The sequence below is a fragment of the Pseudophryne corroboree genome, chromosome 7, assembly GCF_028390025.1.
Source record: "Pseudophryne corroboree isolate aPseCor3 chromosome 7, aPseCor3.hap2, whole genome shotgun sequence".
NCBI lineage: Eukaryota > Metazoa > Chordata > Amphibia > Anura > Myobatrachidae > Pseudophryne > Pseudophryne corroboree.
In genome coordinates, this window is record NC_086450.1 from 376,616,065 (window position 1) to 376,688,153 (window position 72,089).

The 72,089-nt window shown below is 46.9% G+C and overlaps 1 long non-coding RNA gene across 1 annotated transcript; it reads right to left on the reverse strand.

Moving 5' to 3' along the window:
* Positions 1-34,867: 34,867 nt before the first annotated feature.
* On the reverse strand, positions 34,868-53,851 carry LOC134943736 (uncharacterized). Its single transcript, XR_010181713.1, has 3 exons — positions 53,455-53,851; positions 47,509-47,550; positions 34,868-34,911 (listed from the first exon to the last, which is right to left on the reverse strand). It is a non-coding gene; the product is annotated as an uncharacterized LOC134943736 (long non-coding RNA).
* Positions 53,852-72,089: the final 18,238 nt, after the last annotated feature.

Genomic DNA, 72,089 nt, shown 5'->3' on the forward strand with positions numbered 1-72,089 from the left:
TTCCCCGTTTTTACACATTGCGGCAGGCAGATTCCCCCTTTTTACACACTACGGCAGGCAGCTTCCCCCTTTTTACACATTGCGGCAGGCAGATTCCCCCTTTTTACACATTGCGGCAAGCAGATTCCCCCTTTTTACACATTGTGGCAGACAGTCCCCTTTTTTTGTAGGAAAGAAAGAAAGAAAGAAAGAAAGAAAGAAAGAAAGAGAGAAAGAAAGAAGAATTATACTTACCCTCTCCGCTGGCTCAGACTCCTCGGTGCAGCGTCAGACGATTCCCGGGCAGGAGAGAAGGAGGAGGAGGGAGGTGGAGGAGGGAGCCGCAGCAGCGCTGTGTTATTGGTGGAGGCGCTGCTGCTGCTGCCCCTCTGCTTCACTATAAGCTGTTCTCGGAAGACAGCCTATAGTGAAACAGAGGGGCAGCAGCAGCAGCGCCTCAACCAGTAACAAAGTGCTGCTGCGGCTCCCTCCTCCACCTCCTTCCCCCTTACCGCTGCTCCTCTCCTCTCTCCGGGCGGCTGTGCGCTGCGGGCAGCGGTTGCCCGCAGCGCACAGCGGCATGTAATGAGTCAGTTTGACTCATTACATGCTTTGGGCCCCTGGACAGAGGCAGGCCCCAGTGCAACGCACTGGTTGCACTGGCGGTAGTTCCGCCTCTGAATTGAAGGACGAATGGCAGCAGTTAGGGTAAGTTAGGGAAAGTCTCCTGCATTGGAGGAACAGGAACCACCAAACCCTACAAAAGATCTATAAACATTAATTTTAGGGCCGTTCATGATTTTATACATTTTTAACCATGGTTTTTGCTGCTACATTATTTATATAATTCATATTTCTCATACGTCCTAGAGGATGCTGGGGTCCACTTCATGACCATGGGGTATAGACGGTTCCGCAGGAGCCATGGGCACTCTTAAGACTTTTCAATGGGTGTGAACTGGCTCCTCCCTCTATGCCCCTCCTCCAGACCTCAGTTTTAGAAATGTGCCCAGTCAGACTGGATGCACTCTGAGGAGCTCTGCTGAGTTTCTCTGAAAAGACTTATGTTAGGTTTTTATTTTTAGGGAGAACTGCTGGCAACAGTCTCCCTGCTTCGTGGGACTGAGGGGGCAGAAGTAGGAACCAACTTCCTGAAGAGTTTCATGGCTCTGCTTCTGGCTGACAGGACACCATTAGCTCCTGAAGGGAACTGAACGCTAGCCGTGTCTAGATGCTTACTCCCACAGCACGCCGTCACCCCCCTCACAGAGCCAGAAGTCAGAAGACAGGGGAGTGTAAGAAGACAGATCTTCAATCAAGTAAAGTGACGGCTGAGGTACCGCACGGTTGGCGGGAGCGCAGTGCGCCATTGCTGTCCACACATACACAGGCACTGCAGGGTGCAGGGCGCTGGGGGGGGGGGGGGGGGGGGCGCCCTGGGCAGCAAATAACCTCGTAAACTGGATAAAAGGGGGCATAATATGCCAAATCTCTGAGGAGAACCGCGCCATTGCGGGGGCGGAGCTTCCTCCTCAGTCAGCCAGCACACTGTTCAGCGCCATCTTCTCTCATTCACAGAATGCAGAGAAGAAGCTGGTCCTCCTCCACTTCTGAACAAGTATCAGGGTGAAAAAGGGGGGGGGGGGGCTGGGTGTTAAAACATATTGTTCATAATATAATAGCGCTTAAAGGTTTCTGTGTACGGAGTACGTGACAGGGATTTTGTCTCTGTGTACAAGGTACGCGGCACGGGGATTTTTTCTTTGGCGCTGGGTTGTGAACTGGCTGCTCCTAAACTGTGTCCCTCTGACAGATTTTACTGTGGGCCTGTCCCCTCTAAGTCTCAGTGTGTCTGTGAGTGTGTGTTGTACACGTGTGTGACATGTCTGAGGCAGGGAGTTCCTTCCCGGAGGAAGGCATTTTAGGGACACAGAGTTGTAATGCGGTGGCGCTGCCGGCACACCAAGAGCCTGCATGGGTGACAGAAATACGTGATAGTATGCATCATATCAATAGGAGATTAGATAAGGCTGAATCTCATGCTGAATGCTGGAGAAAATCTGTGGAAGATGTGATTTTTCAGGATTCTGTTCTTCCCTCTGGGTCACATAAAAGACCATTTGCAAATGTTGTGAATACTGATACTGACACGGACTCTGATTCTTGTGTCGACGATAGTGACTCCAGGGAAATAGATCATAAATTGGCTAAAAATATACAATATATGATTGTGGCTATAAGGGAAGTTCTGGAAGTCACGGAAGCCACTCCTGTACCTCAGGAGAAGGCTTATTTCTATAAAGAAAATAAATCCAAGGTCACTTTTCCCCCTTCCAACGAGCTTAATACTCTCTTTGAGGGGATGTGGGTGAATCCCGAAAAGAAATTTCGTATTCCCAAGAGAATTCAGATAGCTTATCCTTTCCCGGTAGAGGACAGGAAAAAATGGGAGTCAACCCCTGTGTTAGACAGTGCACTGTCCAGGTTGACAAAGAAGGTAATTCTCCCTGCACCTGGCACGGCTTCACTAAAGGAGCCGGCAGACCGTAAGATGGAAACTACATTGAAATCCATTTATGTTACCAGTGGTACGCTGGAGTCGCGCTATTGAAAAATGGTCAGAAAGCGTGTCATCAGAAATTGACACGATTGATAAAGATGAGATACTCCTTAAGTTAGGGAATATCAAAAACGCTGCCGCATACATGCTAGAAGCGATGAAAGATATTGGACTCTTGAGTTCACAAGCCGCTACCATGGCAGTATCGGCTCAGCGGCCGTTGTGGATTCGCCAGTGGAACGTGGATGCAGATTCCAAAAGAAATATGGAGGCTCTCCCATATAAAGGTGAGGCCTTATTTGGCGATGGAATAGATGCGTTAGTCTCGGCGGCTACCGCAGGTAAGTCGACATTTTTGCCCTCTGCGCCTGCACCGGCAAAAAATACATATCACTCTCACATGCAGTCCTTTCGGCCCAATAAACACAAAAAAGCGAGAGGTTCCCCCTTCTTTGCAGGTAGGGGAAGGGGAAAGGGAAAGAAGTCCACAGTGGCTTCAGGTTCCCAGGAACAGAAGTCTACCCCTACTTCTGCCAAATCTTCAGCATGATGCCGGGGCTCCCTTGCGGGAGGCCGCTCGGATGGGGGCACGTCTCAAACTGTTTAGCCAAGGTTGGATTCTGTCTGGCCTGGATCCAAAAATGATGTCAGGATCAGGTCATAGTCCTGGTACCTTTGTCACAACAAGGGGTGGGGTTTTATTCAAGCCTTTTTGTAGTTCTGAAGCCGGACGGCTCGTTCAGACCGATCCTAAACCTAAATCTGAATCTCTACTTGAAACGGTTCAAGTTCAAGATGGAATCTCTCCGGGCAGTGATTTTCAGTCTGGAGGAGGGGGGCTACATGGTGTCGGTAGACATAAAGGATGCTTACCTGCATGTTCCCATTTATCATCCTCACCAGGCTTATCTGAGATTCGCGGTTCAGGATTGCCATTACCAATTCCAGACGTTGCCTTTCGGTCTCTCTACGGCACCTAGGGTATTCACCAAGGTGATGGCGGAGATGATGGTTCTCCTGCGTCAAAATGGAGTCACTATAATTCCTTATCTGGACGATCTCCTGATAAAGGCAAGTTTCAGGGAGCAGTTATTACAAAACATCCTGCTCTCCCTGTCCATAGTCCAACAACACGGTTGGATCATAAGTCACAGTTGGTACCGACGACAAGATTGTCTATTCTCGGGATGATCCTGGACACAGAAGTTCAGAGAGTTTTTCTTCCGGTGGAAAAGGCTCTGGAAATCCAGAAAATGGTAAAACAGAAATTGAAGCCAACAAGTGTCGATCCATCAGTGCATTCGGTTGTTGGGGAAAATGGTGGCGGCCTAAGAGGCCATACAGTTTGGCAGGTTCCATGCCAGAGTTTTCCAGTGGGACCTGTTGGACAAGTGGTCGGGTTCCCACCTACACATGCACCGAAAGATAATCCTGTCGTCAAAAGCCAGGATTTCACTCCTGTGGTGGTTACACAGCTCTCACCTACTAGAGGGACGCAGATTCGGGATTCAGGACTGGCTCCTGGTGACCACGGATGTAAGTCTCCGAGGCTGGGGAGCTGTCACTCAGGGAGAAAGCTTCCAAGGAAAATGGTCAAGTCAGGAAGCCTGCCTTCACATAAACGTGTTGGAATTGAGAGCCATTTACAACGGCCTTCAACAAGCGGTACATCTTCTTCAAGATCATCCAGTGCAGATCCAGTCGGACAATGTAACAGCAGTCGCGTACATAAACAGGCAGGGTGGAACGAAAAGCAGAGCGGCGATGGCAGAGGTGACAAAGATCCTCCTCTGGGCAGAAAAACATGTAAAGGCTCTGTCGGCAATTTTCATTCCGGGAGTAGACAACTGGGAAGCAGACTTCCTCAGCAGACACGATCTCCATACAGGAGAGTGGGGCCTCCACCAAGAAGTCTTCGCAGAGGTGACAAGTCTTTGGGGAGTTCCTCAAGTAGACATGATGGCATCTCGTCTAAACAAGAAGCTTCAGAGATATTGTTCCAGATCGAGAGACCCTCAAGCAATAGCGGTGGATGCGCTAGTGGCCCAGTGGGCTTTCCGGTCGGTGTATGTCTTCCCTCCACTTCCGCTGATCCCAAAAGTGCTCAGGGTCATAAGAAGAACAAGAGTTTGTGCAATCTTCATTGCCCCAGACTGGCCAAGGAGGGCTTGGTACCCAAATCTTCAGGAGTTGCTCATAAAAGATCCTCGGCCTCTTCCTCTTTGCAAGGACATGCTGCTGCAGGGGCCGTGCGTGTATCAAGACTTACCGCGGCTACGTTTGACGGCGTGGCTGTTGAGCGCCGGATTCTAGCCCAAAAGGGTATTCCCAAGGAAGTCATCCCCACTCTTATTCAGGCCAGGAAAGGAGTAACGTTGAAACATTACCACCGTATTTGGAGAAAATATGTATCTTGGTGCGAATCCAAGAAGGCTCCTACGGAAGAGTTTCAGTTGGGACGTTTTCTCCATTTTCTGCAGGCTGGTGTGGAGGCGGGCCTCCGATTGGGATCAATCAAGGTCCAGATTTCGTCCTTGTCAGTGTTCTTCCAAAATCAATTGGCCTCTCTTCCAGAGGTTAAGACCTTCGTGAAAGGGGTTCTGCACATCCAGCCTCCATTTGTGCCTCCAGTGGCACCATGGGACCTTAATGTGGTGTTGCAGTTCCTTCAATCGGATTGGTTTGAGCCTCTACAGGAGATAGAGTTGAAGTTTCTCACTTGGAAAGTGGTGATGCTTTTTACATTGGCATCCGCACGGCGGGTGTCTGAATTGGGCCTTGTCTCACAAGAGCCCTTACCTGATCTTCCATGAAGATAGGGCAGAGTTAAGATCTCGTCAATATTTTCTTCCAAAGGTGGTTTCCTTGTTCCACATAAACCAACCTATTGTGGTGCCAGTAGTTACTGACACGTTCACTGAGTCAAAGTCTCTAGATGTGGTTAGGGCTTTGAAGATTTATGTCGCTAGAACAGCTCGAATACAGAAAACAGAGTCTTTGTTTGTCCTGTATGCTCCCAACAAGATTGGGTGTCCTGCTTCCAAGCAGACTATTGCGTGTTGGATTAGAGCTACCATTCAGCAAGCTCATACTACGTCTGGATTGCCATTACCAATGTCGGTGAAGGCCCATTCCACTAGGAAGGTGGGCTCATCCTGGGCGGCTGCCCGGGGGGTCTCGGCATTACAACTTTACCGAGCAGCTACTTGGTCAGGGTCAAACACATTTGCAAAATTCTATAAGTTTGACACCTTGGCCGATGAAGACCTCAACTTCGGTCAATCGGTGCTGCAGGGTCATCCGCACTCTCCCGCCCGTACTGGAGCTTTGGTATAAACCCCATGGTCATGAAGAGGACCCCAGCATCCTCTAGGACGTATGAGAAAACAGGATTTTAATACCTACCGGTAAATCCTTTTCTCCTAGTCCGTAGAGGATGCTGGGCGCCCGTCCCAGTGCGTACTTTACCTGCATTTTGGTTATTAGAGTTACACAAGTTGTTTTATATTAGTTCAGCATGTTGCTGCAATTGGTTCATGCCTGTTGGCGTGTGTTATGTTGATTGCCGTGTGTGCGGCATGGTTGAGGTGTGAGCTGGTAAGTATCTCACCACTAGTATTAAAGTAAATCCTTTCCTCGAAATGTCCGTCTCCCTGGACACAGTTCCTATAACTGAGGTCTGGAGGAGGGGCATAGAGGGAGGAGCCAGTTCACACCCATTGAAAAGTCTTAAGAGTGCCCATGGCTCCTACGGAACCGTCTATACCCCATGGTCATGAAGTGGACCCCAGCATCCTCTACGGACTAGGAAAAGGATTTACCGGTAGGTATTAAAATCCTGTTTTTCTCACAAATTATAATTAGCGCTTTCTCCGCCCATATATTTGAGTTTATTCAATTTGAATACATTTTAAAAATAAAACTGCTGTCACATTCTAGGTGGGCTCGGTTATATTATTTTTACATTACAGCGTGCATGGCATAATGTGTATAAGGGGCTCTTCTGTGGCGTAACGTGTACTACTGTGTGTCGTAATGTGTATAAGGGGTACTACTGTGTGGTGTAATGTGGTGTAATGTTAACAATGGACACTAGTGTGTGGTACAATGTGAAATGCTAATGTTCATGTCTAAATCCCTAAGAAGTTGCGCATCTCCTGCGTCACACAGAGTCCCAGGCGTTGATGACACACAGAGAGATTCCGTCTTATGGGCAGAGTTATTGGAGTGGCACCATACACCTAGCATGGGGATGGTGAACGTCTAGATGGAGCTGCTGAAGTGGGTGTCCCAGGACATCGACAGTCAGATGCCTGGCTATACATACTGTATATATACTGGAATTACCATAAAGCCACGACTACAGCAAATGATGATAACACTGTGGCTGCAGCGTTCTCCTCAGAAACAGCACCTGGATTATTGATCATAGACATTTCCGTGGATCTTTCTGCTTGACCAACATTTTCAGGATTTAATACATTTTCTGTCTTATTTATTTATACATATTTATTGTTTTGTTTCTCATTGAAACATGCCCTTTTGTTATGCACACCAGTGCCTGCAGGAAAGTACTAGTGTCAGAACTGTTATGCACTCCAGTGTCTGCAGGAATGTACTGGTGTTTGAACTGTTATGCAAAACAAATGGACTCACAGACAAACTGGGGAATATGACATAACGTACACAGAAGGTGATAGGGTAACAAAATACACACACAGTGAACAGAGAAGCCCAGAGGCTAAGGAACTGGGTATCTCCCTTGTATTAGAACTGCTCAGATGTAAAAAGCAAGATGTTGTGTTTTAATACGTAGAGAACCCGAAATGCTGTTGCTAAGGGCAACAGCAAAACCCTAAAGGGTTACCAACGGGTGTGGCAGTAAACTCCTTGGTCAGAGATGGAATGATAGACACAAGGAGAGCCTCCACAATCCTGATTCTCACTTGCAGTGCACAGGTTTAAGCTTACTGCCACTAAACTGACCCCTGACACCTAGCACAGTGAGACAGGATTAGACAGGCAAGTGTTAGAATACAGCCGCAAACTTGCTAAGTTCACAGAGTAATAACAGAACCCCAGCAAGCTAAACGACTGACTCCAGTCTTACTGCTAGGTCTGGATTGGCAGAGTGTAATACCAAATCCCCAGGCCTATTTGCAGTAAGCAACAAACAAATACAAAGCTACACAGTACTGGCTAACTTTCATGAACTGACTAACCAACAGAGATTCAGCAGCATCTGCTTACCCTGAAAAGAGGCCTTATAAAGCAGGTGCTGTCCACGCCCCACTCAGACCTCACAGACTGTGAGCACAAAAACCAGCACCGGATCCCCTGCCGTGCACAGAGCCTATAACCACTGCACAGCAAAAGACCCGAACCGGAGTATCAGCTGCGCTCAGGTTACTCCACTAGCACTTGTCTCCCGGTTGCCATGACGACGTGGCAGCACAGGGCAGGAGACCCTAACAGTACCCCCCCTCTGACGAGGGGTCAAAGAACCCCTACCACCGGGTTTATCGGGGAACTGCGAGAAGAAAGAGCGTATCAGTCTGGGGGCATGAAGATCACAACTGCGCACCCACGACCGCTCCTCCGGGCCATACCCCTTCCAGTGCACCAAAAATGACAGCCGACCCCGAACCACCTTGGAGTCAAGAATCCTTTCAACAACAAACTCCCTCTGGCCACGTATCAGAAGAGGGGAAGGTCTTCCACTGGAAGAAGGATTACTAATCGCCCGTTTTAAAAGGGAACAATGAAATGTTTTATTGATACCCAAAGAACGGGGCAGATCTAACTGAAATGCCACCGGATTGATAACCCTGGTGATCTTATAAGGGCCGATGAACCGGGGCCCTAACTTATGAGATGGCTGTCTCAACTTCAAATTCTTGGTAGACAACCAGACGAAGTCTCCTAATTTGAAGCTGCAGGGTCTTTTCCGCTTATCAAAAACCCTTTTGGTCACTAATGACACAGACACAAGGGCTTTCTTCACTTTCCGCCAAATACCTCTAAGGACCGAAACCACAGAGGAACCACCAGGCGTGGAGTCCAGGGGGTCAAAAGAATTGGCCTTAGGATGATGCCCATACACACAAAGGAAGGGAGAGATCCCTGTAGCAGAGTGAGCCGCGTTGTTATAGGCAAACTCCGCCATGGACAGATGAGCAACCCAGTCAGTCTGACACTTGGAGACATAACACCTGAGGAACTGCTCCAAGGACTGGTTCACCCTTTCAGTCTGCCCATTAGACTGCGGATGGTAGCCTGACGACAAGCTGACAGAAATCTGGAGATCGGAACAAAATGCCCTCCAGAATTTGGCCACAAACTGGGATCCGCGGTCAGAGACCACATCAAGTGGCAACCCGTGGAGACGCACAACATGCAGCATAAATAATTCAGACAGGCGTCTTGCTGATGGCAGCCCAACCAGTGGAACGAAGTGCGCCATCTTCGAAAACCTGTCAACGACAACCCAGATGGCTGTCATCCCCGAGGATTTGGGCAAGTCCACCACAAAATCCATTGAAATGTGGGTCCATGGCTTAGATGGGATAGAGAGTGGATGTAATGGGCCAACAGGAACCCCTCTAGGAGTCTTATTTCGGGCACAGATGTCACATGCCCGAACCCACTGATCCACATCCTTAGCCACCGAGGGCCACCACACCGCCCTAGATAGCAACTCCCGAGTTCTGGCAATACCCGGGTGACCTGCCGACTTCTTGGCATGGAATTCCAGGAACACTCGCTGTCTTAACCTAGGAGGCACAAACAAAAGACCTACCGGAAGGTCTGGAGGAGCCTGCTCCTGTGCTCTAAGGACTAATGATAAGAGGTCCTGGGTAATGCCCACTTTAATACATGATGGGGAAACAATGGGCAACGGCTCCTCGGTGGTCTCCTGGATTGGAGCAAAACTCCGCGAGAGCGCATCAGCCTTGATGTTTTTTGACCCAGGGCGATATGTTATCAAAAAATTAAAGCGAGCAAAAAACAAAGCCCATCGTGCCTGCCTGGCATTGAGACGCTTCGCTGACTCTAAATATGCCAGATTCTTATGGTCAGTGAGAATTGAGACCACAAACTTAGCCCCCTCAAGCCAGTGTCTCCACTCCTCGAGTGCATCCTTAATAGCCAACAATTCCCGGTTACCCACGTCATAATTCATCTCGGCAGGCGAAAATTTACGGGAAAAGTAAGCACAGGGATGAAGGCGATTATCAGACACTCCCATCTGAGAAAGCACTGCCCCAATACCCATCTCAGAGGCATCCACCTCCACCACAAAAGGACGCTCTGGATCTGGGTGTCGCAGCACCTTGGCCGAAACAAATGCCCTTTTGAGACGGGCAAAAGCCGCTTTAGCCTCACAAGACCAGTGAGCAACATCCGCCCCTTTCTTAGTGAGTGCCACCAAGGGCGCCACTATAGACGAAAATCCAGCGATAAATCGTCTATAAAAATTCGCAAAGCCCAGGAAACGCTGAAGCGCCTTCAAACTAGTGGGCTGCACCCAATCCAGGACTGCCTGTACCTTGGAACCCTCCATTTGGAAACCTTCTGGGGAGATAATATATCCTAGAAATGCGATTTGCTGAACTTCAAATTCGCACTTCTCCAGCTTCGCCCCAAGCCGGTGGTCTCTGAGTTTCTGGAGGACTAAGCGTACATGCTTCCGATGTTCCTCCAGGGAATGGGAGAAGATTAGGATGTCATCTAAGTATACAACTAAGAATCTATCCAAATATTCCCTGAGCATATCATTCATGAAATCCTGGAAGACTGCCGGGGCATTACAGAGCCCAAAAGGCATCACCAAATATTCATAATGCCCTGAGTGGGTATTAAAGGCAGTCTTCCATTCATCCCCCTCTCTTATTCGGATTAGATTGTACGCACCGCGTAGGTCAATCTTAGAAAAAATGGTGGCAGTACGAAGCTGGTCAAACAAGACCGAAATGAGAGGCAGTGGGTATGAGTTTTTAATCGTGATACGGTTCAATTCCCTGAAGTCGATGCAGGGTCGCAACGAACCGTCCTTTTTACCCACGAAGAAGAACCCCGACCCAACTGGAGACTGTGAAGGTCTGATAAATCCCTTAGCCAAGTTCTCCTGAATGTACTCTGCCATAGCCTGAGTCTCAGGACGTGACAGGGAGTACAACCTGCTCTTGGGAAGCTTAGCATTTGGCAACAAATCAATGGCACAGTCATAGGGGCGATGGGGAGGTAGTACCTCTGCAACTTTTTTGGAGAACACGTCCGCAAAATCTGCATAACACCCTGGCAATCCTGGCAAACTTAGCTGCGAGAGCCTGACTGGAAGGCTCAAGCAACTCCTGAAACAATCAGTACCCCAACTAAGAATCTCCCCAGAGACCCAGTCAAATTGAGGATTGTGGGCCCTTAACCAGGGTAACCCCAACACCAATGGGGCAAAAGTACAGACAGTCACATAAAAGGACAATTTTTCAGAGTGTGTGGCTCCAATAAACAAAGAAATCTGGCTAGTGCAAGAGGTAATTTTACCTTGGGATAGTGGTTCCCCGTTTAACCCACAAATCTCAATTTCCGATGCCAAGGGTACTAAGGGAACAGAGTGTTTTAGGGCGAATTGGCGGTCCATAAAAACCCCGTCGGCCCCACTGTCCACAAAGGCCTCAGTCTTGACAGTTTGACCGAGGATCTTCAAGGTCACCGGAATGATAAAAGTCTTCTTGGGAAATTCTGACTTCTGGCCTGACAGGATATTTCCCATCACCCTCAGGCCCTGAAGTTTTCCGGCTTTTCTGGGCATGATACTACCACATGACCTTTATTCCCACAGTACAAACACAACCCCTGCTGTCTCCTCCGCGTCTTCTCACGCGAGGAGAGGCGGGTAGCCCCAATCTGCATAGGCTCCTCAGAAAATTCCTCAGAGTCTGAGGTTCACTTGGGAAGGAAGGAAATCTCAGTCTCCCTTTCAAGCCTACGCTCTCTCAGCCGTCTATCCACCCGGATGGATAACTGCATGAGCTGATCCAAGCTATCAGGCAAGGGATATTGTACCAGTTGGTCCTTTATCTGGTTAGAAAGACCTCTTCGGTACTGGTGTCTCAGGGCTGGGTCATTCCACTGGGTATCATGGGCCAACCTCCGAAACTCCGTACAGTAAACCTCAACTGGCCTTCGCCCTTGCTTAAGGATCGAAATCTGAGCCTCGGCTGAGGCCGTCTTGTCAGGGTCATCATACAACATGCCCAGTGCCGTAAAAAAAGCATCAACACTTTTAAGCGACGGACAGTCAGGCTGCAACCCATATGCCCAGACCTGTGGGTCTCCTTGTAGCAAGGAAATCACTATGCCCACCCGCTGAATCTCCGACCCAGAAGACTGAGGCCTAAGCCGGAAGTATAGCTTGCAGCTCTCCTTGAAACAAAAGAACTGCGAGCGATCTCCAGAAAAACGATCCGGGAGATTTACTTTCGGCTCCTTAACCCCTGCAGGTGCTGCTGCTGCGGGAGCTCCGCCAGCAGCCTGGGAGGTGTGCATTTTAATGGACAAATCATTAAATTGCCGAGTCAGGACCTGCACCTGATCGACCACCTGTTGCAACGTATTTTGAGGGGTATGCTCCATATTCCCACAAAATTTCAACAGGAGTATTAGGCTGCTGAATATGTTATGCACACCAGTGCCTGCAGGAAAGTACTAGTGTCAGAACTGTTATGCACTCCAGTGTCTGCAGGAATGTACTGGTGTTTGAACCGTTATGCAAAACAAATGGACTCACAGACAAACTGGGGAATATGACATAACGTACACAGAAGGTGATAGGGTAACAAAATACACACACAGTGAACAGAGAAGCCCAGAGGCTAAGGAACTGGGTATCTCCCTTGTATTAGAACTGCTCAGATGTAAAAAGCAAGATGTTGTGTTTTAATACGTAGAGAACCCGAAATGCTGTTGCTAAGGGCAACAGCAAAACCCTAAAGGGTTACCAACGGGTGTGGCAGTAAACTCCTTGGTCAGAGATGGAATGATAGACACAAGGAGAGCCTCCACAATCCTGATTCTCACTTGCAGTGCACAGGTTTAAGCTTACTGCCACTAAACTGACCCCTGACACCTAGCACAGTGAGACAGGATTAGACAGGCAAGTGTTAGAATACAGCCGCAAACTTGCTAAGTTCACAGAGTAATAACAGAACCCCAGCAAGCTAAACGACTGACTCCAGTCTTACTGCTAGGTCTGGATTGGCAGAGTGTAATACCAAATCCCCAGGCCTATTTGCAGTAAGCAACAAACAAATACAAAGCTACACAGTACTGGCTAACTTTCATGAACTGACTAACCAACAGAGATTCAGCAGCATCTGCTTACCCTGAAAAGAGGCCTTATAAAGCAGGTGCTGTCCACGCCCCACTCAGACCTCACAGACTGTGAGCACAAAAACCAGCACCGGATCCCCTGCCGTGCACAGAGCCTATAACCACTGCACAGCAAAAGACCCGAACCGGAGTATCAGCTGCGCTCAGGTTACTCCACTAGCACTTGTCTCCCGGTTGCCATGACGACGTGGCAGCACAGGGCAGGAGACCCTAACACCTTTGTATTCAATTTATATGTTATTGTGATGTTTTACTTTTGGGAACCTCTGTGTTTCCCCAGTCATCAGTAGACTATACACAGTTTTATAAACTAATACAGAAATTAGTTCCTTATTCGTTTTAATCTGCACTTTACAAATGCCCCTTACCATATTTTCATGAGATCAATTGATTGATACATAGATATAGTGGGATGTGGCATATTTTGTTAATATTCATAATGCCTACTTGAGAATGTCAAGATGCTTGGCTTGTCGACACAGATGAAAAGTCAACATGATTAAAATGACAAAACTTCCCTGGTGATCTAGTGGTAACTTACAGTACCTGGTATTACGGGCCCGGTGGCTCCAGCAGCTCCAGCTGTGTCTTCAGGGTAGGGCGGTGAAGTCCTGATGACTTGTACCGGATCCTTAGGCACTTCCGGCAGCATGTATGACTAACCCTAACCCTCCACCTTGTGACAAACACTGACCTCCCCTGCTGTAGCCTAACCATCACCTCCCGTAGCCTAACCCTCCGGCTAGTGTTCCAGAGATCTGGCCATGCACAGTAGACTTTTTTTGTATTACCTGTTCTGCGATTTTCATACATTTTCACCATTCTATGAGAGTATTCAGTAGCAGACGCAATAACATGTCCGCAGTGCGCACACCCAGGACATGCACTGGCCTGATTGACAAGCAGAGGAATTCGCGGGGGGTGCAATGCGGCATTGCGGGGGCGTCACGGGGGAAAAAATGATGGCCGGTTAGCAATCTTAGCAAAACTGAAGCTGATGAAGCTGAATAATGTCCTATATTCACCCCTACAACCCATGCCAACATACTTGGTAATTTTATGCAACAGAGACATTAATCTCATTATTCCAAACGAAGAAAAAATCCGCACAGATCATATAGGTCATATATTCATAATAATCAGTTACTTCCCATTGTTTAGTCATAAACAGTTCTTAGAAGAAATTGTTAGTATTAATCATTAGTTTGGGGGTGCTCCCTGGAATAAATTAATCATATTAGAACACAAAAAGAAAAAGTATTCCACATTGGGGCACTCATCTGTAACTGGCTGTAATGATATTTCTAAATCTAGGTGCAGGACGACTCCCTCTAAAACGTAACCTTTATTATAATTAGTATAAAATACCAGTCATGGGTAGCTAGCGAAGTATTAGAAGAAAATGTGTGAAAAGTGAATAGTGTAGAAGAAAAATAAAAAATCAAAATAGAACACACACCAGTCTCAAATATGATCAATCAATTAGATAATTCTCTCCTATAATGAATATACAACTATATTGTTGTGCTTGTTATCAATATTGACCTATAGGATTGTATACATAAATTGTGCGCTCCCCTCATTGGGATATGGGCTTATTGTTAGGGTATTTTGAATAGGGAGATCCACTTTAATATTGGTCACAGTGTACTACAATCACAGTCAGCAATTCGCGTACTGATGCCATGAGTAGGTAAAAATTCTGATACACTTGTGATTGTTACTCATGTAGACAATTTAATGGAGTACCTTGTCTTAATAGGTGATGGTTTTATTCTTGTGATCCTAACTTGCTACACATTCTAGTCTGATTTGTATGAAAACTGAGGTTCTGCAGCGATGTAATCTGAACACTTCTCTGTGCAACAGCGGAATCACTTAGATTATATTGATGTTCTTGTCTAACATGCATTAACACAGGTCAGTTGAGGGGTTAATCTTACTGGAGCATAACATTCCAAACTCTCCGGGAGTTGGTAGGTGTCCTAAATCTCCCTGCTCCTATGTGTAATCAATCAGAAGCCGCTAAATCAGGCCGTAAAAATTGTAGCTCAGTCGGAGAATCTTGGTGACATACACTTGAGATAATAATCTTTTTCACTTGGTGCAGTATGTCTACGGCTGATTAAGTCAGGCTAGAGTGGTCTAACTATAATACAAAGTATCACAGACGTGTTGTACAAATAGTGGACTCATTCACATTGATCCGCTACAAATGTATCAAAATCAGCTGTGTCAGTGTTAACATAGCCTGACTACTTTACATTGTATCCACCACATGTGCTGCCAGTTACGTTCTCATGCAGTTGCCATATAACATAGTGAGGGATCTATTCTGTATGTGGATATTGAGCTAACCGTTTCTATGAATTAAACCCTAATGTGCTGGCTGGATAATAAAGAGAGATCGAGTGTCAGTTTACTGCGTGTCTTGTTGTTCAATGCCGTTAATAGCAATAGTGCATTATAACAGACTCGTTCTCTAAACTGTGCCCAAATAAGCTTTACTATATCCCTGGTGAGAGGGAGACAACACTTAATTAATATCTAATATCATCCTACGGTACATTTGATCCGGTGCCCCGGATATCAGATTATCTAAATAATCAACATATACTGATTGCACAATAAGATATAATGTATAGAGACAGTGTGATCATTTAAAAACACGGCACCCAGAAGGTGGGTGGCGTGCTAACCAATGCGCATTTCGCATATAAGCTTTAACGAGGTAAAAAGCTTATATGCGAAATGCGCATTGGTTAGCACGCCACCCACCTTCTGGGTGCCGTGTTTTTAAATGATCACACTGTCTCTATACATTATATCTTATTGTGCAATCAGTATATGTTGATTATTTAGATAATCTGATATCCGGGGCACCGGATCAAATGTACCGTAGGATGATATTAGATATTAATTAAGTGTTGTCTCCCTCTCACCAGGGATATAGTAAAGCTTATTTGGGCACAGTTTAGAGAACGAGTCTGTTATAATGCACTATTGCTATTAACGGCATTGAACAACAAGACACGCAGTAAACTGACACTCGATCTCTCTTTATTATCCAGCCAGCACATTAGGGTTTAATTCATAGAAACGGTTAGCTCAATATCCACATACAGAATAGATCCCTCACTATGTTATATGGCAACTGCATGAGAACGTAACTGGCAGCACATGTGGTGGATACAATGTAAAGTAGTCAGGCTATGTTAACACTGACACAGCTGATTTTGATACATTTGTAGCGGATCAATGTGAATGAGTCCACTATTTGTACAACACGTCTGTGATACTTTGTATTATAGTTAGACCACTCTAGCCTGACTTAATCAGCCGTAGACATACTGCACCAAGTGAAAAAGATTATTATCTCAAGTGTATGTCACCAAGATTCTCCGACTGAGCTACAATTTTTACGGCCTGATTTAGCGGCTTCTGATTGATTACACATAGGAGCAGGGAGATTTAGGACACCTACCAACTCCCGGAGAGTTTGGAATGTTATGCTCCAGTAAGATTAACCCCTCAACTGACCTGTGTTAATGCATGTTAGACAAGAACATCAATATAATCTAAGTGATTCCGCTGTTGCACAGAGAAGTGTTCAGATTACATCGCTGCAGAACCTCAGTTTTCATACAAATCAGACTAGAATGTGTAGCAAGTTAGGATCACAAGAATAAAACCATCACCTATTAAGACAAGGTACTCCATTAAATTGTCTACATGAGTAACAATCACAAGTGTATCAGAATTTTTACCTACTCATGGCATCAGTACGCGAATTGCTGACTGTGATTGTAGTACACTGTGACCAATATTAAAGTGGATCTCCCTATTCAAAATACCCTAACAATAAGCCCATATCCCAATGAGGGGAGCGCACAATTTATGTATACAATCCTATAGGTCAATATTGATATTAATCTCATTATATCAGGAATTATCTGGCTAAAAATAAAATTACAATTAATAGCTTGTGACATCATAATTTAATGAATATTTTATCATATGTTTAATATGGCAACGGCACACAAATTCCATAGCTGAGTCCAGAACCGCTTATCAGGTAAATAAGATTAAATAAAGAGAGTAATAATAAAGAGTAAGCAAAACTGAGTGGTTCAAGTTCCATTTTAATAATTAATCTATAAATTGGGCCACAGTTAGGATTTCTGTATCTAAACAAGAGTGGACTAGTCTGTTATACAAGCTGTGGCTGCACCAAGTACAATACAATATAGAAGAAGCACTTCAATACAATGAACTACAGAGGACATCTGAGTAACCAATGGTTCTCCACCATTGATGGTAGAGAGTTACCTACAGATTGTATGGTTGTTGTTTTTTATGTGGGAACACACAACACAACACAATTTCATGAAAATCCCATCAGTTGATATTGGTGACTGGTGGTGAAACCTTCTAAGGCACCACTACAGCATCCACAACTGCCCTAGATGTTGGGATCTTTCTCTCAGACTTTCACGTTAACACCACCGTACCCTCTGTTAAGCCCCATGGACACTAGATGAGAAAATAAAAGATCTTGCTCATAAGGACTATTTTGACTGAGATCTTTTACAATCTCGTCTAGTGTGTACACTCAATGTTATTAATAACGATGCGCGCTCCCACGCATCTTAAACAACCTCCTCCCTTGTCTGAACATGTACAGATGAGGGAGGTCCTCATTAATGACAGCCATGCTGCAGCTGCAGCATGGGCGTCGTTTCTCCCGCCGTCGCTCCCTTCCCTGCTGGCATCGGCAAGTGTGTATGCACTTGCCGATGCCGGCACCCCACCGGGGCCCTGCTGCTGCCAATATCTGCCCCGGCAGGGGTCGTTTAGTGTGTATGGGCCTTTACTCATGGAACATCAACAAGTGGAGCAGTATTTATTCTAGTATGTCATAAACAGTCACCCTTCTCTTACAAAGGGGGTGATGCAGGATTGAATGTTAATCCATTTGCATGGCGTATCCTGTGTCATTGCACTTTGCATGCTGAGTAATGGATGCTCTCAAGGACGTATTTCATTCGTATCTACATTAGCAACCAAACCAAGTGGTGGAGCTGGGGTAAGACAAAGCATTTTCATGTATGCAAAGTTTAGTGAGGGCGGGTATGCCTTGACATACAGTAAGCCAATATACACATTTTTAGAGGCGTATTTATTTTTCACTCTGTATAGGGTAAGGCAAGTTGTATTGAGGATGGTGACTGGTAGTAAATTGGCGCACCTGCCGTTGTATGCATAGAACTTGGTGTATAGGCAAATATACACATTTTTGCCATACATGTATACTCTGCAATGGACTGAAAGTGTCTGAGGTCTCTTGCGCCAACTTTGGTTGGCACATTATAGGGCACTTGGGGTTGTTTATAATTTGTACATGATGCTAAAGTACAAATTATAAGCAAGCCCAGGACCTGCAAATGTTTCCTTTTTGACAGCTAACTGTAAGTGTGCACAATAAGGGCGGGATTCAATTCTTTTCACCCTTTTCCACACCCGTTCTGTTTCTGCCCTCAGGGGCGTGGTATCATTATTTTAGCTCGCTACCCCTGAAGTAGGGAGGCATCCAACCCTTTATACAGCTAAACCTGATCACTATGGGCGCAATATGCGCGATAACGGAGATCATTTTAGAAAGGAAATTGGGCGTGAAATATCATTTGAATCTCAACGTAGAGTGCATGGGTCTGTCTCTTTGGAATGTACGTCTTATGGAATGTACCTTTTGTTGAAACTCAATAAAAAAGATGTTTAAATAAAAAAAGAGTGCATGGAACCAATTTGAACTGTTAGAATGCAGGATAGTAACTAGGGTGGTGTGACATGTGCCACCTCACTGTGCACCACAATGCGGGGGGCGCTATTCTGTAGCACCTATCAGTTTTCTGTTTTACTCAATTTCACGTGCGACGCCCACCTCCCCCTCACGTCCCTAATCCCCTTCAGTCACACACTCCTTTATTTAAGGTGCATATTTCAAAAGGCTCTCATACTTCCCATACAGGAGCAAATAGTTCCATGAGTAAGGTGTCTGACTGCAATATGGAAGGGTACGGGTTTGCATCCTGGCCATGACAGTGAAATGTGTGCTTTAATTAAATGATGATATGACTGAAGGTCCTGGGTATGACTGCTAAGAAATGTATGATTTAAAATAAAGGATAATGGGCCTGATTCAGCTTCAGTCACAACTGCAAATAATTGTACAATTGGTGATTTTAAGCAAACTACGCATGCCCAAACATAATAGTGCACATGTGCCAGATCACAAACTGTGACAACTTAGCACAGGCATGTCCAAACTGCGACCCTCCAGCTGTTGTGAAACTACATATCCCAGCATGCCCTGACACAGTTTTGCTGTCAGAGAATGCTAAAGCTGTGTCAGAGCATGCTGGGATGTGTAGTTTCTCAACAGCTGAAGGGCCGCAGTTTGGACATGCCTGACTTAGCAGATTTGTGAACCAAAAAGAGGTCGCAAACAGATAACGGGGAAAAGTCATAGTGGAGGCGTGTCAGTGGGATGGCTTCGCAATTCTGAAAAATGGGGCATGTAACAGGGGTTGTATCGTGCCTGTGCCCTGGGCAGTGCATTCGCAAATCTGCTAAGAGGCAACCTTAAAATACTCACAAAGTGATAGCAGCTTATGAGCAGCTATGGAGCCGCACAGACTGGAAATCACCATGACAGGTGCACCACCATCGATGTTTCAGCTCATAATTTCACAATTAGTGCAAAATCACACACAGCTGATGTGTTAATGCTTGGCTAAGCTCTTGGACTCCAAACATGCTATTTTGATATGTTTGGTGGCTTAATAGTTTAATAGCATTTAATGACATTAAACAATTAAGAGGTCTATTTACTAAGCCTTGGATGAAGGTAAAGTCCACGGAGATAAAGTACCAGCCAATCAGATCCTAACTGCATTGTCACAGGCTTCTTTGAAAAATGACAGTTGGGAGTTTATGGCAGGTACTTTATCTCCGTGCAGTTTATATCCATCCAAGGCTTAGTAAATAGACCCCTAAGTCCTCAAAATCAACACTTTGCAATGTTTGATGTCTTCATTATTTAATTATGCATCATTAAGTGATATAATATGGGTTAGATATTTTTTAGGTTAAGCAGACCAAAATAAATAAATAAATCTGATGGTCTGTTTGTGAATGTCTGCTAAATTGCGAACATTCGCTAAGTTCCTAAAGCGTACACATTTGCATCGCTGAATTGCTAGGTACTCCGGGTGCCTCCTCTTTTGTGTACTGAATTTTTTTTATTGCAAGTTTGCATTGTGTGAGTGTATTGTGTCTATGAGCAGATTTGCGATTGATCACAAATAAATGCAAAGTACCTTGCATCTGCATTATTTAGCGATCCATGCTGAATGTGGCCCTATGTACAGTAAATAAATGAGATAGAATACTCAAATTAAGTACAGAAATGGTGGTATAAGTGTATTGGTGGTGTACTATATATATCTATACATATATATCTATATCTATATATGTAACCCTAGTATGGGGTTTACAGGGACTAACAGATTACGATCTATGGTGGGTAGTATAATATAGTATAATACTGCCACCTGATGACTGATATAACTTTATTATACAAGTGAAAGGATATTGATAAATATGATACATCATTACTGTATAAATAAATGCAAGTATATGCCATATACCAAGGATGTTAGGCATGTTGTAAATGTAAATGCTACTGTAACTAGGTATTAAACAGGCATGAGGGGACTGGGGGAAATTCTTCTGGAAGCCCTCGTGCTAAAACAAAAGTGTCCGTGTGCAGAGAGGGGAGCGAGCCTGCAGCCCGCGGGGATAAGAAGACAGTTTATCAAAGGGGGGAAAAACGGAGCTGACCGGCGCGAGGGAGAGTGCTAGAGGAGAGAGAGGTGTGACGCAGGAGAAGAGGAGTGAGAGGGACGGAGAGCTACGGGCATCCAGAGAGCGTCGGTGTTGCCGTAGACGCTGCAGTGCCGCATCTTACGATACCTCCGGGGAAGGACAGGGGACCACTGACCAGATACCTCACGCCGCTGGGAAATACCGGAGACATTCCGGAGGCGGCTGGGAGTGAGCGTGACTGGGGTGATCTCAGCGTTGGACAGAGCCGCATCGTGAGCTGCACCGTGATTGGAAGAACAACCGAGGAAGGCTGGAGGTGAGCGAGAGAGTGTGGCACCCTAGTATCCCGCATATAGCCGATAGCCCAGGTGAGAGGGGAGTGTCGGAGTATATAAAGGCAGACAGAGAGGTGAACCACTGCTAACGGAAAGGGAGCCAGAGAGGAGAGGGAAAGAGCGTCAGCAGGGCCACCTACTAACCACACACACAGCCTGGATCTCCACTCTCCCTCCCGAGTGTATTAAGCATCCCCAACAGCATCTGTGGAGGTAGGGGAAGCTTCCGTCTAACCGAAAGCAGTGAAGGAAAAGCTAATAAATATTGCTCTACAGAGACGGTCGCACCTGGTCCCCAGCTAAGACTGTTGATAGGAGTGTTCCCTCAAAGGAGGCAGTCAGTCATCCAGCACAGAGCAGGGAGAGTGGCAGGAATTAAGAGAGCCAGCCAGAAAACACTAAATCCAGGTATGGATTAAAATAGGGGGTCAGCTCCAGTCCCCGTGGAAAGTAATACTTCACCCCTTCACTTATTGAATTACCAGTCCTCTTTTTCCGGATACAGTCACCAGCATTGTCACAATGGGAACCTATACGGTTCTCCATTACTGACTGGAGATCTCAGGACACCGGGTCTCCGCAGCCAGGGCCTATACCATTCGTCTAATATTTTAAGCAGACTGAGTAAAGTCCCTAGGGAGGGTGAATCCAGAACTGATGGTATGGTTTATAACTGTCATTAATTATTTGTAAGAGGCCCTGACTATTTATATATATATATATATATATATATATATATATATATATATATATATTTCTCTAACGTCCTAAGTGGATGCTGGGGACTCCGTAAGGACCATGGGGAATAGCGGCTCCGCAGGAGACTGGGCACAAAAGTAAAAGCTTTAGGACTACCTGGTGTGCACTGGCTCCTCCCCCCATGACCCTCCTCCAAGCCTCAGTTAGATTTTTGTGCCCGAACGAGAAGGGTGCACACTAGGTGGCTCTCCTGAGCTGCTTAGTGAAAAGTTTAGTTTTAGGTTTTTTATTTTCAGTGAGACCTGCTGGCAACAGGCTCACTGCATCGAGGGACTAAGGGGAGAAGAAGCGAACTCACCTGCGTGCAGAGTGGATTGGGCTTCTTAGGCTACTGGACATTAGCTCCAGAGGGACGATCACAGGCCCAGCCATGGATGGGTCCCAGAGCCGCGCCGCCGGCCCCCTTACAGAGCCAGAAGACAGAAGAGGTCCGGAAAATTGGCGGCAGAAGACGTCCTGTCTTCATCAAGGTAGCGCACAGCACTGCAGCTGTGCGCCATTGCTCTCAGCACACTTCACACTCCGGTCACTGAGGGTGCAGGGCGCTGGGGGGGGGGGCGCCCTGAGACGCAATAAAACACCTTGGATGGCAAAAAATGCATCACATATAGCTCCTGGGCTATATGGATGAATTTAACCCCTGCCAAAATACATAGAAAAACGGGAGATAAGGCCGCCGATAAGGGGGCGGAGCCTATCTCCTCAGCACACTGGCGCCATTTTCCCTCACAGCTCCGTTGGAGGGAAGCTCCCTGGCTCTCCCCTGCAGTCACTACACTACAGAAAGGGTTAAAAAAGAGAGGGGGGGGCACTAATTACGCGCAGTATTAAAGATACAGCAGCTATAAGGGGAAAAACACTTATATAAGGTTATCCCTGTATATATATAGCGCTCTGGTGTGTGCTGGCAAACTCTCCCTTTGTCTCCCCAAAGGGCTAGTGGGGTCCTGTCCTCTATCAGAGCATTCCCTGTGTGTGTGCTGTATGTCGGTACGTTTGTGTCGACATGTATGAGGAGAAAAATGATGTGGAGACGGAGCAGATTGCCTGTAATAGTGATGTCACCCCCTAGGGGGTCGACACCTGAGTGGATGAACTGTTGGAAGGAATTACGTAACAGTGTCAGCTCTGTATAAAAGACAGTGGTTGACATGAGACAGCCAACTACTCAGCTTGTGCCTGTCCAGACGTCTCATAGGCCGTCAGGGGCTCTAAAGCGCCCGTTACCTCAGATGGCAGATATAGACGCCGACACGGATACTGACTCCAGTGTCGACGGTGAAGAGACAAATGTGACTTCCAGTAGGGCCACACGTTACATGATTGAGGCAATGAAAAATGTTTTACACATTTCTGATAATACGAGTACCACCAAAAAGGGGTATTATGTTCGGTGAGGAAAAACTACCTGTAGTTTTCCTGAATCTGAGAAATTAAATGAGGTGTGTGATGATGCGTGGTTTTCCCCCGATAACAACTGATAATTTCTAAAATGTTATTGGCATTATATCCTTTCCCGCCAGAGGTTAGGGTGCGTTGGGAAACACCCCCTAGGGTGGATAAAGCGCTCACACGCTTGTAAGAACAAGGGCTCTACCCTCTCCTGAGATGGCCGCCCTTAAGGATCCTGCTGATAGAAAGCAGGAGGGCATCCTAAAAGGTATTTACACACATACTGGTGTTATACTGCGACCAGCAATCGCCTCAGCCTGGATGTGCAGTGCTGGGTTGGCGTGGTCGGATTCCCTGAATGAAAATATTGATACCCTAGATAGGGACAGTATATTATTGCCTATAGAGCATTTAAAAGATGCATTTCTATATATGCGTGATGCACAGCGGAATATTTGCCGACTGGCATCAAGTCTAAGTGCGTTGTCCATTTCTACCAGTAGAGGGTTATGGACACGACAGTGGTCAGGTGATGCGGATTCCAAACGGCATTTGGAAGTATTGCCTTATTAAAGGGAGGAGTTATTTGGGGTCGGTCTTTCAGACCTGGTGGCCACGGCAACAGCTGGGAAATCCACGTTTGTACCCCAGGTCGCCTCTCAACATGAGAAGACGCCGTATTATCAGGCGCAGTCTTTTCGTGGGCAAGCGGGCAAAAGGGTTCCTCATTTCTGCCCCGTGACAGAGGGAGAGGAAAAAGGCCGCAGAAATCAGCCAGTTCCCAGGAACAGAAACCCTCTCCCGCCTCTGCCAAGCCCTCAGTATGACGCTGGGGCTTTACAAGCAGAATCAGGCACGGTGGGGGCCCGTCTCAATGAATTTCAGCGCGCAGTGGGCTCACTCGCAAGTAGACCCCTGGATCCTTCAGGTGATATCTCAGGGGTACAAATTGGAATTCGAGACGTCTCCCCCTCGCCGTTTCCTAAAGTCGGCTTTACCGATGTCTCCTTCTGACAGGGAGACAGTTTTGGAAGCCATTCACAAGCTGTATTCCCAGCAGGTGATAATCAAGGTACCCCTCCTGCAACAGGGAACGGGGTATTATTCCACACGGTTGTGATACCGAAGCCGGACGGCTCGGTGAGACCGATTCTAAATCTAAAATCTTTGAACACTTACATACAGAGGTTCAAATTCAAGATTGAGTCACTCAGAGCAGTGACTGCGAACCTGGAAGAAGAGGACTACATGATGTCTCGAGACATCAAGGATGCTTACCTTCATGTCCAAATTTACCCTTCTCACCAAGGGTACCTCAGGTTTATGGTACAGAACTGTCACTATCAGTTTCAGACGCTGCCGTATGGATGGTCCACGGCACCCCGGGTCTTTACCAAGGTAATGGCCGAAATGATGATACTCCTTCGAAGGAAGGGAATTTTAGTTATCCCTTACTTGGACGATTCCCTGATAAGGGTAAGATCCAGGGAACAGTTGGAGGTCGGTGTAGCACTATCTCAGGTAGTGTTGCGGCAGCACGATTGAATTCTCTATATTCCAAAATCGCAGCTGATTCCGACGACTCGTCTTCTTTTCTTAGGGATGATCCTGGACACAGTTCAGAAAAAGGTGTTTCTCCCGGAGGAGAAAGTCAGGGAGTTATCCGAGCTAGTCGGGAACCTCCTATAACCGAGCCAAGTCTCAGTACATCAATGAGATGGTTCTGGGAAAAATGGTGGTTTCCTATGAAGCAATCCCATGCGGCAGATTCCACGCAAGAACTTTCCAGTGGGACCTGCTGGACAAATGGTCCGGGTCGCATCTTCAGATGCATCAGCGGATAACCCTGTCACCAAGCACAAGGGTGTCTCTCCTGTGGTGGTTGCAGAGTGCTCATCTTCTAGAGGGCCGCACATTCAGGACTGGGTCCTGGTGACCACGGATGCCAGCCTGCGAGGCTGGGGAGCAGTCACACAGGGAAGGAATTTCCAGAGCTTATGGTCAAGCCTGGAGACATCACTTCACATAAATATCCTGAAGCTAAGGGCCATTTACAATGCTCTAAGCTCAGCAAGACCTCTGCTTCAAGGTCACCTGGAGTTGATCCATTCGGACAACATCCCGGCAGTCACCCACGTAAACAGACAGGGTGACACAAGAAGCAGAAGGGCAATGGCAGAAGCTGCAAGGATTCTTCGCTGGGCGGAAAATCATGTGATAGCACTGTCAGCAGTATTCATTCCGGGAGTGGACGACCTCCACCCGGGAGAGTGGGGACTTCACCCAGAAGTCTTCCACATGTTTATAAAACTCGACAAGTATTGCGCCAGGTCAAGGGACCCTCAGGCAATAGCTGTAGACGCTCTGGTAACACAGTGGGTGTACGAGTCAGTGTATGTGTTCCCTCCTCTGCCTCTCATAACCAAGGTACTGAGAATTATAAGATGGAGAGGAGTAAGCACTATATTCGTGGCTCCGGATTGGCCAAGAAGGACTTGGTAACCGGAACTTCAAGAGATGCTCACGGAGGATCCGTGGCCTCTACCTCTAAGAAGGGACCTGCTCCAGCAAGGACCCTGTCTGTTCCAAGACTTACCGCGGCTGCGTTTAACGGCAGGGCGGTTGAACGCCGGATCCTGAAGGAAAAAGGCATTCCGGATGAAGTCATCCCTATCCTGATCAAAGCCAGGAAAGATATAACCGCAAAACATTATCACCGCATTTGGCGAAAATATGTTGCGTGGTGCGAGGCCAGTAAGGCCCCGACGGAGGAATTTTCAACTAGGTCGATTCCTACATTTCCTGCAAACAGGAGTGTCTATGGGCCTGAAATGGAGGTCCATTAAGGTTCAAATTTCGGCCCTGTCAATTTTCTTCCAAAAAGAACTAGCTTCAGTCCCTGAAGTTCAGACGTTTGTGAAAGGGGTACTGTATATACAGCCTCCTTTTGTGCCTCCAGTGGCACCTTGGGATCTAAATGTAGTTTTTGGGTTCCAAAAGTCACATTGGTTTGAACCACTTAAATATGTGGAGTTAAAATATCTCACATGGAAAGTGGTCATGCTGTTGGCCCTGGCCTGGGCCAGGTGCGTGTCAGAATTGGCGGCTTTATCCTGTAAAAGCCCTCATCTGATTTTCCATTCGGACAGGGCGGAATTGAGGACTTGTCCTCAGTTTCTCCCTAAGGTGGTTTTCAGCGTTTCACCTGAATCAACCTATTGTGGTGCCTGCGGCTACTAGGGACTTGGAGGACTCCAAGTTGCTGGACGTTGTCAGAGCCCTGGAAATATAGGTTTCCAGGACGGCTGGAGTCAGAAAATCTGACTCGTTGTTTATTCTGTATGCACCCAACAAGCTGGGTGCTCCTGGTTCTAAGCAGACTATTGCTCGTTGGATTTGTAGTACAATTCAGCTTGCACATTCTGTGACAGGCCTGCCACAGCCAAAATCTGTAAAAGCCCATTCCACAAGGAAGGTGGGCTCATCTTGGGCGGCTGCCCGAGGGGTCTCGGCTTTACAACTTTGCCGAGCAGCTACTTGGTCAAATACGTTTGTAAAATTCTACAAATTTGATACCCTGGCTGAGGAGGACCTGGAGTTCTCTCATTTGGTGCTGCAGAGTCATCCGCACTCTCCCGCCCGTTTGGGAGCTTTGGTATAATCCCCATGGTCCTTACGGAGTCCCCAGCATCCACTTAGGACGTTAGAGAAAATAAGAATTTACTTACCGATAATTCTATTTCTCGTAGTCCGTAGTGGATGCTGAGCGCCCATCCCAAGTGCGGATTGTCTGCAATACTGGTACATAGTTATTGTTACCAAAAAATCGGGTTATTATTGTTGTGAGCCATCTTTTCAGAGGCTCCTCTGTTATCATGCTGTTAACTGGGTTCAGATCACAGGTTGTACGGTATGATTGGTGTGGCTGGTATGAGTCTTACCCGGGATTCAAAATCCTTCCTTATTGTGTACGCTCGTCCGGGCACAGTATCCTAACTGAGGCTTGGAGGAGGGTCATGGGGGGAGGAGCCAGTGCACACCAGGTAGTCCTAAAGCTTTTACTTTTGTGCCCAGTCTCCTGCGGAGCCGCTATTCCCCATGGTCCTTACGGAGTCCCCAGCATCCACTACGGACTACGAGAAATAGAATTATCGGTAAGTAAATTCTTATTATATATATATATATATATATATACTGAATCCAATATTTATTCCTATTCAACTGATAAAGACTCAGAATCTACCATTCAGTAACGTTTAATATAGCAGAATCTATCATTTCTGCTGCCTGCCAGTATATACTATCTAATGAAGCAGTACCTCTGAACAAAGGCACCATAACTGTAAGAACGGTAGAATAAGGAGCATCACCTATTGTCCAGTTGCCCAGATTAATTTCATCGTAGTTGAACTAGAGATATTATAGCGGCAATCGGTCGTTACGGATTTACAAATCTCCTGGTAGAGAAGCAAGAGGTGTTCATCGCTCTGATTCTGGCATCCTAACTCTAAGTAGTTGTACTGGGCCCCAACTGTGCACCAACGTTCTGGTCAGGTATACCTAACAAGTGAACCAAACTCCAAATGCTGGTTACGGGTATAACTTTGAATAGAGTGAATAGAGTGCCCTTCCGATAATTGAAAGGGTTGTTGAGTAACCAAGGTATGCTGAGTTTATTTTTTCTTAGCCGGTTATATATTTTTTCTGTAGTGCATGCAAATGTATTGCACAATAGGCCAAGCCAGGGAATAGTGGTAAGGGAGTATTACTGGGTATTACAGGTAATACAGGGTCCTACAATTGGTTATTATATGTGATATGATAGGTTGCTCTTTATCTTCCTGTGGTATAAAATTGTTGAATACTGTGATTCCCAATAAAATGTACTTACCTAAAGGAGTGGTCGTATGAGACAGATGAACTCGGGTGGGACCTGAAAGACAAGAGACCAAGTGGATTACGAACCATAGTGGAAACAGGTAATAACTGCCAAATCACATTATTTTACACGTACCATAAACTATACACCTTATTGTTATCTGGATACCATCCATTGCCCTCAGTGCTTTCAGTCAGCACCTAGTCCCTTACAGGGAGGCTTTCCCAAGCAAGCCAGGGTACTCACGCTTGGGTGGAGGCACAAAATATTACAAGGATTACCCGCTTAATAGGGCCCCAAATAAGAACGGGGCTACATTGGAGGCACTGCTGAGATCCTGCCTACGGTAGTCTCCTGTTGCCAACACAGCGTAATTATTTATTGCCAGAATGGAACTGGTCACGGAAAGTGATATTGGGCAGTGGTGTAAAGAGAAAGGGGCGGACCCCTCTTGTAGTTTTGGATTAGTAGGGAATATGGCTGCAGTGACGGATGAAGGGGTGTTGAAAACGGTGGGAACATTATGTGGCATACACCTACCCCGCATCGTGGAGCAATGGAAGGGACCCTATGGGGATATTTTTGCTATGCTTTGTGATAATAAAAATACACTGGATCGAACTCTCATCCCCAGTATGATATTACTTGAAGGGACAATGGGTAGAAAAGTGCAGATAGTGTGGCCCGATGAGGGTAGAGATGGGGGAGAAGAGTTGGCCCAAGGGGGAGATTCCCGAGATTTAGGCACTGGGGAGCCCTCTGTAGGGGGCTGCTTACATACAACAGGTATCGGTATGAGTGTAGATCCAGGTCCTCCTCTGAACAGCACACCGGCAGAAACCCAGGTCGACAATGTGGTTGACAAAGTAGTCAATCAGCTGGAAAGGTGGCACTACGAAGGGGGATATCGTAGGTTGCGAATATTTTCAGGAATTACCCGAGTTCCTACAGGAGAAGAGACCTACGAGTTGTGGAGGGAAGCAGCCGTTCAACACTCCGAGGAGTGGCAGTGCCCAGAGTATATCAGACGACAGAGGGTGGTCGAGAGTTTAAGAGGGCCCGCCATGGTAGTGATACAAGCAACCCGGCGAAGCAATCCCACTGCTACCTTGAAAGAGTATATTGAGGCGCTAGACTTCTCTTTTGGAACCTTGGAAGATGTGGGGGATTTACTGGCCCGATTGAACAGCACGTACCAAGATCATGGGGAGACTTTAACTCACTTTATTTATCGGGTAGACCGGTTGATCTATAAGATAGTGGACAAAGGAGGCCTAGACAAAGAGTTGGTGGATGAAAGACGATTAAAGCAAGTTATGAAAGGGGCTCTTACCAACAGTCCCGTGGCCTAGCGATTACGATGCACCAGGACTACGGCACATCCTCCAACTTTAAATGAATTGGTTAAACAGGTAAAAATGGAAGAAGTGCAGATCGAAAACCGAGAAAAATGCTTGAGAAAAGTCAAAGTGGTGATGCCTTCCCCATGCCCTCCGGCAATGGATGACCGCCTGCTGAAATTACTTGAGGAACAAAATAAAAAGATTGATCAACTCATTGAGTTACAGACCCGTCAATACCATAGTGTGAACCCCCCTTCAGGGAGAGGACGTGGGATGACTCGAAGAAATGACAATCGGGCCCCTTTTGAGTGTTATAGCTGTGGACAGTTGGGGCACCGTTCCTTTGAATGTCCCATCTCTGGGAATGAATCGAGGAGGCGTAATGACAATTATCAAAGAAGAGCCTCCATGGGGGAAAACTCCAACGGGAGTCCTGTGGACCCCTCACAGGCTCCCCGATTATAAAGGTCAGAGCAATGGGGAGTGCCCAGTGGTCCCATAACATCCCCGATAGTCTACTGGGACAGGCACCATTAACTAGAGCCCTTATTAATGGACATGAGTGTACAGTGTTGATGGACAGTGGATCACAAGTATCTATTGTATTTGAGTCTTGGTATAATACTCACCTTTCGGATATTCCTATTCAACCTCTCACAGGGCTTACCATCTGGGGTCTGAGCGAGCAGCGTTATCCATACTTAGGGTACATAATTACTCAGATTACCTTGGAACCGGGTCTGAGCTCCCCCAATGAGGCTGTACCTTTAATAGCTCTCGTATGTCCTGACTCTCCTGGTGATAATGGAAACCTACCTGTTATTGTGGGCACTAATACCAACATGTATCGGAATCTTATTCGGTGGTGTGAGAAGCAGACCCTGGGAAGAAAGGAAAGAAAGGATACCCTGGGAAATAAGAGCCTCGAAGAAGATGGACGATGTATGAAAGTAGAGGGACACCTTCTGGAGCTGCTGCTAACCTCAAAGTTCGACCTAGATTCTTGTTTCAAGGGTAGTGATATCAATGAAGAGGATAAACCACTACTGATGGAACAACTGAGGAATAGGGAGGCTGTTTTCTCCAAGAGTGAGTGGGACTTGGGTTCAGCTGTAGGAGTGGAACATCATATTAAATTAACAAATGAGACCCCCTTTAGGGAAAGATCAAGAAGACTTGCACCGGCTGACTTCGAAGATGTCAGGAATCATCTGAAGGGCCTGCTTGAAAACCATGTAATAGCATACTCGGAAAGTCAGTATGCATCACCAGTAGTTGTGGCTCGGAAGAAAAATGGGGAAATTAGGCTCTGTATTGACTACCGCACCCTGAATAGTAGAACGGTCCCAGATCAATACACAGTTCCAAAGGTGGATGAGGCCTTAGATTGCCTACAGGGAAGTAGATGGTTTTATTATAACTTTACTCTACGTTATCGCCCCGGATCGGTTAATCAAGACGCAGATGCTCTGTCGCGAATGCCACACCCTGAGGTGGAGGTGGATCCGGATGGGTGGATAGAAGTCCCTGCAGCCGCAGTAAAAGGTCTATGTCATCAAGTCAGTGTTACTAAACATGTCATGGTGGCTGCCATTCAATTTACTGGAGCCACTGAAAAAGCTATTCCATCCATGTATCAACAATTGAGTCCACAATTGAGTCCCTCTGATGTGGGTGGTTTAACAGTAATCGGACCAACCCAATTAGCTTGGGAACAGTGGAATGACGTAGATATATCACCTATTGTACATATTCTGGAGAATCGTTCGACTACAGAGAAGGCAGACAAGAACCTGTCTAGCAATACTAAAATATTATTGCTACAATTGAAGCGGCTGAGGTTACAGCAGGGTGTGGTGTATAGGAATAGTCGACGACCTGATGGTAGTGTTAAGTCACAGATAGTGCTGCCAGCAAAGTACAAGCAACTAGTACTGACCGAATTGCATGACCGCCATGGTCATTTAGGCTATGAAAAAACACACAGTTTGATTTCGGATCGATTCTTCTGGCCCTATATGAACAGAGACATCGAGAGGTTTTGTAGAACCTGTGGGAGTTGTATACTACGAAAAACCTTACCTACCAAAGCCGCTCCTCTAGTGAACATCCAAAGCTCTGGACCGTTGGATTTGATCTGTATTGATTTTCTAACTTTGGAAGAACCCGAGAGCAAAGAAGGAAACATACTGGTGGTTACGGACCATTTTACTCGGTACGCGCAGGCCTATGTGACACCTAATCAAAAGGCGGTAACAGTTGCCAAGACCCTATGGGAAAAGTTCTTTCAACATTATGGGCTGCCCGCCAGGATACATTCCGACCAAGGGCGGGATTTTGAAAGTCGACTCATTCGAGAACTCTGTTTCTGTTGTGGAATAAAGAAATCCCGAACGACTCCGTATCACCCGCAAGGAGACCCTCAACCGGAGAGGTTTAACCGTACACTATTAAACATGCTAGGTACGTTAAACCCCAAACAGAAGTCCCAGTGGAAACAATATATTGCACCTTTAGTACACGCTTACAATTGCACCAAGAATGGGTCTACGGGGTATACCCCCTATTTTCTTATGTTTGGGCGAGAAGCCCGGTTCCCCATCGATGTGTGCTTAGGGACTCAGTTCAATAATCCCCTGGCCTCATCTCACACTCAATATGTGCAGCGCCTACGACAGCAGTTGAGGGAGGCTCATCGAATAGCTCAAGAGGCGGCGAGACGATCCGGCGAAAAGAACAAGACCCAATATGACAGACACGTGAGAGAACATCGATTGCTTCCAGGAGATAGAGTGCTGATTCGCATATTGGGGGCACCTAGACGGAGGAAACTCAATAATCGTTGGAGACCTAATCCCTATACCATAGTTAGGCAACTCCCAAACATTCCAGTATATCAACTAGTACCTGAAGATGGACAGGGCCCCTCTCTCACTTATAACCGACAACATCTGTTGCCCATAATGCCGGGCATCCGATGGAGAGATGTTGATTCAGAGACGGGGGCAGATCGGTCTGTTTTAGGCCAGTTAGAGCCACCCCTCAAAGAGCCCGTATATTCTGGAGGAAGAAGGGATTGAAGAATACTATGGTGGACGATACTATAAAGAGAGGGAATCCGACGACCCTGTGGGTACTGTAGATGAACCTTCTGCCGTGGATAGTAGACTGAATGAACCTGTTGGATCTACCGATGAATGGGGAGGGGAGAATAATGAGAGAACTGAAGAACCGAGTGCTGAGTCCGATAGGGTTCTGTCCTCTGGGGACGGATCTCAAGAGGAGATAGGAAGTGAATCAATACCCACCACTTTATCTCCCCGACCACAAAGAATCCGTAAGCCTCCTCGAATACTGACATATGATCAATTGGGAACCCCTACGGAAGTCCCGTGGGTATTACAACCCCACCTAGTGATGTCTTGGCCCTATTTTGGGTATACGGTTTCACGTGGTGAATCTGAATGTAAACAGAATCCATGAGTAAGTGGTGACGTACACTATGACCTTAAAGTGTACTCACCAGGGGGAGAGTGTAACCCTAGTGTGGGGTTTAAAGGGACTAACAGATTACGATCTATGGTGGGTAGTATTATATAGTATAATACTGCCACCTGATGACTGATATAACTTTATTATACAAGTGAAAGGATATTGATAAATATGATACATCATTACTGTATAAATAAATGCAAGTATATGCCATATACCAAGGATGTTAGGCATGTTATTAATGTAAATGCTACTGTAACTAGGTATTAAACAGGCACAAGGGGACTGGGGGAAATTCTTCTGGAAGCCCTCGTGCTAAAACAAAAGTGTCCGTGTGCAGAGAGGGGAGCGAGCCTGCAGCCCGCGGGGATAAGAAGACAGTTAATCAAAGGGGGGAAAAACGGAGCTGACCGGCGCGAGGGAGAGCGCTAGAGGAGAGAGAGGTGTGACGCAGGAGAAGAGGAGTGAGAGGGACGGAGAGCTACGGGCATCCAGAGAGCAGCGGTGTTGCCGTAGACGCTGCAGTGCCGCATCTTACGATACCTCCGGGGAAGGACAGGGGACCGCTGACCAGATACCTCACACCGCTGGGAAATACCGGAGAAGTTCCAGAGGCGGCTGGGAGTGAGCGTGACTGGGGTGATCTCAGTGTTGGACAGAGCCGCATCGTGAGCTGCACCGTGATCGGAGGAACTACCGAGGAAGGCTGGAGGTGAGCGTGAGAGCAGTGTGGCACCCTAGTATCCCGCATATACCCGATAGCCCAGGTGAGAGGGGAGTGTCGGAGTATATAGAGGCAGACAGAGAGGCGAACCACTGCTAACGGAAAGGGAGCCAGAGAGGAGAGGGAAAGAGCTTCAGCAGGGCCACCTACTAACCACACACACAGCCTGGATCTCCACTCTCCCTCCCGAGTGTATTAAGCATCCCCAACAGCATCTGTGTAATGTATACGGTTCTACATTACTGACTGGAGATCTCAGGACACCGGGTCTTCGCAGCCAGGGCCTATACCATTCGTCTAATATTTTAAGCAGACTGAGTAAAGTCCCTAGGGAGGCTGAATCCAGAACTGATGGTATGGTTTATAACTGTCATTAATTATTTGTAAGAGGCCCTGACTATATATATATATATATATATATATATATATACTGAATCCAATATTTATTCCTATTCAACTGATAAAGACTCAGAATCTACCATTCAGTAACGTTTAATATAGCAGAATCTATAATTTCTGCTGCCTGCCAGTATATACTATCTAATGAAGCAGTACCTCTGAACAAAGGCACCATAACTGTAAGAACGGTAGAATAAGGAGCATCACCTATTGTCCAGTTGTCCAGATTAATTTCATCGTAGCTGAACTAGAGATATTATAGCGGCAATCGGTCGTTACGGATTTACAAATCTCCTGGTAGAGAAGCAAGAGGTGTTCATCGCTCTGATTCTGGCATCCTAACTCTAAGTAGTTGTACTGGGCCCCAACTGTGCACCAACGTTCTGGTCAGGTATACCTAACAAGTGAACCAAACTCCAAATGCTGGTTACGGGTATAACTTTGAATAGAGTGAATAGAGTGCCCTTCCGATAATTGAAAGGGTTGTTGAGTAACCAAGGTATGCTGAGTTTATTTTTTCTTAGCCGGTTATATATTTCTTCTGTAGTGCATGCAAATGTATTGTACAATGGGCCAAGCCAGGGAATAGTGGTAAGGGAGTATTACTGGGTATTACAGGTAATACAGGGTCCTACAATTGGTTATTATATGTGATATGTTAGGTTGCTCTTTATCTTCCTGTGGTATAAAATTGTTGAAAACTGTGATTCCCAATAAAATTTACTTACCTAAAGGAGTGGTCGTATGAGACAGATGAACTCGGGTGGGACCTGAAAGACAAGAGACCAAGTGGATTACGAACCATAATGGAAACAGAGGTAATAACTGCCAAATCACATTTTTTTACACGTACCATAAACTATACACCTTATTGTTATCTGGATACCATCCATTGCCCTCAGTGCTTTCAGTCAGCACCTAGTCCCTTACAGGGAAGCTTTCCCAAGCAAGCCAGAGTACTCACGCTTGGGTGGAGGCACAAAATATTACAAGGAATTCCCACTTAATAGGGCCCCAAATAAGAACGGGGCTACATTGGAGGCACTGCTGAGATCCTGCCTACGGTAGTCTCCTGTTGCCAACACAGCGTAATTATTTATTGCCAGAATGGAACTGGTCACGGAAAGTGATATTGGGCAGTGGTGTAAAGAGAAAGGGGTGGACCCCTCTTGTAGTTTTGGATTAGTAGGGAATATGGCTGCAGTGACGGATGAAGGGGTGTTGAAAACGGTGGGAACATTATGTGGCATACACCTACCCCGCATCGTGGAGCAATGGAAGGGACCCTATGGGGATATTTTTGCTATGCTTTGTGATAATAAAAATACACTGGATCGAACTCTCATCCCCAGTATGATATTACTTGAAGGGACAATGGGTAGAAAAGTGCAGATAGTGTGGCCCGATGAGGGTAGAGATGGGGGAGAAGAGGCGGCCCAAGGGGGAGATCCCCGAGATTTAGGCACTAGGGAGCCCTCTGTAGGGGGCTGCTTACATACAACAGGTATCGGTATGAGTGTAGATCCAGGTCCTCCTCTGAACAGCACACGGCAGAAACCCAGGTCGACAATGTGGTTGACAAAGTAGTCAATCAGCTGGAAAGGTGGCACTACGAAGGGGGATATCGTAGGTTGCGAATATTATCAGGAATTACCCCAGTTCCTACAGGAGAAGAGACCTACGAGTTGTGGAGGGAAGCCGCCGTTCAACACTCCGAGGAGTGGCAGTCCCCAGAGTATATCAGACGACAGAGGGTGGTCGAGAGTTTAAGAGGGCCCGCCATGGGAGTGATACAAGCAACCCGGTGAAGCAATCCCACTGCTACCTTGAAAGAGTATATTGAGGCGCTAGACTTCTCTTTTGGAACCTTGGAAGATGTGGGGGATTTACTGGACCGATTGAACAGCACATACCAAGATCATGGGGAGACTTTAACTCACTTTATTTATCGGGTAGACCGGTTGATCTATAAGATAGTGGACAAAGGAGGCCTAGACAAAGAGTTGGTGGATGAAAGACGATTAAAGCAAGTTATGAAAGGGGCTCTTACCAACAGTCCCGTGGCCTAGCGATTACGATGCACCAGGACTACGGCACATCCTCCAACTTTAAATGAATTGGTTAAACAGGTAAAAATGGAAGAAGTGCAGATCGAAAACCGAGAAAAATGCTTGAGAAAAGTCAAAGTGGTGATGCCTTCCCCATGCCCTCCGGCAATGGATGACCGCCTGCTGAAATTAATTTTAGGAACAAAATAAAAAGATTGATCAACTCATTGAGTTACAGACCCGTCAATACCATAGTGTGAACCCCCCTTCAGGGAGAGGACGTGGGATGACTCGAAGAAATGACAATCGGGCCCCTTTTGAGTGTTATAGCTGTGGACAGTTGGGGCACCGTTCCTTTGAATGTCCCATCTCTGGGAATGAATCGAGGAGGCGTAATGACAATTATCAAAGAAGAGCCTCCATGGGGGAAAACTCCAACGGGAGTCCTGTGGACCCCTCACAGGCTCCCCGATTATAAAGGTCAGAGCAATGGGGAGTGCCCAGTGGTCCCATAACATCCCCGATAGTCTACTGGGACAGGCACCATTAACTAGAGCCCTTATTAATGGACATGAGTGTACAGTGTTGATGGACAGTGGATCACAAGTATCTATTGTATTTGAGTCTTGGTATAATACTCACCTTTCGGATATTCCTATTCAACCTCTCACAGGGCTTACCATCTGGGGTCTGAGCGAGCAGCGTTATCCATACTTAGGGTACATAATTACTCAGATTACCTTGGAACCGGGACTGAGCTCCCCCAATGAGGCTGTACCTTTAATAGCTCTCGTATGTCCTGACTCTCCTGGGGATAATGGAAACCTACCTGTTATTGTGGGCACTAATACCAACATGTATCGGAATCTTATTCGGTGGTGTGAGAAGCAGACCCCGGGAAGAAAGGAAAGAAAGGATACCCTGGGAAATAAGAGCCTCGAAGAAGATGGACGATGTATGAAAGTAGAGGGACACCTTCTGGAGCTGCTGCTAACCTCAAAGTTCGACCTAGATTCTTGTTTCAAGGGTAGTGATATCAATGAAGAGGATAAACTACTACTGATGGAACAACTGAGGAATAGGGAGGCTGTTTTCTCCAAGAGTGAGTGGGACTTGGGTTCAGCTGTAGGAGTGGAACATCATATTAAATTAACAAATGAGAACTCCTTAAGGGAAAGATCAAGAAGACTTGCACCGGCTGACTTCGAAGATGTCAGGAATCATCTGAAGGGCCTGCTTGAAAACCATGTAATAGCATACTCGGAAAGTCAGTATGCATCATCAATAGTTGTTGCTCGGAAGAAAAATGGGGAAATTAGGCTCTGTATTGACTACCGCACCCTGAATAGTAGAACGGTCCAAGATCAATACACAGTTCCAAAGGTGGATGAGGCCTTAGATTGCCTACAGGGAAGTAGATGGTTTTATTATAACTTTACTCTACACTATCGCCCCGGATCGGTTAATCAAGACGCAGATGCTCTGTCGCGAATGCCACACCCTGAGGTGGAGGTGGATCCGGATGGGTGGATAGAAGTCCCTGCAGCCTCAGTAAAAGGTCTATGTCATCAAGTCAGTGTTACTAAACATGTCATGGTGGCTGCCATTCAATTTACTGGAGCCACTGAAAAAGCTATTCCATCCATGTATCAACAATTGAGTCCACAATTGAGTCCCTCTGATGTGGGTGGTTTAACAGTAATCGGACCAACCCAATTAGCTTGGGAACAGAGGAATGACGTAGATATATCACCTATTGTACATATTCTGGAGAATTGTTCACCTACAGAGAAGGCAGACAAGAACCTGTCTAGCAATACTAAAATATTATTGCTACAATTGAAGCGGCTGAGGTTACAGCAAGTTGTGGTGTATAGGAATAGTCGATGACCTGATGGTAGTGTTAAGTCACAGATAGTGCTGCCAGCAAAGTACAAGCAACTAGTACTGACCGAATTGCATGACCGCCATGGTCATTTAGGCTATGAAAAAACACACAGTTTGATTTCGGACCGATTCTTCTGGCCCTATATGAACAGAGACATCGAGAGGTTTTGTAGAACCTGTGGGAGTTGTATACTACGAAAAACCTTACCTACCAAAGCCGCTCCTCTAGTGAACATCCAAAGCTCTGGACCGTTGGATTTGATCTGTATTGATTTTCTAACTTTGGAAGAACCCGAGAGCAAAGAAGGAAACATACTGGTGGTTACGGACCATTTTACTTGGTACGCGCAGGCCTATGTGACACCTAATCAAAAGGCGGTAACAGTTGCCAAGACCCTATGGGAAAAGTTCTTTCAACATTATGGGCTGCCCGCTAGGATACATTCCGACCAAGGGCGGGATTTTGAAAGTCGACTCATTCGAGAACTCTGTTTCTGTTGTGGAATAGAGAAATCCCGAACGACTCCGTATCACCCGCAAGGAGACCCTCAACCGGAGAGGTTTAACCGTACACTATTAAACATGCTAGGTACGTTAAACCCCAAACAGAAGTCCCAGTGGAAACAATATATTGCACCTTTAGTACACGCTTACAATTGCACCAAGAATGGGTCTACGGGGGTATACCCCCTATTTTCTTATGTTTGGGCGAGAAGCCCGGTTACCCATTGATGTGTGCTTAGGGACTCAGTTCAATAATCCCCTGGCCTCATCTCACACTCAGACAGCAGTTGAGGGAGGCTCATCGAATAGCTCAAGAGGCGGCGAGACGATCCGGCGAAAAGAACAAGACCAAATATGACAGACACGTGAGAGAACATCGATTGCTTCCAGGAGATAGAGTGCTGATTCGCATATTGGGGGCACCTAGACGGAGGAAACTCAATAATCGTTGGAGACCTAATCCCTATACCATAGTTAGGCAACTCCCAAACATTCCAGTATATCAACTAGTACCTGAAGATGGACAGGGCCCCTCTCTCACTTATAACCGACAACATCTGTTGCCCATAATGCCGGGCATCCGATGGAGAGATGTTGATTCAGAGACGGGGGCAGATCGGTCTGTTTTAGGCCAGTTAGAGCCACCCCTCAAAGAGCCCGTATATTCTGAGGAGGAGGAAGGGATTGAAGAATACTATGGTGGACGATAATATAAAGAGAGGGAATCCGACGACCCTGTGGGTACTGTAGATGAACCTTCTGCCGTGGATAGTAGACTGAATGAACCTGTTGGATCTACTGATGAATGGGGAGGGGAGAATAATGAGAGAACTGAAGAACCGAGTGCTGAGTCCGATAGGGTTCAGTCCTCTGGGGACGGATCTCAAGAGGAGATAGGAAGTGAATCAATACCCACCACTTTATCTCCCCGACCACAAAGAATCCGTAAGCCTCCTCGAATACTGACATATGATCAATTGGGAACGCCTACGGAAGTCCCGTGGGTATTACAACCCCACCTAGTGATGTCTTGGCCCTATTTCGGGTATACGGTTTCACGTGGTGAATCTGAATGTGAACAGAATCCATGAGTAAGTGGTGAGGTACACTGTAACCTTAAAGTGTACTCACCAGGGGGAGAGTGTAACCCTAGTATGGGGTTTAAAGGGACTAACAGATTACAATCTATGGTGCGTAGTATAATATAGTATAATACTGCCACCTGATGACTGATATAACTTTATTATACAAGTGAAAGGATATTGATAAATATGATACATCATTACTGTATAAATAAATGCAAGTATATGCCATATACCAAGGATGTTAGGCATGTTGTAAATAGAAATGCTACTGTAACTAGGTATTAAACAGGCACAAGGGGACTGGGGGAAATTCTTCTGGAAGCCCTTGTGCTAAAACAAAAGTGTCCGTGTGCAGAGAGGGGAGCGAGCCTGCAGCCCGCGGGGATAAGAAGACAGTTAATCAAAGGAGGGAAAAACGGAGCTGACCGGCACGAGGGAGAGCGCTAGAGGAGAGAGAGGTGTGACGCAGGAGAAGAGTGAGAGGGACGGGGAGCTACGGGCATCCAGAGAGCAGCGGTGTTGCCGTAGACGCTGCAGTGCCGCATCTTACGATACCTCCGGGGAAGGACAGGGGACCGCTGACCAGATACCTCACGCCACTGGGAAATACCGGAGAAGTTCCGGAGGCGGCTGGGAGTGAGCGTGACTGGGGTGATCTCAGCGTTGGACAGAGCCGCATCGTGAGCTGCACCGTGATCGGAGGAACTACCGAGTAAAGGCTGGAGGTGAGCGTGAGAGCAGTGTGGCACCCTAGTATCCCGCATATAGCTGATAGCCCAGGTGAGAGGGGAGTGTCGGAGTATATAGAGGCAGACAGAGAGGCGAACCACTGCTAACGGAAAGGGAGCCAGAGAGGAGAGGGAAAGAGCTTCAGCAGGGCCACCTACTAACCACACACACAGCCTGGATCTCCACTCTCCCTCCCGAGTGTATTAAGCATCCCCAACAGCATCTGTGGAGGTAGGGGAAGCTTCCGTCTAACCGAAAGCAGTGAAGGAAAGGCTAATAAATATTGCTCTACAGAGACGGTCGCACCTGGTCCCCAGCTAAGACTGTTGATAGGAGTGTTCCCTCAAAGGAGGCAGTCAGTCATCCAGCACAGAGCAGGGAGAGTGGCAGGAATTAAGAGAGCCAGCCAGAAAACACTAAATCCAGGTATGGATTAAGATAGGGGTCAGCTCCAGTCCCCGTGGAAAGTAATACTTCACCCCTTCACTTATTGAATTACCAGTCCTCTTTCTCCGGATACAGTCACCAGCATTGTCACAATGGGAACCTATACGGTTCTCCATTACTGACTGGAGATCTCAGGACACCGGGTCTCCGCAGCCAGGGCTTATACCATTCGTCTAATATTTAAAGCAGACTGAGTAAAGTCCCTAGGGAGGCTGAATCCAGAACTGATGGTACGGTTTATAACTGTCATTAATTATTTGTAAGAGGCCCTGACTATATATATATATATATATATGTATATATATATACTGAATCCAATATTTATTTCTATTTAACTGATAAAGACTCAGAATCTACCGTTCAGTAACGTTTAATATAGCAGAATCTATAATTTCTGCTGCCTGCCAGTATATACTATCTAATGAAGCAGTACCTCTGAACAAAGGCACCATAACTGTAAGAACGGTAGAATAAGGAGCATCACCTATTGTCCAGTTGCCCAGATTAATTTCATCGTAGTTGAACTAGAGATATTATAGCGGCAATCGGTCATTACGGATTTACAAATCTCCTGGTAGTTCATCGCTCTGATTCTGGCATCCTAACTCTAAGTAGTTGTACTGGGCCCCAACTGTGCACCAACGTTCTGGTCAGGTATACCTAACAAGTGAACCAAACTCCAAATGCTGGTTACGGGTATAACTTTGAATAGAGTGAATAGAGTGCCATTCCGATAATTGAAAGGGTTGTTGAGTAACCAAGGTCTGCTGAGTTTATTTTTTCTTAGCCGGTTATATATTTTTTCTGTAGTACATGCAAATGTATTGTACAATAGGCCAAGCCAGGGAATAGTGGTAAGGGAGTATTACTGGGTAATACAGGTAATACAGGGTCCTACAATTGGTTATTATATGTGATATGATAGGTTGCTCTTTATCTTCCTGTGGTATAAAATTGTTGAATACTGTGATTCCCAATAAAAATAAGAATTTACTTACCGATAATTCTATTTCTCGGAGTCCGTAGTGGATGCTGGGGTTCCTGAAAGGACCAGGGGGAATAGCGGCTCCGCAGGAGACAGGGCACAAAAAAGTAAAGCTTTACTAGGTCAGGTGGTGTGCACTGGCTCCTCCCCCTATGACCCTCCTCCAGACTCCAGTTAGGTACTGTGCCCGGACGAGCATACACAATAAGGGAGGCATTTTGAATCCCGGGTAAGACTCATACCAGCCACACCAATCACACCGTACAACTTGTGATCTAAACCCAGTTAACAGTATGACAACAGAAAGGGCCTCTTAAAGATGGCTCCTTAACAATAACCCGAATTAGTTAACAATAACTATGTACAAGTATTGCAGATAATCCGCACTTGGGATGGGCGCCCAGCATCCACTACGGACTCCGAGAAATAGAATTATCGGTAAGTAAATTCTTATTTTCTCTATCGTCCTAAGTGGATGCTGGGGTTCCTGAAAGGACCATGGGGATTATACCAAAGCTCCCAAACGGGCGGGAGAGTGCGGATGACTCTGCAGCACCGAATGAGAGAACTCCAGGTCCTCCTTTGCCAGGGTATCAAATTTGTAAAATTTTACAAACGTGTTCTCCCCCGACCACGTAGCTGCTCGGCAGAGTTGTAATGCCGAGACCCCTCGGGCAGCCGCCCAAGATGAGCCCACCTTCCTTGTGGAGTGGGCTTTTACAGTTTTAGGCTGTGGCAGGCCTGCCACAGAATGTGCAAGTTGAATTGTGTTACAAATCCAACGAGCAATCGACTGCTTAGAAGCAGGTGCGCCCAACTTGTTGGGTGCATACAATATAAACAGCGAGTCAGATTTTCTGACTCCAGCCGTCCTTGCAATGTATATTTTTAAGGCTCTGACAACGTCCAACAACTTGGAGTCCTCCAAGTCGCTAGTGGCCGCAGGCACCACAATAGGTTGGTTCAGATGAAATGCTGATACCACTTTAGGGAGAAAATGCGGACGAGTCCGCAGTTCTGCCCTATCCGAATGGAAGATTAGATAAGGACTTTTATAAGATAAAGCCGCCAATTCAGATACTCTCCTGGCAGAGGCCAGGGCTAGTAACATAGTCACTTTCAATGTGAGATATTTCAAATCCACCTTTTTCAATGGTTCAAACCAATGGGATTTGAGGAAATCTAAAACTACATTTAGATCCCACGGTGCCACCGGAGGCACCACAGGAGGCTGTATATGCAGTACTCCCTTGACAAAAGTCTGGACCTCAGGGACAGAGGCCAATTCTTTTTGGAAGAATATTGACAGGGCCGAAATTTGAACCTTAATGGATCCCAATTTGAGACCCATAGATAATCCTGATTGCAGGAAATGTAGGAAACGACCCAGTTGGAATTCCTCCGTCGGAACCCTCCGATCCTCGCACCACGCTACATATTTTCGCCAAATGCGGTGATAATGTTTCACGGTGACTTCCTTCCGTGCCTTAATCAAGGTAGGAATGACTTCTTCTGGAATGCCTTTCCCTTTTAGGATCTGGCGTTCAACCGCCATGCCGTCAAACGCAGCCGCGGTAAGTCTTGAAAAAAACAGGGACCCTGCTGTAGCAGGTCCCTTCTCAGAGGTAGAGGCCACGGTTCGTCCGTGAGCATCTCTTGAAGTTCCGGATACCAAGTCCTTCTCGGCCAATCCGGAACCACTAGTATTGTTCTTACTCTTCTTTGCCGTATGATCTTCAATACCTTTGGTATGAGCGGCAGAGGAGGAAACACATACACTGACTGGTACACCCAAGGAGTTACCAGTGCGTCCACAGCTATTGCCTGTGGATCTCTTGACCTGGCGCAATATTTGTCCAGTTTCTTGTTGAGGCGAGACGCCATCATGTCTACAATTGGTCTTTCCCAACGGTCTATTAACATGTTGAAGACTTCTGGATGTAGACCCCACTCTCCCGGATGAAGATCGTGTCTGCTGAGGAAGTCTGCTTCCCAGTTGTCCACGCCCGGGATGAACACTGCTGACAGTGCTATCACGTGATTCTCCACCCAGCGAAGAATCTTGGCAGCTTCTGCCATTGCACTCCTGCTTCTTGTGCCGCCCTGCCTGTTTACATGGGCGTCCGCCGTGATGTTGTCCGACTGAATCAACACCGGCTTTCCTTGCAGGAGAAGTTCCGCCTGGCTTAGAGCATTGTAGATTGCTCTTAGTTCCAGAATGTTTATGTGAAGAGACTTTTCCAGACTCGTCCATACTCCCTGGAAGTTTCTTCCTTGTGTGACTGCTCCCCAGCCTCTCAGGCTGGCGTCCGTGGTCACCAGGATCCAATCCTGAATGCCGAATCTGCGGCCTTCTAATAGGTGAGCCTTCTGCAACCACCACAGAAGTGACACCCTTGTCTTTGGTGACAGGGTTATTCGCAGGTGCATCTGCAGATGCGACCCTGACCATTTGTCCAACAGATCCCTTTGGAATATTCTTGCATGGAATCTGCCGAATGGAATTGCTTCGTAAGAAGCCACCATTTTTCCCAGGACTCTTGTGCATTGATGTACTGACACTTTTCCTGGTTTTAGGAGGTTCCTGACCAGATCGGATAACTCCTTGGCTTTTTCCTCTGGAAGGAAAACCTTTTTCTGAACCGTGTCCAGAATCATTCCTAGGAACAGCAGACGAGTTGTCGGGATTAAATGGGATTTTGGAATATTCAGAATCCACCCGTGTTGTCTTAGCACCTCTTGAGATAGTGCTAAAGCTGTCTCCAGCTGTTCTCTGGACCTTGCCCTTATTAGGAGATCGTCCAAGTATGGGATAACTAATACGCCTTTTCTTCGAAGAAGAATCATCATCTCGGCCATTACCTTGGTAAAGACCCGAGGCGCCGTGGACAATCCGAACGGCAGCGTCTGAAACTGATAGTGACAGTTTTGAACAATGAACCTGAGGTACCCCTGGTGTGCGGGGTAAATCGGAACGTGTAGATACGCATCCTTGATGTCCAAGGATACCATAAAGTCCCCTTCTTCCAGGTTCGCTATCACTGCTCTGAGTGACTCCATCTTGAACTTGAACTTTTTTATGTAGAGGTTCAAGGACTTCAGATTTAGAATAGGCCTTACCGAGCCATCCGGCTTCGGTACCACAAATAGAGTGGAATAATACCCCTTTCCTTGTTGTAATAGGGGTACTTTGACTATCACCTGCTGAGCGTACAGCTTGTGAATGGCTTCCAACACCCTCTCCCTTTCGGAAGAGACGGTTGGTAAGGCAGACTTCAGGAAACGATGAGGAGGATCCGTCTCTAATTCCAACCTGTACCCCTGAGATATTATCTGCAGGATCCAGGGGTCTACCTGCGAGTGAGCCCACTGCGCGCTGTAATTTTTGAGACGGCCCCCCACTGTCCCCGAGTCCGCTTGAGAGGCCCCAGCGTCATGCTGAGGTTTTTGCAGGAGCCGGGGAGGGCTTCTGTTCCTGGGAAGGAGCTGCCTGTTGGTGTCTCTTCCCTCTTCCTCTGCCTCGTGGCAGGTACGACAAGCCCTTTGCTCTCTTATTTTTGTAGGAGCGAAAAGGCTGCGGTTGAAAGGTCGGTGCCTTTCTCTGTTGGGGAGTGACTTGAGGTAAAAAAGTGGATTTCCCGGCAGTAGCCGTGGCCACCAAGTCTGATAGACCAACTCCAAATAACTCCTCCCCTTTATACGGCAAAACCTCCATGTGACGTTTTGAATCCGCATCGCCTGTCCACTGTCGTGTCCATAAGGCTCTTCTGGCTGAAATGGACATAGCACTCACCCGAGATGCCAGTGTGCAAATATCCCTCTGTGCATCACGCATATAGATAAATGCATCCTTTATTTGTTCTAACGACAGTAAAACATTGTCCCTATCTAGGGTATCAATATTTTCAATCAGGGATTCTGACCAAACTACTCCAGCACTGCACATCCAGGCAGTTGCTATAGCTGGTCGTAGTATAACACCTGCATGTGTGTATATATTCTTTTGAATAACTTCCATCTTTCTATCTGATGGATCCTTAAGTGCGGCCGTCTCAGGAGAGGGTAACGCCACTTGTTTGGATAAGCGTGTGAGCGCCTTGTCCACCTTAGGGGGTGTTTCCCAGCGCGCCCTAACCTCTGGCGGGAAAGGGTATAATGCCAATAACTTTTTTGAAATTATCAACTTTTTATCAGGAGCAACCCACGCTTCATCACACACGTCATTTAATTCTTCTGATTCAGGAAAAACTGTTTGTAGTTTTTTCACACCATACATAATACCCTGTTTTACGGTATCTGTAGTATCAGCTAAATGTAACGTCTCCTTCATTGCCAAAATCATATAACGTGTGGCCCTACTGGAAAATACGTTTGAATTTCTACCGTCGTCACTGGAATCAGTGCCCGTGTCTGGGTCTGTGTCGACCGACTGAGGCAAAGGGCGTTTTACAGCCCCTGACGGTGTTTGAGGCGCCTGGACAGGCATTAATTGATTGTCCGGCCGCCTCATGTCCTCAACTGACTGTTTAAGGGAAGATAAACCATCACGTAATTCCACAAATAAAGGCATCCATTCTGGTGTCGACCCCCTGGGGGGTGACATCTGCATATTTGGCAATTGCTCCGCCTCCACACCAATATCGTCCTCATACATGTCGACACCACGTACCGACACACACCGCAAACTCACAGGGAATGCTCTAATGAAGACAGGACCCACTAGCCCTTTTGGGGAGACAGAGGGAGAGTCTGCCAGCACACACCACAAAGCGCTATATATACAAGGGATATCCTTATATTAAGTGCTCCCTTATAGCTGCTTTAATATATATATATATAGCCATTAATGTGCCCCCCCTCTCTGTTTTACCCTGTTTCTGTAGTGCAGTGCAGGGGAGAGACCTGGGAGCCGTTCTGACCAGCGGAGCTGTGACAGAAAATGGCGCCGTGTGCTGAGGAGATAGGCCCCGCCCCTTTTTCGGCGGGTTCTTCTCCCGCTATTTTTCCAGTCAGGCAGGGGTTAAATATCTCCATATAGCCCCTATGGGCTATATGTGAGGTATTTTTAGCCTTGTATAAGGTTTATATTTGCCTCTCAGAGCGCCCCCCCCCAGCGCTCTGCACCCTCAGTGACTGCCCAGTGAAGTGTGCTGAGAGGAAAATGGCGCACAGCTGCAGTGCTGTGCGCTACCTTATGAAGACTGAGGAGTCTTCAGCCGCCGGTTTCCGGACCTCTTCACGCTTCAGCATCTGCAAGGGGGTCGGCGGCGCGGCTCCGGGACCGGACTCCACGGCTGGGCCTGTGTTCGATCCCTCTGGAGCTAATGGTGTCCAGTAGCCAAGCAGCAAATCCACTCTGCATGCAGGTGAGTTTACTACTTTCCCCCTAAGTCCCACGTTGCAGTGATCCTGTTGCCAGCAGGACTCACTGTAAAGAAAAAAACCTAAACTAAACTTTCTCTAAGCAGCTCTTTAGGAGAGCCACCTAGATTGCACCCTTCTCGTTCGGGCACAAAATCTAACTGGAGTCTGGAGGAGGGTCATAGGGGGAGGAGCCAGTGCACACCACCTGACCTAGTAAAGCTTTACTTTTTTGTGCCCTGTCTCCTGCGGAGCCGCTATTCCCCCTGGTCCTTTCAGGAACCCCAGCATCCACTTAGGACGATAGAGAAATTTACTTACCTAAAGGAGTGGTCGTATGAGACAGATGAACGCGGGTGGGACCTGAAAGACAAGAGACCAAGTGGATTACGAACCATAGTGGAAACAGAGGTAATAACTGCCAAATCAAATTTTTTTACACGTACCATAAACTATACACCTTATTGTTATCTGGATACCATCCATTGCCCTCAGTGCTTTCAGTCAGCACCTAGTCCCTTACAGGGAGGCTTTCCCAAGCAAGCCAGGGTACTCACGCTTGGGTGGAGGCACGAAATATTACAAGGATTACCCACTTAATAGGGCCCAAAATAAGAACGGGGCTACATATATATATATATATATATATATATATACTATCTGAATACCTGTGCTTCGCTACGGAATTTAAAGAATAATGACAATCTTTGTCAGGCCGCACCTCTGGGCTTCCCCAGGTTTATGCTGTCAAAATGCTGGTGCTGAGGAGAACAATCCCCCATTTCTCTGCCCCGTCCCGCCTCTGCTGCTGCCCTGCTCAGTGCTGTAAATGCTGGGATGACAGGCCAAGCTCCGCCTGCTGTATGTTAAATATGTTTGGTTTGCAGGCTGACTCTATGTCAAAGGGCCCTAGGTCTCTTTACTTAGCTTCAAAACTAAAGCATGCCTCTGCCCCCACCCGTGTGTGCCTCTGACCCTACCCGTGTGTGCATCTGCCCTTACCCGTAGGTGCCTCTGCTTCTACCCGTATGCGTATTCCCCTACCCGTGTGTGCCTCTGCCCCTACCCATGTGTTCCTCTATCCTTACCTGTGGGTGCCTCTGCCCCACCCGCGTGTGCCTCTGCCCCTACCCGTATGCCTATGCCCTTGCCAGTGTGTGCCTCTGCCCCTACCCATGTGTGCCTCTATCCTTACCCGTGGGTGCCTCTTCCCCTACCTATGTGTTGCTTTGCTCCTACCTGTGGGTGCCTCTGCCCTTACACGTGGGTGCATCTGCCCCTACCCATCTGTGCCTCTGTGTAAATTTCTCCAGGCATTCCAGAGTTATGCCGAAAACTATGGATTTTTACATGTCACCCCCTTCCCACCCCCACCCCTAGGGGTGCTAGGGGTGTCTTACCCCCACAGTATTTCTTTCCAGATTACAAGACATATGTGTACCAAGTTTGGTGTAAATTGCTCCATGCATTCCAGAGATATGCCTGAAAACGCCAGTATGCATTTTTTACATGTCACCTCCTTCCCATTCCCACCCCTAGGGGTGCTAGGGGTGTCTTACCCCCACAGAATTTCTTTCCAGAACATACATACACACATACACGCATGTCCATTTATTTATTTATTTATTTATATATATATATATTTATTTATTAAACAAAAGGCGGAGAGTAGTGCCCGAGGCAAACCAATATCAGACACACTATGAAATATACCTTTTAGAATTGACTAGAATAAACTAGTGATGTGCACCGGACATTTTTCGGGTTTTGTGTTTTGGTTTTGAATTCGGTTCCGCGGCCGTGTTTTGGATTCGGACGCGTTTTGGCAAAACCTCCCTGAAAATTTTTTGTCGGATTCGGGTGTGTTTTGGATTCGGGTGTTTTTTTACAAAAAACCCGCAAAAACAGCTTAAATCATAGAATTTGGGGGTCATTTTGATCCCATAGTATTATTAACCTCAATAACCATAATTTCCACTCATTTTCAGTCTATTCTGAACACCTCACACCTCACAATATTATTTTTAGTCCTAAAATTTGCACCGAGGTCGCTGGATGACTAAGCTAAGCGACCCAAGTGGCCGACACAAACACCTGGCCCATCTAGGAGTGGCACTGCAGTGTCAGGCAGGATGGCACTTCAAAAAAATAGTCCCCAAACAGCACATGATGCAAAGAAAAATGAAAGAAAAAACAGGTGCAAGATGGAATTGTCCTTGGGCCCTCCCACCCACCCTTATGTTGTATAAACAGGACATGCACACTTTAACAAACCCATCATTTCAGCGACAGGGTCGGCCACACAACTGTGACTGAAATGACTGGTTGGTTTGGGCCCCCACCAAAAAAGAAGCAATCAATCTCTCCTTGCACAAACTGGCTCTACAGAGGCAAGATGTCAACCTCCTCCTCATCATCTGATTCCTCACCCCTTTCACTGTGTACATCCCCCTCCTCACAGATTATTAATTCGTCCCCACTGGAATCCACCATCTCAGGTCCCTGTGTACTTTCTGGAGGCAATTGCTGGTAATGTCTCCACGGAGGAATTGATTAGAATTTATTTTGATGAACATCATCTTCTCCACATTTTCTGGAAGTAACCTCCTACGCCGATTGCTGACAAGGTGAGCGGCTGCATTAAACACTCTTTCGGAGTACACACTGGAGGGGGGGCAACTTAGGTAAAATAAAGCCAGTTTCCGCAAGGGCCTCCAAATTGCCTCTTTTTCCTGCCAGTATACGTACGGACTGTCTGACGTGCCTACTTGGATGCGGTCACTCATATAATCCTCCACCATTCTTTCAATGGTGACAGAATCATGGGGGTCATTCCGAGTTGTTCGCTCGCAAGCGTATTTTAGTAGATTTGCTCATGCTAAGCCGCCGCCTACTGGGAGTGAATCTTAGCATCTTAAAATTGCGAACGATGTATTCGCAATATTGCGATTACACACCTCGTAGCAGTTTCTGAGTAGCTCCAGACTTACTCGGCATCTGCGAACATTTCAGTGCTTGTCGTTCCTGGTTTGACGTCACAAACACACCCAGCGTTCGCCCACACACTCCCCCGTTTCTCCGGCCACTCCTGCGTTTTTTCCGGAAACGGTAGCGTTTTTTCCCACACGCCCATAAAACGGCCTGTTTCCGCCCAGTAACACCCATTTCCTGTCAATCACATTACGATCGCCAGAACGATGAAAAAGCCGTGAGTAAAATTCCTAACTGCATAGCAAATTTACTTGGCGCAGTCGCAGTGCGGACATTGCGCATGCGCATTAAGCGGAAAATCGCTGCGATGCGAAGATTTTTACCGAGCGAACAACTCGGAATGACCCCCCATATGCAGTGACAGTAGACGACATGTCAGTAATCGTTGGCAGGTCCTTCAGTCCGGACCAGATGCACTCGCTCCAGACTGCCCTGCATCACCGCTAGCGGGTGGGCTCGGAATTCTTAGCCTTTTCCTCGCACCCCCAGTTGCGGGAGAATGTGAAGGAGGAGCTGTTGACGGGTCACGTTCCGCTTGACTTGACAATTTTCTCACCAGCAGGTCTTTGAACCTCTGCAGACTTGTGTCTGCCGGAAAGAGAGATACCACGTAGGTTTTAAATCTAGGATCGAGCACGGTGGCCAAATGTAGTGCTCTGATTTCAACAGATTGACCACCCGTGAATCCTGGTTAAGCGAATGAAGGGCTCCATCCACAAGTCCCACATGCCTAGCGGAATCGCTCTGTTTTAGCTCCTCCTTCAATGTCTCCAGCTTCTTCTGCAAAAGCCTGATGAGGGGAATGACCTGACTCAGGCTGGCAGTGTCTGAACTGACTTCACGTGTGGCAAGTTCAAAGGGTTGCAGAACCTTGCACAACGTTGAAATCATTCTGCACTGCGCTTGAGTCAGGTGCATTCCCCCTCCTTTGCCTATATCGTAGGCAGATGTATAGGCTTGAATGGCCTTTTGCTGCTCCTCCATCCTCTGAAGCATATAGAGGGTTGAATTCCACCTCGTTACCACCTCTTGCTTCAGATGATGGCAGGGCAGGTTCAGGACTGTTTGCTGTTGCTCCAGTCTTCTGCACGCGGTGGCTGAATGCCGAAAGTGGCCCGCAATTCTTCGGGCCACCGACAGCATCTCTTGCACTCCCCTGTCGTTTTTTTAAATAATTCTGCACCACCAAATTCAATGTATGTGCAAAACATGGGACGTGCTGGAATTTGCACAGATGTAATTCACGCACAATATTGCTGGCGTTGTCCGATGTCACAAATCCCCAGGAGAGTCCAATTGGGGTAAGCCATTCTGCGATGATGTTCCTCAGTTTCCGTAAGAGGTTGTCAGCTGTGTGCCTCTTCTGGAAAGCGGTGATACAAAGCGTAGCCTGCCTAGGAACGAGTTGGCGTTTGCGAGATGCTGCTACTGGTGCCGCCGCTGCTGTTCTTGCTGCGGGAGGCAATACATCTACCCAGTGGACTGTCACAGTCATATAGTCCTGAGTCTGCCCTGCTCCACTTGTCCACATGTCCGTGGTTAAGTGGACATTGGGTACAACTGCATTTTTTAGGACACTGGAGACTCTTTTTCTGACATCTGTGTACATTTTCGGTATCGCCTGCCTAGAGAAATGGAACCTAGATGGTATTTGGTACCGGGGACACAGTACCTCAATCAAGTCTGCAGTTGAGCTTTATTTTTTGAGCTTTATTTTTTTGGATTTTACATGCTCTCTACTATGACATTGTGCATCGGCCTTGGCAGACGACGTTGATGGCATTTCATCGTTTCGGCCATGACTAGTGGCAGCAGCTTCAGCACGAGGTGGAAGTGGATCTTGATCTTTCCCTATTTTACCCTCCACATTTTTGTTCTCCATTTTATAATTTGTGGAATTATATGCCAGTAATAGATCAACGTATAATACTGGTGGTCACTGGTCAGCAAAACTCTGCACTGTACTCCTCCTATATAATATACTGGTGGTCCCCAGTCCCCACAATAAAGCAGTGTGAGTGTAACACTCAGTCTGATTACAGTGTATATTCCTGAAGGAATGTATTAAGTAATTATAGGCTATTACTCTCACCTTGGTATTTCTAACATATGCTCTCTTTGTCTTCTTTGCACGTGATGTTCATAATTGTACAACAAAAGAAGAACGGGATTAAAACATGTTTTTTCTTTTTATTTAAGGACAACAGCGTATAATTATACCCTGCAGTAATGGTTACCACAGAACTTAGAATTTTTTACAGGTAAGTAGTTATGAATTTTTCTATCACAATGTCATTTACTTGACAGAAATAAAATCTCATTTTTATTTTACAGCAACCGTGGATTCCAGCAGAACTCCATCCTGTACAGGAAGAATATTTGAATTAAGAACAACACATTTATCAAACATGGAATAATTCAAATAGATGCAATTATGGTAAGTAACTTATATACTAGCAATACCGCAACCAACAAAACCGCACAATGGTTCCAACTGTATACCCTGCAGTCTCCAATCTCAATTACCCCATAGACCGGTCTATTAACTTATCGATACTGTAAAGTATCCAATGGCCATACCGTTGGTGCACATGGAGTTCTTTATCCGTTAGCAATTTCCAGTAGACTAAATGGCTAGAATGTAGGTGTATCTGAAGCACGAACTATTCTCTGATAAATCCTTTTCACTTGAGTTAAATGAAATCAGTTAATTTGTAATCCACAAGGTAGATAAATATATGATACGGGGCTGAACTACATTCCACGGTGCGAGGGATATCCCTGACCAATATTCACCTGTGACAGAACTAGCTGCATTCAGAGGTGCGACCACTCCTTGGATATTGCATAAACTTATTAATATTAATCTCTGTTATTTCCACAGTTTATAATCTACCGATAATAGTTTGTCTGTCTCAACTCCGTATCCCTATGTGAAAGAAGACGGACTTATTTCTGTGACTACTCTCAATGCAAACGTTGTAGATGAGGTCAGTCCAATTCTGGACAAAGTTTAATAAATAACTTGACTGACTGACTTTTATTATGAGAACTGTTCCTTATTGCTTATGGAGAGGCTAGAAGTATGTACTACTGTGTTTTGATTCCTTAATTTCCCTTCAGTAAGATGTCTGCAGAGTGATGATGTTTAGGGAACTATTAGGGCAAATTCCCTTCAGTAAAAGGCCTTTTATTGTTCTCAACACATAAGTACACCCCTGACCCAATATGGGGTATCCGGAGCCGCCTCCCACTCTCCCCTAGGCGTTCACTCACTGCTCCGGTTGGTCTCCAAAACGTCCAGCCAACTCCCCGAGGGGGTCTCCGGGGGCCGTCTCTCTCCGCAGCACTCCCCAGTCAGAGTTCTCCTGCCCGCCGCTGACACTGTGTATGCCGCGCCTCCGGGTAGCTTTCTCCACCTCAGCCTCCGCTCCCCCAGCCGTCTCTCTGCCGGGATCTATGTGGGTAGGTACACAATGCTCTCCTCCCGTCAGCCGTCAAGGGACACCTCCACACTCCGTCTATGCAGCCCCTCCGTGTCCCGAGATCTCCTCATACAGCAGCCCAACGGTTTGTTTTCTTTTGCTTTTATATCCTCCGTCTGGGAGCCCGGATCAGTCCCGCCGTTTTCTTCCTGCACGCGCTGACTTTTCTCAGCTTACAGGGGACCAGAGCTCTCCTGTAGTGATTAAACAGTAAATCTTGAAGTCACGAGCCCGTCTAACTCCTGGGCCATTAGCTGCTCTGGCTGTCCCGTTTACCCTCTATGAGGGTGATATACTGCTTCACTAGTCTTTTGCCCTCCTTGAGAATAACATAACTGTCAATTGCTTTTATTACCATTGTGTTATATTGTTATTACATTTTCATTAACTTCTTAAATTAATTTATTATAACAACAGGGTATTACACGTTTCCCCTTTGGAACTAGGCGTGTCTCCACGCCTTCTATAAATTTGAACGCAATCAATTCATATATACATTTACAGTCACAATAATGACCAGTGGACCTCCAAACATATCTTAATCACGATACCTTAGAGGTAGTATACCTTTAGTACTTCGTTTTGATCTCCTATTTGTGGGGATAGGGACCCCTTCTTCGACTTGATCATCCACAACACAAGAGAAGTCATTGCATTTCAAAGATTCCTCTCCTATGGTTTCTGGGCCCATACTTCCGATTGAGCTTGATGAACCGGTGCCGCCCATAAACAACAGGAGCTCTATAGGATCGTGTAGTGGAATATCCCCTGGGATTGGCGAGTCAGCTGTCAAAACCAAATCTTCTTCCGCCCACGGAACTTCCATTGTACAAGGTTTTATTTGATCTCGGGATACAATTCTGATTGGTCCTTCTTGATCACGACGGATTCGATAAGTGTAGATATTACCGGCTGGAACACTGACCACGTCGTATGGAACCTTCTCCCACATGGCATCAAGTTTGCTAGAGCGATGGTTCTTTTTCAACCAGACCTTGTCACCTTCATGTAAAGGAAGGGGCCGAGCATTGGCGTTATAAGCTCTCTCCTGCCGTTGGTGGGCGGCTCCCATCCTTTGTTCTACAATTCGCCTAGCTATTTCAATTCGCTGTTGGTGCTCCCGTACCCAGTCAACTCGGGGATCAACAGGGTCAATCACAATGGGATTCAATTCTAAATCTCTAGGCAGCTTGCCCTGCCTACCGAACATGAGGTAATAGGGAGTGAACCCGGTGGAACAATGTTCAGTATTATTATATAAGTAGGTAAGTTCAGACAAAAGGACAGGCCACTGCGTACGCTGTTCGGCAGACAGACTCCGAAGCATTCCAAGGATGGTTCGATTTGCTCGTTCACATAAACCATTCCCCTGTGGGTGGTAGGCCGTTGTTCGTATTTTTAAACAGCCGTATAGCGAACAGAGTTCGTGGAATAGTTGGGATTCAAAAGCTGGGCCTTGGTCAGTCAGAATCCGGTCCGGGAATCCATAAGGTCTCGCAAAGTATTTAAGAAACAGCTCAGCCGTGGTTTTGGCAGTTAAGTCTCTTGTGGGAACGATGACAAGAAATTTACTATAATGATCAGTCATGGTTAGAGCGTACTGATATCCATTAGTGCTGGGTTCTAATTTTACGTGATCCAAAGCAATGATCTCCAGGGGACGTTGACTTTTGATAGGATGCAAGAGATCTTTTTGACGGTGGTCTGGATGTCTTTTGAGGTTGCAAGGTATGCAATCACGGCACCATTTCTCTATATCTTCTCTCATTCCGATCCAGAAGTACCTTTTTCGCAATATTTTCTCAGTTTTCTGGGTACCGAAATGTCCAGATCTATTGTGATAGGCCTCGAGCAGAAAAGTAGCCTGACGTTTTGGAACTACTATTTGAATAATAGTTTGATGGGTGTTGGGGTCTAGGCTGCTACGGATTATCAGTCCTTGCTTTACCTGGAGGCGATCTCGATGTCTTAATAATTTAATTAATTCTGGATCAGCTTCAGCTCGCTGTGTTTTGTTTAAGGAGCGCTTCTGCTGAATAAGACTCATCAGCTCATGCAAAACTGGGCTCTCTCGTTGAATCTTTTCCCATTCCTCGGCAGATAAACCCAGATGATGACTTTTGGATGGTGTAGGGTCGTCAACAGATATTGGATCTGACGTTACAACCCATCCTTTATTTTCGAGACAAAACACCGGAGTCTCTACCTCCTCCATGTCGTCTTTCTCCAACTCAGGTAGGTCGACAATGGGTAAACGGGATAAGGCATCGGCATTCCCATTCATCTTTCCGCTTCGGTATTCAACTGTGTATTGAAAGTTGGCCAAACGAGATACCCAACGTTGCTCGAGTGCTCCCAACCGTGCATTAGACAGGTGAGCCAACGGGTTATTGTCGGTCATAATAATGACGGGCGAAGCAGCCAGATAGTTCTTGAATTTTTCGGTGATGGCCCACACGAGAGCAAGTTACTCTAACTTAAACGTACTATAGTTCTCGTTGTTACGCTCTGTTTTGCGAAGGCCTCTACTAGCATATGCTATTACCCTTTCACGGCCATCCTGCATCTGTGATAAGACAGCTCCTAACCCCTGATGACTTGCATCTGTATAAACTTGAAAAGGTTTTTCATAGTCTGGATAGGCGAATAAAGGAGCAGTGACCATAGCTGTCTTAAGCAGTTCAAAGGCACGTTGCTGATTTTCACCCCATGTAATTACAGAGGAACTCCTCCTTTCCCGTCCAGCCTTACCACGCAGTAATTCCTGTATTGGAGCTGCCATTTTAGCAAAGCCCTGTACAAACCGCCTGTAATAACCCACAAATCCCAAAAAACTCCTGACATCCTTCACTGTCTTTGGGGTAGGCCATTCTTGTACGACGCATATCTTTTCTGGGTCTGGTTTGACACCCTCAGCGCTGACTATATGTCCCAAATATTGGACCTCCGGTTTGAGTAGATGACATTTTGCCGGCTTAAGCTTCAACCCTGTTTTGATGAGTTGCTTGAACACTTCCTCTAGATGTTTGAGATGTTCTTCATAACTTTTTGAAAAGATGATAACATCATCCAGGTACAGCAGGACCCTTTCAAAGTTATGATGCCCCAGACAGTGCTCCATCACCCGTTGAAAGGTAGCCGGCGCATTGCAAAGTCCGAAGGGCATTCTATTAAATTCAAATAATCCCATTGGCGTGGTGAAAGCAGTTTTTTCCCGATCCTTTGGTGCCATTGGGATTTGCCAATATCCGCTAGTGAGGTCTAGAGTAGAGAAATAGGCCGCTGTCTTCAAGGCCGTCAATGATTCTTCTATTCTTGGCAATGGATAGGCGTCTTTATGAGTTACAGCATTCAGTTTGCGATAATCCACGCAAAACCGGAGACTTCCATCCTTCTTCTTGACGATAACTAAAGGGGCGGCCCATGGACTGTAACTCTCACTGATGACACCTGCAGCCCTCATATCCGAAATCATTTTTCGCACAGGTTGATACATGGCAGGTGGTACGGGTCGGTGTCTCTCTTTGATAGGAGAGTGACTTCCTGTGTGAATATTATGATGCACCCCTTCAACCATTCCAAAGTCGGAGGGGTTCTGACTAAAAGCCACCGAATTCTTCCGGACCATTTGTAGCACTCCTTCTCTCTGCTCTTTGGGGGTGTTCAAGTCACCTATCTGGATTTCATCCCACCAAGGGTGCTCACTTTCGGCGGCAGAGAAGCTTTTGGTTGTGGCTCCTTGATGCGCCGATGGTATGCCTTCATCCCATACATCTTGGAAATTGACTTGAGACACCCTTGCTACCATGCAATGTCGAAAGAGTCGTATGGGGTAGTTTTGGGGATTCATGATGCGAACTGGTACTCTGCCTTGTTCTACTCTCGCCAATGTCCTGGCTACTACAAATGGCTGCTGACCATCGGGATCACAAGATTCTAGGAGAGCATCATAGCCTTGTCCGCCAGGGCCAATCCGGGCCTTGCACCAAACTACATGTTCTGAGTTGGGCATTAACATTACAGGTCGTCGATTGGCAATTCGTGCCTTCCCAACCTCTCCCCTGTCATTTACGAATCTCATCTGGCCCTCCAGTAGCCGAACAGTTTGTTGGAGTGTTCTTCGCTCTCGCGGAGCGGCTGTCTTCATTTCCATGCGCAGAGCTTCAACTAGCACGTCAGGACAGTTCCTGAGGACATTCATCCCGAGAATGACTGGGGGCAGAAAATCATTTGAAACAGTCGTCACTAGACATCCTTGTCTGGTTAAGTTTGCTCTACCCACTTTCATGTCGGCCTCCCAGTAGCCACGGTAGGTGATAGGTTGTCCGTTACTGGCTAATAAATGTAACCATGTATTTGGTGGAGTGACTATTGTCTGTTCCTCCCAATGGTGGAGGAAATCATGGAGTCGAATGGTTGAAACTTGAGATCCTGTATCCAGGAGAGCAGCCATCTTCACACCATTGATCTGAATGTTCAGGCGAGGACATTCACCGACATACCTTGGCCACCACTCCTGCGATGTCGGACCTATTGGTACATTTCTTCCCGAGGTTCGGTCCCCTGCCTCGGGGTCTCCTCGTTTAAAGCTTCATTTGGGCAATTCCTTTCAATGTGGCCACTTTGCCTACAACCCCTGCATATAGGCTGTCCATGATCATCAAATTGGTCAGTAGGACGTCTGCCCATCCCCCTTGGTATTTCCCATCGAGAACGATTCCTGGCACCCCTATCTTGCCGCCATTCCCGACGTCGTCCGACATTTTGGCTTTGACTCAACTCCTCAAGTTTCTGATCCATCCTAGCTAAGTGCAAGGTAAGTTCAGTCATTTTAGAGTTTAGGGTCCCAATTGGATCCGGACTAGAGGGAGTTTGTGCCTGTTGAGTGACTGCCTTAGGTAATGCAATCTCAGTTTTGTCGTGAGCTCTTATTTCCTTTACCCTTTCGTCAGCCTCCACTGACACCTCATACTCAAGATCTTCACAGGAATTTAGTCCAAGAATTTGGAGAATTTCTTCTTTGAACTTAGAAAAAGAGCAATTTGGCTGTTGACGACGCACCATTCTCATTTGAGCCTGAATGGTTTCCCCTTGAGTCCCTTCAATGAAGAGGTTAATTAATGTCTCATCCGCCTGCTGTACTTCGCGTGGGTCCAGGGCTTGAACTGCCCTCATGGCTTCCTGCAATCCCAATGCAAAGTCCCTTAGTGTTTCACCACCTCTTTGTTTTCTAGCATATAGGCGACTTTTTAAATTGGACATGGTTTTTAGGGCGAAGATGCACCCCAATTTTTCCAAGATGCCTTCCGCTGTCTCTTTTTCTTCCTCTGTCCATGCCTCTGACTCACGTAGCGCAGAACCTTTTAACTGTCCCAATACTATCTTTACTTTCTGGACCTCGCTCAGCTGGTACAACCTGAACATGGAACGCATTTTATTCCTAAATTCCTTAAGCTGACTGGTTCCTGGGGTACGCATGTCTCCAGAGTAAGTAGGAAGCCATGAAGCGCCAAAATAATATGGCATCGTAATAGGTGATGCTATCCCTTGGTTCTGACCTGCCGGAGATTGACCAGGTGACGCGGGCAATCTCCTCCGGGTGGATGTTGATGCAGGAGTCTGATGTTCCGGTGATTGCGACATTCTATCCTGTTCGCGGACGCCAAAATAATTTATCTGTAACACTGAGATCCCAAGGTGCCACAGGGGGCACAAACGGGGGCTGAAAATGCAGCACTCCTTTCACAATGCCTGAACTTCAGGTACTGAAGCTAATTCTTTTTGAAAGAAAATCGACAGAGCCGAGATCTGTACTTTAATGGAGCCTAGACTTAGGCCCATATTCACTCCTGCTTGCAGGAAATGTAGAAATCGACCTAGTGGAAATTCCTCTGTTGGGGCCTTTTTGGCCTCGCATCATGCAACATATTCCCGCCACATGCGGTGATAATGCTTTACCGTAACATCTTTCCTGGCTTTAATAAGCGCAGGAATGACTTCTTCCGGAATACCCTTTTCCTTCAGGATCCGGCGCTCAATCGCCATGCCGTCAAACGCAGCCGCGGTAAGTCTTGGAACAAACAGGGCCCCTGCTGAAGCAGGTCCTGTCTGAGCGGCAGAGGCCATGGGTCCTCTGATATCATCTCCTGAAGTTCCGGGTACCAAGCCCTTCTTGGCCAATCCGGAACCACGAGTATCGTTCTTACTCCTCGCCATATTATTATTCTCAGTACCTTTGGTATGAGAGGCAGAGTAGGGAACACATAAACCGACTGGTACACCCACGGTGTAACTAGAGCGTCCACAGCTATCGCCTGAGGGTCCATTGACCTGGCGCAATATCTCTTTAACTTTTTGTTGAGGCGGGACGCCATCATGTCCACCTGTGGCCTTTCCCAACGGTTTACCAACAGCAGGAAGACTTCTGGATGAAGTCCCCACTCTCCCGGGTGTAGGTCGTGTCTGCTGAGGAAGTCTGCTTCCCAGTTGTCCACTCCCGGAATGAACACTGCTGACAGTGCTAGTACGTGATTTTCCGCCCATCGGAGAATCCTTGTGGCTTCTGCCATTGCCATCCTGCTTCTTGTGCCGCCCTGTCGGGTCACATGGGCGACTGCCGTGATGTTGTCTGACTGTATCAGTACCGGCTGGTTTTGAAGCAGGGGTCTTGCCTGACTTAGGGCATTGTAAATGGCCCTCAGTTCCAGAATTTATATGTAGGGAAGTCTCCTGACTTGACCATAGGCCCTGGAAGTTTCTTCCCTGTGTGACTGCTCCCCAGCCTCGAAGGCTGGCATCCGTGGTCACCAGGACCCAGTCCTGTATGCCGAAACTGCGGCCCTCTAGAAGATGAGCACCCTGCATCCACCACAGTAGAGACACCCTGGTCCTTGGAGACAGGGTTATCATTTGATGCATTTGAAGATGCGATCCCGACCACTTATCTAAGAGGTCTCACGGGAAGGTCCTCGCATGGAACCTGCCGAATGGAATTGCTTCGTATGAAGCCACCATTTTTCCCAGGACTCGTGTGCAACGATGCACCGATACCCTTTTTGGTTTTAGGAGGTCTCTGACTAGAGATGACAGCTCCTTGGCTTTCTCCTGCGGGAGAAACACTTCTTTCTGTTCTGTGTCCAAAATCATCCCCAGGAACAGTAAGCGAGTGGAAGGAACCAGCTGTGACTTTGGAATGTTCAGAATCCAGCCATGCTGTTGTAGCACCTCCTGAGATAGTGCTACTCCGACCAGTAACTGCTCCCTGGACCTTGCCTTTATAAGGAGATCATCCAAGTATGGGATAAATAAAAACTCCCTTTTTTTTTTTTTTTTTTGAAGGAGTATCATCATTTCTGCCATTACCTTGGTAAACACCCTCGGTGCCGTGGACAGTCCAAACGGTAGTGTCTGGAATTGGTAATGGCAATCCTGTACCACAATCTGAGGTACTCCTGGTGAGGAAGGTAAATAGGGACATGCAGGTAAGCATCCTTGATGTCCAGGGATACCATGTAATCCCCCTCGTCCAGGCTTGCAATAACCGCCCTGAGCGATTCCATCTTGAACTTTGTTATGTAAGTGTTCAAGGATTTCCATTTTAAAATGGGTCTCACCGAACCGGCTGGTTTCGGTACCACAAACAGTGTGGAATAGTAACCCCGTCCTTGTTGAAGTAGGGGCACCTTGACTATCACCTGCTGGGAATACAGCTTGTGAATTGCCTCTAGCACAGCCTCCCTGCCTGAGGGAGTTGTCTGCAAGGCAGATTTGAGTAAACGGTGGGGGGGAGACGCCTCGACTTCCAGCTTGTACCCCTGAGATACTACTTGAAGGATCCAGGGATCCACCTGTGAGCGAGCCCACTGATCGCTGAAATTTTTGAGGCGGCCCCCCACCGTACCTGGCTACGCCTGTGGAGCCCCCGCGTCATGCGGTGGACTCAGAGGAAGCAGGGGAAGAATTTTGATTCTGGGGACTGGCTGCTGGTGTAGCTTTTTCCCTCTTCCCTCGTTTGACCCGCCTGCTTTTTTGAAGCCGAAAGGACTGTACCTGATAATACAGTGCGTTTCTTAGGCTGTGAGGAAACCTGAGGTAAAATATTTTCATCCCAGCTGTTGCTGTGGATACGAGGTCCCAGAGACCATCCCCAACCAATTCCTCACCCTTATAAGGCTCTATGTGCCTTTTAAAGTCAGCATCACCTGTCCAGTGTCGGGTCTCCAATACCCTCCTGACAGAATGGACATTGCAATAATTCAGGATGCCAGCCGGCAAAATATTCCTCTGTGCATCCCTCATATATAAGACGACGTCTTATGTTCGCAAAATAGTATCCCTGTTTGAAAGGGGTACAGACCACGCTGCAGCTCTCAGTCTAGTACCTGAGTGTGTAATTACAGACTTCAGGATAGCCTCCTGCTATTTATCAGCAGGTACCTTCAAAGTGGCCGTATCCTAAGACGGCAGTGCCACCTTGACAAACGTGTGAGCGCCTTATCCACCCTAGGGGATATCTCCCAGCGTAACTTATCCTCTGGCGGGAAAGGGTACGCCATCAGTAACTTGTTAGAAATTACCAGTTTCTTATCGGGGAAACCCACGCTTTTTCACACTTCATTCACTCATTTGATGGGGGAACAAAACACTGCCTGCTTTTTCTCCCCACACATAAAACCCTTTGTTTTTAGTGGTACTTGGGTTAATGTCAGAAATGTGTAACGGATGTTCCTAGTGGATTGTGTATATGTCTCAACCTCGTCGACACTGGAGTCAGATTCCGTGTCGACATCTGTGTCTGCCATCTGAGGGAGCGTTGATGGCCTTTGAGACGTCTGGGCAGGCGCGGGCTGAGAAGCCGGCTGTCCCATAGCTGTTACGTCATCCAGCCTTTTATGTAAGGAGCTGACACTGTCGGTTAATACCTTCCACCTATCCATCCACTCTGGTTGTCGGCCCACAGGGGCGACATCTCATTTATCGGCATCTGCTCCGCCTCCACATAAATCTCCTCATCAAACATGTCGACACAGCCGTACCGACACTCCGCACACACACAAGGAATGCTCCAATGAGGACAGGACCCACAAAAGCCCTTTGGGGGGACAGAGTGAGAGTATGCCAGCACACACCAGAGCGCTATATAATGCAGGGACTAACTGAGTTATGTCCCCTATAGCTGCTTTTATATAATTTATACTGCGCCTAAATTTAGTGCCCCCCCTCTCTGTTTTAACCCTGTTCTGTAGTGTAGACTGCAGGGGAGAGCCAGGGAGCTTCCCTCCAACGGAGCTGTGAGGGAAAAATGGCGCCAGTGTGCTGAGGAGATAGGCTCCGCCCCTTTTTCGCGGACTTGTCTCCCGCATTTTTATGGAATCTGGCAGGGGTTAATATACATCCATATAGCCCTGGGGGTTATATGTGATGTATTTTTGCCAGCCAAGGTGTTTATATTGCTGCTCAGGGCGCCCCCCCCCAGCGCCCTGCACCCATCAGTGACCGGAGTGTGTGGTGTGCATGAGGAGCAATGGCGCACAGCTGCAGTGCTGTGCGCTACCTTGGTGAAGACTGATGTCTTCTGCCGCCGTTTTTCCGGACCTCTTCTTGCTTCTGGCTCTGTAAGGGGGACGGCGGCGCGGCTCCGGGACCGAACACCAAGGACTGGGCCTGCGGTCGATCCCTCTGGAGCTAATGGTGTCCAGTAGCCTAAGAAGCCCAATCCGGCTGCAAGCAGGCGAGTTCGCTTCTTCTCCCCTTAGTCCCTCGCTGCAGTGAGCCTGTTGCCAGCAGGTCTCACTGAAAATAAAAAAACCTAAATCTATACTTTCTTTCTAAGGGCTCAGGAGAGCCCCTAGTGTGCATCCAACCTCGGCCGGGCACAAGATCTAACTGAGGCTTGGAGGAGGGTCATGGTGGGAGGAGCCAGTGCACACCAGGTAGTCATAAATCTTTCTAGAGTGCCCAGCCTCCTTCGGAGCCCGCTATTCCCCATGGTCCTTACGGAGTGCCCAGCATCCACTAGGACGTTAGAGAAATATATATTATACTTTATAGTCTGTGCATTTCTATTATTCACAGTGGGGCTTGGGGGATGAAGTGTAGCATGGTAGGATAGGTCCAAGTTACTATATATATATATATATATCTCTATCATGACCACCACGATGCACTGACTGTTTCCGTGGGGCCTGTTTCCTAGGTGATCCCAGGCGCCATGGGCGCTTACGTCATGATGCTACACATTGGATGCCGGGACGGAAGCCGTTCCCACTCCCGGGGCACACTGTTCGCGGGTCTTCTTCTATTTAAAGGTATGTTTTTTCACATATATCTTGTATTACCTTGACAAAGGGGCATTACAGCCACGAAATGTTGCGATTGCTATGAGGATTTAAATACACTTTTTTTTACATCAATAACTATATATTCTCTGAGTGCCGCTGCTTGTTGGATGTGTTCTCTCTCTCTCTCTCTCTCTCTCTCTCTCTATCTATATATATATATATATATATATATATATTCTATAGTAGATGCGATCAGGATCCCTGCGTTCAGAATCCCGACACTGCTAGGAATACCATCGCCGGGATCTCAACTAATATCTAAATGCCGGAGCCGGTATCCCGAACTGCCAGAACTCTAGAGATGTAAACCGCGGGGTTAGGATTAAGCTGCGGGTAAGGGGGAGGTAAGGATTAGGCACCCTTGGGGAGGGTTAGGCGGGGGGGGATGGAGGGCTAGGTTCAGGCTGCGGGAAGGGGGTGGTTAGGTACCACCGGGGAGGGTTAGGATTAAGCTGCGTGGGGGGGGGGGGGGGGGGTAGCATTAAGGTGAGGCTGCGGGAAAGGTGGTTTAGGGTTTGGGGGGGTTAGTGATCAGGGTTACCTTACTTAATTAGTAAGTGTCAGGATTTTAATCTCTGGGATGCCACTGTCAGTATTTTGGCATCCCAAGCGCCAAGATAACGTATGTATTCCATGTGTATATATGTATATATAAATATATAAAATAATGTCCATTGGCCGGCACTCCAATAAATTGATACAATGTGCTCCGGTGCTACATTCCAAGCGTCCATACATCCCAAAAATAGATAGGCACTCGGAGTGAAGGATATAGCAAAAATTGTGTATTGAACGGTCTAGTACTTTCGGGTTCACAGACCCGTCGTCAGGACCACACAGCAAAAGACAACTTTTGCTGTGTGGTCCTGACGACGGGTCTGTGAACCCGAAAGTACTAGACCGTTCAATACACGCTGTTTGTTATATCCTTGTCTCCGAGTGCCCATCTATTTTTGGGATGTGTATATATATATATATATATATATATATATATACACGTATGCAAGGCCGTAACTACGTGTGTGCCAGGTGTGCCTGGCACACAGCGCAGTTGCCCTGAGGGCGCAATGGCCAGCAGCTTGTAATGAGTCAAATTGACTCATTACAAGCCACCTCTGCTGTGTGCGCCGCGCTGGTGAGGAGAGCAGCAGCGCCGGAGGCAGCGGAGAAGGAGGAGGAGGGAGGGGGACTGGAGCCGCAGCAGCGCTATGTAATTGGTAGAGGCACCGCTGCTGCAGTCCCGTCTCCTTCCGTATTGGCTGCCCGGCACTGCTATGAATGCTGGGATGCGGTTCCTTCATCCCAGCATTCACAGCGGTGGCGGGCAGCCAATACGGAAGGAGAGGGGACTGGTGCAGCGGCGCCTCTACCAATTACATAGTGCTGCTGCAGCTCCAGTCCCCCTCCCTCCTCCTCCCAAGCCTGCATCGAGGGATCTGCCAGCACGAGGAGCCTGACTGCCAGCGGGGAGAGATGGTAAGTATCTCTCTCTCTCTCTCTCTATTTATCTATTCTGTCTGCCGCAATGTGTAAAAAGGGAACGCTGTCTGCTGTAATATGTAAAAAAGGGGACGCTGTCTGCCATAATGTGTAAAAAGGGGGACGCTGTCTGCCGTAATATGAAAAAGGGGACGCTGTCTGCCGTAATGTGTAAAAAAGGGGACGCTGTCTGCCGTAATGTGTAAAAAGGGGGACTCTGTCTGACGTAATGTGTAAAAAGGGGGACGCTGTCTGTTGTAATGTGTAAAAAGGGGGACGCTGTCTGCCGTAATGTGTAAAAAGGGGAACGCTGTCTGCCGTAATGTGTAAAAAGGGTGACGCTGTCTGCCGTAATGTGTAAAAAGGGGACGCAGTCTGCCATAATGTGTAAAAAGTAGTGATGAGCGGGTTCGGTTCCTCGGAATCCGAACCCCCCCGAACTTCAGCCTTTTTACACGGGTCCGAGGCAGACTCGGATCTTCCCGCCTTGCTCGGTTAACCCGAGCGCGCCCGAACGTCATCATCCCGCTGTCGGATTCTCGCAAGGCTCGGATTCTATCGCGAGACTCGGATTCTATATAAGGAGCCGCGCGTCGCCGCCATTTTCACACGTGCATTGAGATTGATAGGGAGAGGACGTGGCTGGCGTCCTCTCCGTTTAGAGTAGACTAGAGAGTAGTAGAGACACTTGATTTACTAATTTTGGGGAGCATATTAGGAGTACTACTTGCTGATAGTGTGACCAGTGACCACCAGTTTAATTAATCTGTTCTCTGCCTGAAAAAAAACGATACACAGTGTGACACAGTCACATACCATATCTGTGCTCAGCCTCAGTGTGCTGCATCATCTATGTAATACTGTATATCTGACTGTGCTGAGTGCTCACTGCTCACACAGCTTAATTGTGGGGGAGACTGGAGAGCAGTTATAGCAGGAGTACATATTTTAACAGTGCACACTTTTGCTGCCAGAGTGCCACTGCCAGTGTGACTGACCAGTGACCACTGACCACCAGTATATTGTGATTGTCTGCCTGAAAAAGTTAAACACTCGTCGTGTGGTGTTTTTATTCTATAAACGCATTCTGCTGACAGTGTCCAGCAGGTCCGTCATTATATAATATATACCTGTCCGGCTGCAGTAGTGATATATATATATATTTTTATATCATTATCATCCAGTCTATATTAGCACTGCAGCAGACGCAGTACGGTAGTCCACGGCTGTAGCTACCTCTGTGTCGGCAGTCGCTCGTCCATCTATAATTGTATACCACCTACCCGTGGTGTTTTTTTTTTTTTATCTTCTTGATACTAGTAGCTTACTTTAGGAGTCTGCAGTGCTGAGCTGACAGTGTCCAGCAGGTCCGTCATTATATAATATATACCTGTCCGGCTGCAGTAGTGATATATATATATATTTTTTATATCATTATCATCCAGTCTATATTAGCAGCAGACGCAGTACGGTAGTCCACGGCTGTAGCTACCTCTGTGTCGGCAGTCGCTCGTCCATCCATAATTGTATACCACCTGCCCGTGGTGTTTTTTTTTTTTTCTATCTTCTTGATACTAGTAGCTTACTTTAGGAGTCTGCAGTGCTGAGCTGACAGTGTCCAGCAGGTCCGTCATTATATAATATATACCTGTCCGGCTGCAGTAGTGATATATATATATTTTATATCTCATTATCATCCAGTCTATATTAGCAGCAGACGCAGTACGGTAGTCCGCGGCTGTAGCTACCTCTGTGTCGGCAGTCGCTCGTCCATCCATAATTGTATACCACCTACCCGTGGTGTTTTTTTTTTTCTTCTATCTTCTTGATACTAGTAGCTTACTTTAGGAGTCTGCAGTGCTGAGCTGACAGTGTCCAGCAGGTCCGTCATTATATAATATATACCTGTCCGGCTGCAGTAGTGATATATATATATTTTATATCTCATTATCATCCAGTCTATATTAGCAGCAGACGCAGTACGGTAGTCCACGGCTGTAGCTACCTCTGTGTCGGCAGTCGCTCGTCCATCCATAATTGTATACCACCTACCTGTGGTGTTTTTTTTTTTTTCTATCTTCTTGATACTACTAGTAGATTACTTTAGGAGTCTGCAGTGCTGAGCTGACAGTGTCCAGCAGGTCCGTCATTATATAATATATACCTGTCCGGCTGCAGTAGTGATATATATATATTTTATATCTCATTATCATCCAGTCTATATTAGCAGCAGACGCAGTACGGTAGTCCACGGCTGTAGCTACCTCTGTGTCGGCAGTCGCTCGTCCATCCATAATTGTATACCACCTACCCGTGGTGTTTTTTTTTTTTCTATCTTCTTGATACTAGTAGCTTACTTTAGGAGTCTGCAGTGCTGAGCTGACAGTGTCCAGCAGGTCCGTCATTATATAATATATACCTGTCCGGCTGCAGTAGTGATATATATATATATTTTATATCTCATTATCATCCAGTCTATATTAGCAGCAGACGCAGTACGGTAGTCCACGGCTGTAGCTACCTCTGTGTCGGCAGTCGCTCGTCCATCCATAATTGTATACCACCTACCCGTGGTGTTTTTTTTTTTCTATCTTCTTGATACTAGTAGCTTACTTTAGGAGTCTGCAGTGCTGAGCTGACAGTGTCCAGCAGGTCCGTCATTATATAATATATACCTGTCCGGCTGCAGTAGTGATATATATATATTTTATATCATTATCATCCAGTCTATATTAGCAGCAGACGCAGTACGGTAGTCCACGGCTGTAGCTACCTCTGTGTCGGCAGTCGCTCGTCCATCCATAATTGTATACCACCTACCCGTGGTGTTTTTTTTTTCTATCTTCTTGATACTAGTAGCTTACTTTAGGAGTCTGCAGTGCTGAGTTGACAGTGTCCAGCAGGTCCGTCATTATATAATATATACCTGTCCGGCTGCAGTAGTGATATATATATATATATTTTATATCATTATCATCCAGTCTATATTAGCAGCAGACGCAGTACGGTAGTCCACGGCTGTAGCTACCTCTGTGTCGGCAGTCGCTCGTCCATCCATAATTGTATACCACCTACCTGTGGTGTTTTTTTTTTTTTTTCTATCTTCTTGATACTAGTAGCTTACTTTAGGAGTCTGCAGTGCTGACAGTGTCCAGCAGGTCCGTCATTATATAATATATACCTGTCCGGCTGCAGTAGTGATATATATATATTTTTATATCATTATCATCCAGTCTATATTAGCAGCAGACGCAGTACGGTAGTCCACGGCTGTAGCTACCTCTGTGTCGGCAGTCGCTCGTCCATCCATAAGTATACTAGTATCCATCCATCTCCATTGTTTACCTGAGGTGCCTTTTAGTTGTGCCTATTAAAATATGGAGAACAAAAATGTTGAGGTTCCAAAAATAGGGAAAGATCAAGATCGACTTCCACCTCGTGCTGAAGCTGCTGCCACTAGTCATGGCCGAGACGATGAAATGCCAGCAACGTCGTCTGCCAAGGCCGATGCCCAATGTCATAGTACAGAGCATGTAAAATCCAAAACACCAAATATCAGTAAAAAAAGGACTCAAAAATCTAAAATAAAATTGTCAGAGGAGAAGCGTAAACTTGCCAATATGCCATTTACCACACGGAGTGGCAAGGAACGGCTGAGGCCCTGGCCTATGTTCATGGCTAGTGGTTCAGCTTCACATGAGGATGGAAGCACTCAGCCTCTCGCTAGAAAAATGAAAAGACTCAAGCTGGCAAAAGCACAGCAAAGAACTGTGCGTTCTTCGAAATCACAAATCCACAAGGAGAGTCCAATTGTGTCGTTTGCGATGCCTGAACTTCCCAACACTGGACGTGAAGAGCATGCGCCTTCCACCATTTGCACGCCCCCTGCAAGTGCTGGAAGGAGCACCCGCAGTCCAGTTCCTGATAGTCAGATTGAAGATGTCAGTGTTGAAGTACACCAGGATGAGGAGGATATGGGTGTTGCTGGCGCTGGGGAGGAAATTGACCAGGAGGATTCTGATGGTGAGGTGGTTTGTTTAAGTCAGGCACCCGGGGAGACACCTGTTGTCCGTGGGAGGAATAGGGCCATTGACATGCCTGGTGAAAATACCAAAAAAATCAGCTCTTCGGTGTGGAAGTATTTCAACAGAAATGCGGACAACATTTGTCAAGCCGTGTGTTGCCTTTGTCAAGCTGTAATAAGTAGGGGTAAGGACGTTAACCACCTCGGAACATCCTCCCTTATACGTCACCTGCAGCGCATTCATCATAAGTCAGTGACAAGTTCAAAAACTTTGGGCGACAGCGGAAGCAGTCCACTGACCAGTAAATCCCTTCCTCTTGTAACCAAGCTCACGCAAACCACCCCACCAACTCCCTCAGTGTCAATTTCCTCCTTCCCCAGGAATGCCAATAGTCCTGCAGGCCATGTCACTGGCAATTCTGACGAGTCCTCTCCTGCCTGGGATTCCTCCGATGCATCCTTGCGTGTAACGCCTACTGCTGCTGGCGCTGCTGTTGTTGCTGCTGGGAGTCGATGGTCATCCCAGAGGGGAAGTCGTACTCGTAAGACCACTTTTACTACTTCCACCAAGCAATTGACTGTCCAACAGTCCTTTGCGAGGAAGATGAAATATCACAGCAGTCATCCTGCTGCAAAGCGGATAACTGAGGCCTTGGCATCCTGGGCGGTGAGAAACGTGGTTCCGGTATCCATCATTACTGCAGAGCCAACTAGAGACTTGTTGGAGGTACTGTGTCCCCGGTACCAAATACCATCTAGGTTCCATTTCTCTAGGCAGGCGATACCGAAAATGTACACAGACCTCAGAAAAAGACTCACCAGTGTCCTAAAATATGCAGTTGTACCCAATGTCCACTTAACCACGGACATGTGGACAAGTGGAGCAGGGCAGGCTCAGGACTATATGACTGTGACAGCCCACTGGGTAGATGTATGGACTCCCGCCGCAAGAACAGCAGCGGCGGCACCAGTAGCAGCATCTCGCAAACGCCAACTCTTTCCTAGGCAGGCTACGCTTTGTATCACCGCTTTCCAGAATACGCACACAGCTAAAAACCTCTTACGGCAACTGAGGAAGATCATCGCAGAATGGCTTACCCCAATTGGACTCTCCTGTGGATTTGTGGCATCGGACAACGCCAGCAATATTGTGTGTGCATTAAATCTGGGCAAATTCCAGCACGTCCCATGTTTTGCACATACCTTGAATTTGGTGGTGCAGAATTATTTAAAAAACGAGAGGGGCATGCAAGAGATGCTGTCGGTGGCCAGAAGAATTGCGGGACACTTTCGGCGTACAGGCACCACGTACAGAAGACTGGAGCACCACCAAAAACGCCTGAACCTGCCCTGCCATCATCTGAAGCAAGAAGTGGTAACGAGGTGGAATTCAACCCTCTATATGCTTCAGAGGTTGGAGGAGCAGCAAAAGGCCATTCAAGCCTATACAACTGAGCACGATATAGGAGGTGGAATGCACCTGTCTCAAGCGCAGTGGAGAATGATTTCAACGTTGTGCAAGGTTCTGCAACCTTTTGAACTTGCCACACGTGAAGTCAGTTCAGACACTGCCAGCCTGAGTCAGGTCATTCCCCTCATCAGGCTTTTGCAGAAGAAGCTGGAGACATTGAAGGAGGAGCTAAAACAGAGCGATTCCGCTAGGCATGTGGGACTTGTGGATGGAGCCCTTAATTCGCTTAACAAGGATTCACGGGTGGTCAATCTGTTGAAATCAGAGCACTACATTTTGGCCACCGTGCTCGATCCTAGATTTAAAACCTACCTTGGATCTCTCTTTCCGGCAGACACAAGTCTGCTGGGGTTCAAAGAACTGCTGGTGACAAAATTGTCAAGTCAAGCGGAACGCGACCTGTCAACATCTCCTCCTTCACATTCTCCCGCAACTGGGGGTGCGAGGAAAAGGCTCAGAATTCCGAGCCCACCCGCTGGCGGTGATGCAGGGCAGTCTGGAGCGACTGCTGATGCTGACATCTGGTCCGGACTGAAGGACCTGACAACGATTACGGACATGTCGTCTACTGTCACTGCATATGATTCTCTCCCCATTGAAAGAATGGTGGAGGATTATATGAGTGACCGCATCCAAGTAGGCACGTCAGACAGTCCGTACTTATACTGGCAGGAAAAAGAGGCAATTTGGAGGCCCTTGCACAAACTGGCTTTATTCTACCTAAGTTGCCCTCCCACAAGTGTGTACTCCGAAAGAGTGTTTAGTGCCGCCGCTCACCTTGTCAGCAATCGGCGTACGAGGTTACATCCAGAAAATGTGGAGAAGATGATGTTCATTAAAATTAATTATAATCAATTCCTCCGTGGAGACATTGACCAGCAGCAATTGCCTCCACAAAGTACACAGGGAGCTGAGATGGTGGATTCCAGTGGGGACGAATTGATAATCTGTGAGGAGGGGGATGTACACGGTGATATATCGGAGGATGATGATGAGGTGGACATCTTGCCTCTGTAGAGCCAGTTTGTGCAAGGAGAGATTAATTGCTTCTTTTTTGGTGGGGGTCCAAACCAACCCGTCATTTCAGTCACAGTCGTGTGGCAGACCCTGTC